This window comes from Acinonyx jubatus, chromosome C1, assembly GCF_027475565.1.
Source record: "Acinonyx jubatus isolate Ajub_Pintada_27869175 chromosome C1, VMU_Ajub_asm_v1.0, whole genome shotgun sequence".
In the NCBI taxonomy this organism is placed as follows: domain Eukaryota; kingdom Metazoa; phylum Chordata; class Mammalia; order Carnivora; family Felidae; genus Acinonyx; species Acinonyx jubatus.
Genome location: NC_069381.1, coordinates 204,099,627 through 204,171,715, shown reverse-complemented (window position 1 = coordinate 204,171,715; position 72,089 = coordinate 204,099,627). Strand labels below are relative to the sequence as shown.

At 42.6% G+C, this 72,089-nt stretch overlaps 1 long non-coding RNA gene across 1 annotated transcript; it reads right to left on the bottom strand.

Moving 5' to 3' along the window:
• Window positions 1-35,329: 35,329 nt before the first annotated feature.
• Window positions 35,330-63,117, bottom strand: LOC113596351 (uncharacterized). Its single transcript, XR_008295584.1, has 7 exons — window positions 62,689-63,117; window positions 55,610-55,831; window positions 46,653-46,983; window positions 44,426-44,543; window positions 40,689-41,715; window positions 37,601-40,110; window positions 35,330-35,846 (listed from the first exon to the last, which is right to left on the bottom strand). It is a non-coding gene; the product is annotated as an uncharacterized LOC113596351 (long non-coding RNA).
• Between the last annotated feature and the right edge of the window lie 8,972 nt (window positions 63,118-72,089).

Sequence of the window (72,089 nt, the reverse complement as noted above, 5' to 3'; positions counted from 1 at the left end):
AAAATTTATTAGGAGGAGCGCCTGGGTGGCTCAGTCCGTTACACGACCAACTCACGATTCAGCTCAGGTCATGGGATCAAGCCCTGTGCCGGGCGTCACATTGAGTATGGAGCCTGCTTAAGATTCTCTCTCTCTCTCTTTTTCTCTCTCTCTCTCTTTCTCTCTCTCTCTCTCTCTCCCTCTGCCCCTCTCCACATTCGCACCTGCTCTCTTTCTCCCTCTCTAAAAAACAACAAGAATAATAAGTATGTGTAGATAAACATTATCCCCATGTTGTAGATAAAGAAACCAAGGCCCAGACGGGTTTATTAACTTGCTAAGGTTGTACAGCTAGTAAGCGGGGGATCTCGAGTTCAGTCCTACCTACTCTGACTTTAGCGTGTTGGCCTTTAAATCCTAATATTTTCCTAATGCTGTTTAGCACGTTTTGAGGGTCCAAAGAGAAAATGTAGGCAAAATGCTTGTTAACCTCAGAGTATACATTTCGAGTACCCGCTATGTGCCAGGCATTGTTCTAAGCATATGTTAGCTCATATAATCTTCAAGGCTCCTGTATAGCTATCTATTATTATTAACTACATTTTAACATTGAGAAAATTAGGGAACAGAGCCACTGGGTGACTTGCCTAAGGACACACAGCAAGTGAGAGATTGAGCCAGGATTTCAGCCGAGGGAGTAAAAAGTGAGAAACAAAAGACAGGAGCATTTGTTATTATATAATTATATTTTTATACATTATATAGTTATTATATAGTCATAAGAATATTATATTATATTATGGTTACTATAATATAACTATATAATAGATATAATATATTACTCTATTATATTACAGTTATTATACAGTCATAAGACTATTTTGTGGTTCCTTGTAGAGGGTTCTGAAGCCATTATCTTTAAAATACTTCTCTGATAACGGAACAGAAATGAAAGATTATAGTTGGAAGCAGAAGGCATAATATAAGTAGACTCTTGCCTAAGTGGTATCCACATTTTATGGAAAACCAAGCAGCCCTTATCTTTTCTGGGTCTGCAATTCATGTCTTACTTTTTTATGATCTTGAAATGAATTCTCCAGTAGGATATAAATAAGGAAACCTCTGTTTTTTTGCCCCTAGTGTTCTCCCATTTTCATACTAATTAAACTTGTCATCAGGGGAATCATTAATTTTCCTTGGCCACCAGCCACCCTCCCCCCGATCCTGTGTCACGCAGAATTCCTACACTGTGCCAACGCTGTCTAGGAAAGCCACACCTGGGGCCAAGAGTGGCTTGTGCGCAAAGAGATCGAAGTTTGTTCCTTGTGGAAGCTAACAGCACAAACCCTTCCCGTCTCCCGCCATGAAGCGGAGTTATTTAATTTACCAAGACACGGGCCAGAAACCAAACCCCCCATGGATGTTTCACTTTTATTGCCCATTAGAAAGCATCGAAGAGCTGCTGAACATTAGCTCTTAGAGATAATAGAATTACCTCCTTCTAATACCAGGAGTTGATATCACCCTTCTTTTTGTGCTGCTTCCAGCATTCCCGAAAACCCTACCACAGTGTGTTCATTTAGCAAATAGTGATTGAAAACCTCTTAGCGCTTTGTGGGTGAAACAGAAGAATGAAACCTGCGGGTTCTTTAGAGTCTAGTGATGGGTAAGAGGCACATACCCTCAGGCATCTGATGAACACGCTAGAGGTACAAAGACAGAGTGATGGGCATCTAGATGGGAGTGCAATCCCTTTACCAGAGGTTTCAGACTGGAAGGAATCCATGGGCCAGTCCATGCAGCAGTTAGGAAACCTAATGTACTATGTGTCTTCTGCACTTCTCTTAATTTTCCTAGGTCTTTATCGGTCAACTTGAAGCTTATCTAAGTGCTTTCAAATCAGATTCAAAAACCACTCATAAAATTAAGGCATTTTGCCTAACTTCTCCAGGAGCCAGTTTACAGGAAGGGAAGGAAAAATCAAAGATCATAGAGAAATTTGGCATTATTAATTGCCAGATCTCAAACCCTCTAACATTTAAATTCCCGTGGTGGCCACAGTGGTTTGCCTCCAAGATGGCTGCCATCAAGGACTTTCCTTCACGTGGCTCATGCAATTTGCCCATTGAGACGTTGAATCTACTTCCTCCCTCTCCTTGAACCTGGGCTGGCTTTAGCAAATGGTTTGAACAATAAAATATGGCAGAAGAGGTATTCTGGGACTTTAAGCCTAGCTTAAAAGAAGCCTTGCACCAGGAGATCTGTCTTGGGTGTCTTGTAACATTCTGGGAATGCTGAGCTACTATGGGAGAAGTCCAATTACTTCAGACTGCCATGCTGGAAAGGGAAAGTTTGGGCCCTGCGATGACTGTTTCAGCTAAGTGCAGTGCACCCCCCGCCCCGCCCCGCCCAGATCCCCAGCTAAGTGCAGCCCCATCTTAATCAAGGCACCAGACATGGATGGGATTTCTACCTTGCTGTTTCCAGACCTGCCCATTTGCCCATCTAATGGCCCTCATCCACACAGGAGTTGGGCCCTAGTAAGCCTTGTGTGAGTCCTGCTTGATAAAATTGTGAGGTATAATAAAGTGGTTGTTGTTTTAAGTCATTAAGCTTTGGGGTAAATGATCACAAAACAGTAAAGGCTGGAACACTGATCAATCCAATCTCTTAAAAAAGTTTCGTATCAAATAATCGAAGGTTTCTCTTTCATTACTCTCTTCTTTCATGAATCTTGGCTCTTCTCAGAAAAAATTAGGAAAGTTGTCAGTTTTAATCTTGAACCCCCCAGTAATGTGAACGAATCTGAAATGACTGGGAAAAGCAAGTGTGGAGAGATGGAAAAGCCCTGCTTAATGTATCGTGTGCCCGCCATAGTGCTTCCCACAATTCCGGTCACTCAGTGAATTATTGTTGAATAAGGGAATGGGTGAGTGAATGAATGAATGAATGAATGAATGAATGAAATGTCTTCTCTTTGCATGAATGGAGAGCTCTGCAACATGGTGGCTTAGTATGTATGTGTGTCTCACTTCATCTACTTTGTTTTTCATAAAGAATTTATCTGACCCACTGTCTTTTGACAGATGACCCCCAGAGTGCCAATGGGAAAACTGGAATTCGTGTCAGAATCTATGGCTCTCTGCCATGACTTTCTGGAGGCCAGAGAAAATGGCTTTTCCTGGAGGCTACACCTCTCTGTATCATGTGCCACATTTGCTTTCAATGTTGGCTCTTGTCTGGAGGCCCTGCCGCCTAGTTGATAATTCAGACCGCTAGGACTCATTTTTTTTTTCCCTGGGAGTGAATTTGTTCTTCATGAATATCGTGCACCACCTTGGAATCCAGTTATTTGGACTGAAAAGCCCAAGGGGACCCAATGAAGGATGGGGTCCCGCCAGCAACTCTGTAAACACCTGGTGTTGGTGTCGTATTTGGGTGGTGACTCAACACAGAGGCCTGGAAATGACAAGGGTCCTGCTTGTAGGGGACTCAGGTTCCTAGTAGAAGAACAGATTGTTTCTCCAAGACAATTGGCCCTTTGGAGGCTCAACAGCACATACTGAAAGAAGCACAAAATTCACTGGTCATGGAGCCGGGAGAGCCCCTCTCCCAGGTCACCCTCAGAGACCAGAGAGCTCAAAGCTCATGCGCATTTATGCCGTAAATCATACCCCGTGCAACCTCAGAAACAAGCAGGACCCACAGCCTGGGCAGGAAGTTGGGGTTAGGGGGTGGGAAGGGGACAATTATTTGGCTAGACTTCATGGAGGGGGTTATCCTTCAGCAAAAAGAGACCCTTGACCTTTGACCTTTGGCACCCTGGGAGCACCAAGTCTGCAGCTGTTGTATCTCCTGGGCTCTGCCCCAAGAACCAGAGCTCTGAAGGCCCCTTGTGAAGGGACAATGTGCTCTTATCCAACACGGATGGGGTTGCGTCTTCTCAGGGAAACGGCCCACAGCCCTTGTCTTTCAGGGAAATTACTGAACCACAGCCAAACCACGATATTCAACTGCTAAAATAGCCTCCAATAGTTTTTTTTTTGTAAGGAATGAGTAAATCACTTAAAGGGACATTGGAGTTTTGGGAGCCCAGCTCCCATCACTACCAGCACCCCCACAGCCACGGGAGGCCAACAGAAGCGCTTGTCCTGTGACCAAAATGATGGTTCCTACACCCCTGGCCAGGGCCTCGGCCAGCTGCACCCTCACATGCACACGTGCGCGCGCGCACACACACACACACACAAACACACACCCTCACAACACCGGCCAGTGAAGGCCACTCTTCTCATCCATTAGGTAAGTATTTACTGAAATCGGGACTAATTTCGTGTGCTATGCTGTGGAAGATACGGTTAGCATAAAGAGCAAATGTGATTCCTGCCCTCATAGAACTTAGAGTCCTATGGAGGAAAGGGATAGTAACCAAACAATCCCATGAACAATATGAAAGTGTAATTGTGAGACTGTCAGAAAGGTGTTCAATGCTCATCCATAGAAGGGGATTGACCAGTTAGGGAAGTCAGGTGAGTCTGCTTGGAGTTGAGAAAATCTGAATAGGAGGTAACTAGATGATAGGCGGAGGGAGTAGTATTCCAGCCAGAGCAAACAGTATATGCAAAGGTCCTGCTGACAGAACATGGTGACTTTGAAGGGTGAAGGGTGGCCAAGAGGGTGGAGTGGAGTGATGACCATGTAGAACCCTGTAAAGCACATTCCCATTTGGGACATTTGGGATGTAGACATATGGCTCTTCCAGCCAAGTACTGTCTACAGATGGACCCTGTGCCCATAATATAGTTCATGACAAAAGTGTTTCTTGTATTGCCAATGACTGTTCTCTTCTCTATTCTGGAGATCCCCTCGGCCTCTGTTCTAGAAGCAAGAACCTGGAAAGGCCAACGCCATTCATCACACAAGGACTTTGGTAATAAATCCAAATATGGCTGACACAGGGGAAAGATATAGTAGTGAGAATTCTGACTTACTTTTCTACTCCAGGCTCCTCACTCCCATTGTCCAATCAAAAAAGCAAGGTCACACCCTGCCCAGACCTTCGGGGTTTAGCCTCCACACAAGTTCTATCACTGTTCTTGTTACCTCTTCATCTGCTTCTTTGCTTTTACCCTTCTCTCTTCCTGAGATCTCTGCCTCCTCATTTTCCTGGGAACCCTGCCCTCTTTCAGGAGGCAAATAGTTTTTGACTCCTTGGGTCTATTTTTGAAGACTTCCAGAGTCTGTGGTGAGTGGACACCATTGTCTTCTCTGCTCCTGCGTAAGAGACGGAGATCAGCTTCAGATCTTCAGAGTTGGGAAGGACGAACATCTGGATTACATTTCGTAGCTTTCTCTACGAATATACAAAACAGACAAACCAAAAAAACAAGCAAAAACAAAAACAAAGAACAAACAAAAACCTCAGAGAGACATTTTTCTGAGTGAAGACGAATGTCCTCCCAAAGACCTTACTGACCCTTCCCTATTTATATTTCTCCTTGCACTCAGATTGGAGCTTCTTTTGCTGTAGGATTTTGCCCCCATCCTGATCCTGGGCTGGAAGACAAAACTTCCTCTTTTAACTGGACAGGGTTCATCCCCAAGACAAGATGCATCCTGCAGGCACAGGGTGGTCCTTCCGCACGACCATGCCTCTCTCCTGCTGTCACACATTACTGCTTTCTCCATGTACCTAAACCCTTCACCTTACGCTGATCCTCTCCTTAGGGAAATCTTTCTTTTCCTCAAGCCTCAGTCTAAAATCGCGTCAATGGGGACATCTCCCTTGTCCCCAGTGGGGCCAGTCCCTTTATTGACCACACTCACAACACTCTGTAAGGCATTTCTCTTTCACAGCACAAATGACAATTCTAAGAAAGAATTATTGAGTGACTACGTAACACTCAATGCATCTTCTATTTGATTTTAAGTCCCAAGAAGGTAAAGCTTCTGTCTTCCTGTGTACCTCATTCCCACATTAGCATGTAATAACCTTGGTTCACTATTGGGTGGTTATTAGGTACCAGGAATTTTATATAATTTAGCTCATTTATTCCTCAAAACATTTCTGGAAAGTAGGTACTTTATAAAGGAAAGAACGTGAGACACAGAGAGAGTGACTTACCTAAGATCGCATAGTCACTAGTATATAGCCAAGATTCGAACTCAGGAAGACTGTCCCCAAAGCCATAGTTTACATATAGGGTGAAATGTACATACATACCACTTTTAAAACTTCAGTTTCTTAACATCAAAATAAAATCGATATTAGGGAGACCCAAGAGTTAAGAAGTATTACAGAGTTTTTAAGGGGATGGCTGAACTTGGATATTTTCTCATTTTTGTCTGATTTCTACATAAATTGCAGCATCCTGAAACTACTCTCTTAAAATATGGCTTTTGCATTCTTGCTCTCATCATTGGTTTTTATTTGCTGATGTGTCCCATTATGTTAGAAACGAGCTAACTCAGTAATTTGCTTGAAGTAAAAGCTTCCCTCCAAATGGGTCAAAGATGGGATTTTCTCAGTGGTGAGATGGGCAATATTGTAAACACTTAATGGAAATCATCTTCTTATAGTTCAAAGATGCACTAAAAGACATCTGTGTGTGTGTGTGTGTGTGTGTGTGTGTGTGTGTGATTTCCCAGACGAGAAGGTGTTATGAATCGGTGTATAAGCCACCAGGGACTTTGGGATTTAAGACCTGGCTGGGTCACTGGCCTCTAGGACACCCTTGGTCAGCTTACTTAGCTCCAGAGTGGTTGGTCAACGGGAACTCAGTGGCCCCAGTCAGTTGTTTTCACAATAAACAAGAGATTCTTCAACTCATTTTCATAGAAATAGATAAGAACGTGTTCTGGGCCAGATTGCCCAAGGGGATTCAATGCCCATCATTTCAGAAGGGGCTCCAGGTCCTTTTGCCCTTTTAGACTAAGAAATGCATTTAAGCGGCGTCTGGGTGGCTCAGTCGGTTAAACGTCCGACTTCGGCTCAGGTCGTGATCTCGCGGTCTGTGAGTTCGAGCTCCGCGTCCGGCTCTGCGCTGACAGCTCAGAGCCTGGAGCCCACTTTGGATTCTGTGTCTCCTTCTCTCTCTGCCCCTCCCCAACTTGTGCTCCGTCTCTCTCTGTCTCTCAAAAATAAATAAATATAAAAAAATTAAAAAAAAAAAAGAAATGCATTTAAGTCACGAACAGGTCATTGATCATAGAAGCTCCCAGCCACTTCACCACTGTCCCTGTTTCCTGCGTTCAGTGCGATAAGCCACAAATTAGTATTGAATTCATCCTCTGAATTTAAAGCTCACAGAGAAATTCAGAACATCCTTTGGTGTCAATAGAATATTGTTCTGAGTAATGTTGTAAGAAGGCAGTGCTGGGGTGTTTTGTGAAAATGACAACTCAGAGGAGGAGGTTAGGAAGTCAGCCCTTACTTGAAGGGAAATGACACATATTAAAGAGACCGGAAAGTTGGTGCTTGGAAGCAAGGATACACCACATTCTTAGTGCCGAACAGGAAAAAAGAATGAGGCAGATTGTGGTGGCAGGGAATTGAGAAGAGATTTTCTTAGAAGGCAAGGCTTGTGAAGAGAAGGATCCCATGGACCTCTTTTGGCACTAGAAAGAGAAGTAGAAGAAAAAACATCTGCTCTGGAAAATCAAACAGTTAGCTGCACGTCAGAGTCCCTCACGGTATTTAAGAGCCATTAATATAGTGTTTTGAGGGCCTGTGTCACAGCCCGTCTCCTTTACTCCACCTTTTCTTTCCATTCTGTCATCCTCTGATCAAGTGTGGAGGAGCTAAATAGTTAGAATGGCCAATGGGATTATCTTAATCATAAAATAATCTATTTTATATGAATAATCTGGACATCAGTCCCATTGTATGGCCTTTACAAAAGAATTCAGTCTCTCTCTCTCTCTCTGTCTTTCTCTCTTTTTTTATGTTTTATTTTCGAGAGAGAGAGAGAGAGAGAGAGAGAGAGCATAAGCAAGGGAGGGGCAGAAAGCGGGACAGACAATCCGATGCAGGCTCCAGGCTGACGGCGAGCCCATGTGGGGCTCGAACTCACCAACCCCTGAGATCATGACCCGAGCTGAAGTTGAGACTCAACCGACTGGGCCACCCAGGTATCCCTCAGTGTCTCTTGAAGTGCAGCCTCAGAGCCCCTGCCTCACTCCTCTGAAATGGGCAGGGGAGGGGGAGGCTTAATTGGAATGCAGATTATTTGAGGCCACCTCAAATTGACTGGATTGGAATCCCTAGGGGGTGCCACCAGGGAATCTGCATTTTAACAATTTAACTTTTCCAGGTGATGCTAATGCACATCTACCTTTAAGCTCAGAAGGAGAGGCCAGGTACTCTCCTTCGTTGATAAAATTCGTGATTTATCTCACAGTCGTCACACCGTTGGTTACCCCGTGATAAACATCCCTCCAGTCAGGTTCACCTTGTCGCCAGGGGTTCCTACTTGCTGGGCATGGAATACAGCTCACACCCAAGCACTCTTTGGCCTACTTTTCCCTCTCCCAAACAGTGGAGCTTCTCTGTCCCAGGCAAAGTCGTTCTCATGGTCAATGGGCTGAAACACAGTTTCCATAGCATATTTCACATTATTGATGTCTGAATCCCATCAGTTGCAAGTCTGAAAGCATTAAAATGGCCCACTCTTTAAATCTCATTGTAACTCTTTAGTGGTTTCGCTATAATACCATAATTCTATTAGCTTTAAAAATCATAACATTTAACAATTCTTCTTCTCTAGTCTTTCCCTAACATGTTTGATATGCTGGGGGATTAAAATATATGACCTGGATAAAAGACAAAGTCAAAATAAATACCAAACCCCAACATAGATGGTCCTGAGCTTTTAAGGAAATGTTTAGATGAAAAGCAGCAGTCAGGGCCTTTATAACAGTTATCGTGGATACGAATTTGGTCTTTTTATTTCTAGCTCTCTCTGGCCTTCTTCCTTCGCTGACCAAATTTACTTTCTCACACTTTGGTATGAAATGTATCAAGTTTCCGTTTTTTGAACAATCAAAGCAGTCTCTTGTCATTTTAAGGCAACCTCTCAGCGGGAAATTTGGCTTGGGTTTCCAGGAAGATATTGTTAATTACCCTCCGAAGATTACTTAGAGTAAAACCAGGCATGTTCGAGATTGTATCTGGTGTTTTTGACTGGGGCAGGCGATATTTGAAAGGAGGTTGTCACGTGTTTTAAAATCTATCTGATACACTGTCCACAGGTGTATTCTGGGAAATGACTAATAATGATGACAGTTGAAGAAGAGGGAATTCAACCGTGCAATTGGTCAAGATAAGAGAAAGCTGGGGCGCCTGGGTGGCTCAGTCGGTTAAGCATCTGACTGCGGCTCATGTCATGATCTTGCAGTCCGGTCCTTGAGTTCGAGCCCCATGAGTTCGAGCTGTGCTGACAGCTCGGAGCCTGGAGCCTGTTTCGGATTCTGCGTCTCCCTCTTTCTCTGACCCTCCCCCGTTCACGCTCTGTCTCTCTCTGTCTCAAAAATAAATACACGTTAAAAGAGAGAGTACAAGTTGCACTAAACAGAGCCAGACCCGTTTGGGCACCCAACAGAGCACTGATAAGCAGATAACATGATAAAGTCTTTACAGACGTCCCTCCAAGAAACACCAGAGGAAGTCCCACCCAGTACATATGGCAAAACTGAACATCATCTCCTCTCTCTCACTATAGAGCGGCTGCCCCCCCATCTCTTGCCTCTCTCAACTGCTCCTTATCCCCTTTGTCCAAATCCCAGGCCACACTGTCCTTTGCCTTCTGCCTCTTCCTCTTACCAGTCCAGTGTAGCTGCCCTTGACAGTGGTACAGCCAGACGGGACTCTTACCATCCTCCCAGACTGGGTCTAAGGCAACAGAAGGAGTAACAAAGCTTCCTTTTGCTTTATTCAGATCTGCATTTTCAGCACTTTAGCCTTATTTTCACCTTTAAGACTAAAAAATCAGTCATTAACAAGATTAACCCCCACCCATCATCACATGGTTACTTCTCTGCATGGATGAAACTAAAATTTTTAGCCCTGAAGTAATTAATTTTAGTCCTGAAGTAATTTAACTGTCCCCAACCTTATGAGAGGATGCCAACACAACAGAAGTAGATTTTTTTTTGTAATTCTAATGACATTATAATGGTAGCTGTTTTTAACGTTAAAAATTACACTTTAGGGAAAGCCACCCATGTCATACCCTTTCAAAATTCAACCTGATAGTATTTTTAGACGCCAGACTAATACCTATTTCACTTTGCCTGACTGTGTGGGGCAGATGGGCTTAATGGCTTAGTTCAACTTCTACAGACGCCTTCCCAGCACCTACTTCTGGGCATTATAATGCCTGTCTCTCTCCTGAGTACGCGTTTCCTTCATGGGTAAGTTGGCATGGTTAATTAGGCCCCTTGTGGGCTGAGATCATTTGTCCTTTGGGTGGCCAGAAAGTTCCTGATTTAAGGAAGGCTGAGCAAAGAGAAACTGAAGTCCTAGAAAAGCACATCTTACTGCTATTGTACATGCAGTTTCTTGGTTCCAAAAGACAGAACACATAGGAGAATAAGTTAGCAACGGGCATGAACTGAAACTACATCTTTGCTAGTTTTTGTTCAAATGTAATGGATGACATTAAGTCTCTCGATAATTATTCTAATAGTTCGCTCTGCTTTTGTGTAATACGTTTGATACACAGTACGAATGAAATGAATCAAGATTTAACAGGAACCAAAATATAGACGTCATGAAATCATTGTTCTCTATATTTGATTCACCAGGAAAACTACATCGTAACCATGACCAACTTTAGTCCTCAGAACAAGGAGTCCGAGGACCACATAGCAATAGAGAAAGACTCCCTAGGATAGAAATTCCAAATCCAGAATTAAAAATAGTGTCTGTCATCTTCAAAAGCTTAAAGTAGAACAGCCTTATGAGTACTTTATGGAAAGCTAGCCAGCATCCTAAACCTCTTGGTCTCCTTGGTAATCAGCAAGGGAGGTTCAGGAATGTTGCTTCACTCCCCGTTACATGGGCTTCACTTTCCCGGTCCTATTCTACCCAAAGTCAAGCTCGTTGGGGGCATCTCCTATCTCTCTTGGTTCCTTCCTTGGCTTCTTTGCATCACCCAAGACTCTTCACGTCTGACTTCCACCTAGTTCACAATGGCTGTAGCAACAAGGGAGTTTGTTGCAAGAATGATGAGGCTAGAACTCCAAATAGAAAGAAATGTTGAGAATCTACGGAATACAGAAGGACCTCAGGATCCAGATCCGGCATATAGTACTCTATTCTGCTTGTTCTACAGGCTTCAACCTCTGCAGCCCCAGACAGACCTTCTTCATCTCCATGGGAGAGGGATATGGCAGCTGTCCACCCCAGGAGTACATTGGTCTATGGTCCAAGAGGAGAGTTCACTACGATAGGAAGACTCAGCTCAGGACCCTGGGCCATTTGTGTCACAAATCCCTCCCCCGGCCAGTTAGAGAGGCCAGTGGGATGGAGGTGACGCCCCGGGAATTCTCTAGTCCTGCCCAACTCCCTTCAGCCAGGAAGGGGGTGGGGAGGGTGCTCAGTGACCAGATGGTAATGGCTACGGTGAACTGTGTCCAATGCATGTTCCAGGTTCTATTATATTTGTTTTGGGTGTATGATTTGTTTAATCTTGCCACAAGGCTAAGCTGTAGGTTCAATTATTGTCACCATTATACAGAAGAGGAGGGGGTTAGAACAGTTAGGTAGCCTACCCGAGGTCAGGTATTTGGTGAGTAGCAGAGGCATGATTGGAGCCCAGACTGGCTGGCCCAAGATCTACCCACCCAACTACCATCCACCATAACCTGCCTAATTCTCTCTCCTCCCCTTTTCTCCCTTGGTTCTTCCTCCCCTCACTGTAAGATGCCTGACAGGTGGTGAGGATAGGACACTGATGTGAGTGGAATTCTCTGAAATACTTTTTGTCCTGACTACAAGCCCAAAGCACTTCTTCTGATCTTTCCCTTACTTTTCTAGCAGGTTCTTTGTTTGTTTGTTTGTTTGTTTATATATTTTGAGAGAGAGAGAGAGAGAGCATGGGGAAGGGGCAGAGAGATACAGAGAGAGTCGCAAACAGGGTGGGGCTCGATCTTACAACAATGAGATCATGACCTGGGCTGAAATTAAGAATTGGCCACTTAACCCACTGAGCCATGAGGCACCCCTCTTCTAGCAGTTTCTACCGCTATTTCTATTCTATTCAACTACCAGCTCCCGACTGGCACCAAGAACTAGATTCAGATTTCCTAATATGGACAGAAGCCAGTGAGTAATAGTCTTCACGAAGGCAAAGAAGAAATGCCCACGGAACACCACAAAACAATTTTATACAGAAGAACATGTGGGAGGAAAACAAAGAAGAAAAAAGCCACAATATACAGAAATGTATTCCAAATGATGAATCACTCATGTTTTATCAGATTACTGTCATACCTTGGGGCTAAATATCTACTAAAATATAATTTAACGCTTGATTGTAAACTCTTTTCTCTGCTTCTCTCTTTATGTCACATCTGTGAAAAAGTCTTCAAACCCCATTTCAAATGCCACTTCCTTGACGTGGCTCCCCGTGCCTGCTTCCCCTGAGGCAGAGGAGCTGAGTGCTACCTTCTCAGTGTTCAGAGAGTCTTTGGTACAAACGTAGCCCATTGTTACGTCGCCACTTTCTTCCATAGACTTTTCTCCCACGAACTGTTTGTGATTTTCTTAAGAATTGTAACTGGCTTGCGGGTCTATATTTTTCAGTTCTCCCTAATAATGCCTGGTACAAAGTAATTCAATAAATATTAATCCACCAACCTCGCTGGTCTCCCTTTAGCTTTTCAAGTACCTGCCTCCTTTTCTTGGCTTGAGGTTTATGGGTTTATTCTAACTGGTTGAGTGAGCATGTCAGACTCAGTGGGGAGCTTTCTACTGGGAGCAACCCTATTCCTCTGTTCCCTCTTCAAATCAGCTGTTCAAACCCACTCTGAACACCACCAAGATGAAATCTCAGGCAGGCCTTACAATTTTTCTGTTCAGCCTCAGGTAATAGGTGAACGATCTCTTTCAGAAGCAGGAGGAGGTTACATCTGGTGGTCAGAATCACAGAGCTAGTAAATGGTGAAGCCAGAACGAGGGTCCATTGGTCCAGGGACAAACTTCTGGGGTATTTCTCCTTCCTGCTTCCGAAGTCATTTGTCGAGAAAATCCCTTGTCTTAGGAGGGAACTGCCTGAAAAGTCAATGCCTTTACAAAAGACTTTAAGTTTCAACAGAGCAGGAAAGTGCTCTGGAGAGCCCTTGGAGGCATTTATGCTCTTTGTTATTCCCCTTCGCACGGGCAGTAAGTAAAATGTCAGCTAGGTTTGTTCTGTCTGGTGCTCGGTCACCCCTCAAACATACCACGCTGCCCGATGCCTTTGCCTTACTCTTTCTGCTGGCGATGCCCTCGCGTAAATTAATGCCAGTATCTTCCCCTTCATGAAGCTTTGCAATCAGGTCTGGGGGCTCCTTCCACTGCGCTTTCATTGAACTTCTGTTATCCTTTTGCCACAGTCTGTGTGTGTGTGTGTGTGTGTGTGTGTGTGTGAGTTCCTGGAGAGCAAGGGTCATGCCTTCTAATCTGCATAGCCCTAGCATCTCATTCAGTGCCTGTTAATCAAATATAAATTGGATTGAGCACCTAATAACGCACCAGGCCCTTGCCACACACTATAGATATAAAGTAATGGTCTCGGGGTGCCTGGGTGGCTCAGTTGGTTAAGCGTCTGACTTCGGCTCAGGTCATGATCTCAGAGTTTGTGGGTTCAAGCCCCGTGTTGAGCTCCGTGCTGACAGCTCGGAGCCTGGAGTCTGCTTCGGGTTCTGCGTCTCCCTCTCCCTCTGCCCCTCCTCTCCTCGTGCTCTCTCTCTCTAAAGTAAATACACATTAAAAAATCATAAAGTAATAGTCTCTGCCCTCAAAATTTTCAATAATGATAATAACTGTTGCAAGGCCCCCCAACTCATTTCCCTCCTCTCCCCACCATGATTGCATCTAAGCTCTTGGGGTCTTATTTTGTGCTGAGGTATTGGGTTGTTGGGCAGGGAAGAGCATGTCTCATCTTCCGTTGTTGGCCATGCAGGACCCCAGCACATTGCTCCTGGGAGACTTGTCTGGAAGGCTCCTTGAAATCAGACTTTCGGTGTCTTTAAAGCTGGTGCTTTGAACACAGATTCATTCTTCTCTCCTCACCCCACCCACCCTGCTCTGGCCACAGCAAGATCCAAGAGGCTGACCAAGACCTTGTCTACTTCCAGTCTCTGTGGAGCATGTGGTATCTGTTCTCAAGCCTCCCTAAATCTATCGTGCATTCATGCCGTGCACCATATCCTCTGTACTGTCCCCACCCTCCACCCCAAGGCCCGTCCCCCTTCCTCAGGCTCCGAGAATATCTTGGCCACCCTTCTCCACACTGAGGGAAGACTTTCCTCTCACAAGGTGCAAGGCTGTTCAACTCACCCTAAGTTCTTTCTGCCTCAAAGCCTTCTCACTTTCTTCCAGAGATGCAACTTCCCCCCAAAGCAGTAGTTTGTAATGGTAACGGCCCAAACAGGAAAAGAGGGAGAGTAATGGAAAATACCAACAAAATAAATTTCAGAAGTACTATTGAGGCACAGTTATAGAACTAGCAGCTAATCGGTTCTTATAATGCACCAGGAACCACCATGAGTAATTCATACGCCTTAAATGTATTATCACAACAACTCGTGCAGTAAGTTAAATTGTTATCCCTGTGTTACAAATGAGGCACAGGCGAGGTTGTCTAGAACCATGGAGTCAGCAGGTGTTGGAGCCTGTTGGGAGCCCAGGCCGTCTGGCCCCAGGATCCACTTTTAACCACCATTCCTATAGCCTCCCCACGTCTTGTGGCTCAACCTCGCCCCAAAGTAACTTGAAACCAGCACAGCATGGTAGAGTCCTATCTCAAACCAGCATGGAGCAGGCACCCCATAAATATTTGCTGAAAGAAGGCAAATGAACAGATGCAAAAATATGGTTGATAAAACCACACGCAGGGCAATTCATCAGGGAAATGATTTGGGGGCTGTTCATCATATTCTCTAGTCAAATAAAAATGTTAGAAGTTGGACATTTTTGCATGTTCTAGAAGAAACAAGGACTGTTCTGAGCACAGAGCCCTAAATCCTTCTGTGTCCAGACATGCTATGGACCGGAGCCAAAAGCCAACATGAATCTGAAAAGAACTCCCTAGGAGGAATATATTTACATTTATTCCATAAACTTGTGCTTCCCTTCCAAGCGATGGCATCCACCGGCCACTCTTCAAAGTCACTCTGGCTGAGGTAAGAAGGTAGTCACGCTGAAACTCTATTTTTAGCTGGCCTGTGGGTTGGGGCTTGCAGACATATTTACATATTTACATATTCTGTTTTGGTCTTGATATTTTTCTTTCCCTTCACTCAGTCTTGGAGCCCATGTTTACTTCATCAGCAGTTAAAACTGAGAATCTCGAGGGCCTCCCGCCGGGAAAATCAGTTTCAAGTGTTTTTAAAGCTCAGGTCTTGATAGTGTTGGTGCTGGCTCATCATGAAGAAAATTAAGGTAATAATAAAGATTTTCGAGAGCCCTCAAAGTGTGTTTTAACTGCATAAAAATTGGTTTCAAGGAGCTGTGAGCCAGAGGAACTTTAGGCCGGAAGAAATTTCTGGATTTTTTTTTTTTTTAACATCAGGGTTCCTGCTTTAATACAGCAGGGACATTCAAACTGTGATAACTTTGTATAATATCTTATTGATGTGTTGAGCACTGTACTGGGTTTGAGTAAAGAAGCGCTTTTTTAAAACGTTTATTTATTTATTTTTGAGAGAGAGAGAGAGAGAACGAGAACAAGTGGGGGAGGGGCAGAGAGAAAGAGGGAGACAGAATCCGAAGCAGGCTCCAGGCTCGGAGCTGTCAGCACAGAGCTCCACTCGGGGTTCGAACTCACGAGCCATGAGATCGTGACCTGAGCTGAAGTCGGATGCTCAACCAACTGAGCTCCCCAGGCGCCCAAGAAGTGCTTTTAAGAAGCATATGGACTCCCTGAAGGGGGCAGAGATACACGCACATGTAAAGCAAAACCCTTCCAAGGCCACATAAGGTAGAAACGACTGAGAGACAAGGGGATCTCACACACACTGAGTGGGAGGTGGTTCCAGGAGGGAGAGACCCCCTGTTATGGGCTGAGTTGTGTCCTGTCCCAAGTTCATTTGTTCAAGTTTTAAATCCCTGTACCTTAGGATGTGACTGTATCTGCAGATAGGGCCTTTAAAGAGGTGATTAAGGTAAGATGAGATCATTAAGGTGGGTTGTAATCCAACGCGAAGAGGAAATTAGGACACAGACGTGCAGGCAGAGAGAAAAGGCCGTGTGAAGACACAGGGCGAAGACAGCCTATCCACAAGCCAAAGGGAGAGAGAGAAGCCTCAGAAGAATGAGCCCTGCCGCCTCCTTGTTCTCATGCCTCCAACCTCTAGAACTGTGAGAACATGAAATTCTATTGTTTAAGCTGCCCAGCCAGCGGTCCTTTGTTAAAGCAGCCCTAAGAAACTGGTACATCTCCATCAGCTGCAGCGGGGCAGGAGACCCCCGCAGAGGACAGAGGAACGGAAATCAGCCTGAAGCACAGGTAAGGTCTGTAGAAGGAAGCAGAAATTCCTAGCACAGGGCAGGAGATACCTATGTGAACCAGATGAAATTGCTGACACCTGACCTGTCTTCAGCCGTACGAGTGGCAATTTCACATGGTTCAGCCCAACATAAGCCACGGGTCTGGAGCAAGCGTGTGGCCACCTGTCACACTGGTGAATGATGACAAACCGCGAGAGAGCCTGGTGGTGGCAAAGTACCCCCACTCCACCCAGCGTCTCCGCTCAGACCCTCAGTTTCCTTTTCTGTGAAATGAGGACAAAAGCTTGTAACTGCCTCACCTAATTGTTGGGAGCCTTAAAGTAGCCGATGCCTGTAAGTGCTTACTTAGCACAGGACCTGGGACGGATTCGAAGATCTCAGTACATTTTAGGACAGCTTTAAGGACTCCCTGTGATGCAGGTAATAAGAGCTGAATCAAAATAGCTTAAAGGGAAAAGGAGGATTGTTCAAAGGGCAAAGATGCCTTACAGAACACAAAGAAAGAACTTAGCCCAGCGGTTCCCACCTGGGAGGATTTTTCCTCCAGGGGACATTTGCCAATGTCTAGAGATATTTTCGGCTGTCACAACTGGGGAGACGCTAACTGGCCTCTAGTAGGAAGAAGTCAGAGATGCCACTCAAGATCCCACAGAGCCCAGAACAACCACCACAACAAAGAATGATCTGACCCCAAATGTCAACAGTGCTGTTATTGAGGAACCTCTGGCCAAGAGCTGAAAAGTGACCTGGAGGTAACTCAAGGTCAGTGTGTCCTGGCCGTTAAGTTGTCGTCTCCCAGCACCAAACCCTCCCCTCCCCTCTTCTTTGTGATGCTGCGGTTGAGTCTCTACAAGTCCCGTTTCTGCTCTGCTGGCTGGTTCCAAGTCAAGCTCTGTCAAGGGCAAGGGGTGGAGGAATCTGTGAGGCTGGAGGAGGGGAGGGGACTCGGCCCGGCCAGTTGGCTTCCTGCTCCTGACTGTGTCTTCACCCCAGCACCCGGCTGGTTCCAGGAGCGATGGATTCCAGTTTCCAGCTTTGTCTGGCACACCCATTGCCTGCCCCATGGTAACCCCTCAGAGGTTCCCCCACAGGTAACCAACTCACCTGTCCCTGAGGTGAGTCCATGGAGACTTCTTGTGAGTTCTAGAGGCACCCACGACAGCAGGACGGCGCCCCATTACACAGCTCTGCACACCTCTCTTCCAAACCTCTACATCCCGATAACTCCAACTTCTGCCCTTGGTTCCCTCGGCTCAAAGGTCGTTCACGACTGCCTGCCGTTACTCTCTCTGGCCGATTTCAGTGCTTGCTTTTTGCGTCTAGAGCCTTCTGATACCTTCTAGCCAATTGCCATTACAGGCACAGCTTAGAGATCTTGCGGGTTCAGTTCCAGCCCCGCACAATAAAGCAAGTATCACAATAAAGTGAGTCAAATGAAATTTTGGGCTTCCCGGTGCATATCAGCATTACATTCCTACCATATTGTACTTTGTCAGGTGTGTGATGGCATTATGCTAAGAAAAATACTGTACCTACCTTAATTAAAAAATATTGTAGGGGTGCCTGGGTGGCTCGGTCTGTTGGGCGTCCAACTTCAGCTCAGGTCATGATCTCGCGGTCCGTGAGTTCAGGCCCCGCGTCGGGCTCAGTGCTGACAGCTCGGAGCCCGGAGCCTGCTTCGGATTCTGTGTCTCCCCCTCTCTCTGCCCCTCCCCTCGCTCACACACTGTCTCCCTCACTCTCAAAAATGAATAAATGCTACAAAAAAATCGAAAAAATAAACATGTTAGGGGCACCTGAGTGGCTTAGTTAGTTAAGCATCCGACTCTTGGTTTGGGCTCGGGGCGTGATCTCGTGGTTCGTGAGTTCGAGTCGCACATCTGGCCGCGTTGCTAACAGTGTGGAGACTGCTTGGGGTTCTCTCTCCCTCTCGCTCGCGGCCCCTCCTCCCATTCACATGAGTGTGCTCTCTCTCGAAAATCAATAAACTTAAAAAAAAAATACTTCACTGCCGAAAGTGCTACCATCTGAGCGTTCAGTGGGTTGGAATTATTGATCCCAGCTCACCATAGCAAATATAATAAAGAGAAAGTTTGAAATATTGTGAGAATTACCAAAACGTGACACAGAGATAAAGTGAGCATATTCTGTTGGAAAAATGGCTTGGACACAAGTTATGGAAGCAGCCCAAGTGTCCACCGACAGATGAGTAAAAAAGATGTGGTGTATGTATACAGTGGGCTCTTACTCAGCCATGAGAAGAATGATATCCTGCCATTTGCAGCAACATGGATGGAGCTAAAGTGTGTTATGTTAAGCAAAATAAGGCAGTCAGAGAATGACAAATACTGCATGATTTCCCTCACATGCGGAATTTAAGGAACAAAACAAATGAGCAAAGGTGAAAAGAGAGACAGAAACCAAGAAGTGGACCTTTGACTATCGAGAACAACAGACTGATGGTGACCAGAGGGGAGGTGGTGGTGGGATAGGTGAAACAGGTGATGGGGATTAAGGAGCGCATTTACCACGATGAGCACCGGGGGTTGTACGGAGCTATCGAATCACTGTATTGTACACCCAAAACTAATATAACACTGTATGTTGATTTACTGGAATTAAAATAAAAACCCTAACTAAAAAATGAATAAAACCAAGTTTAGAAAACGAAGAAAGAAAAATGGTGCTAATAGTCTTGATGCAGGGTTACTACAAACCCTTCAGTTTGTAGAAGTGCAATAAAACGAGGTATGCTTATATTAATGTTTTGTTAAAATATCTGGTGTGGTTTCTGTTTTCCTCACTGAATGTGACTGACTGATACACACATTTTCTTCATCCTTCTTGACAGGAAGGAAGGGGCCCATCCCTTGACTCTGCAGTGTAGATATTACAGGTCCAGCCATAGAACAAGAGAGAATCTCTCTTAGTCCCAATTACAAATTGCCAAGGAAGGAAATCTAACTGGCGCAGTCCTGTGCCCTCCCTTGTCCAATGAGCTGCCAAAGAGGGCAGGGCCATGTTGTACAAAATGGCAGCCCTTGGGGCGCCTGGGTGGCTCAGTCGGTTAAGCGGCCGACTTTGGCTCAGGTCATGATCTCGCGGTCCGTGAGTTCGAGCCCCGCGTCGGGCTCTGGGCTGACAGCTCAGAGCCTGGAGCCTGTTTCAGATTCTGTGTCTCCCTCTCTCTGACCCTCCCCCGTTCATGCTCTGTCTCTCTCTGTCTCAAAAATAAATAAACATTAAAAAAAAAAAATAAAAAAAAATGGCAGCCCTTGTTCCCACTTCAGGCCAAAGGTTTAGCAGGAAGTTATTTCCCAGCTCTTTGAAACTCCAAAGTTTTTCCACTTAATTTAGTTATTGTTGGTTATAGTTTTAAAGTCAAAGGGTGCCCTCAAAATGGCTCTCAGTGAGTCATGTTAATATTGGGCTTTTGCATTTTCCCATTCACTCTCAGCAGGAAGTAGGGAGGTGATATCTTTTAAGAAAGGGGATGCACACTGATTGGTACCCTAAGAAATATGGTGCATGCAACTGATTTTGGAGCCCTCATCTTCCTTTTCTAGATGCAACCAGATCCTAATGCTAGTCTAAATACAGGTTTGAAAAAGGACTAGATAAAACCTGGTTTCCACCAGACTGAAAAGTCCAAAATATTGAGTTTTTGAGGGTTCAAAATTTTATGAAGAGCTGGGTAAGTGATGGGTCGTGTTTCTAAAGATTTCCTCTGGCCTTGCTGATTCATAAAAAGAGCTTTGGATGCATGCTGAGCCATGGGTTTAAATCCTGTCTCCAAAACATAAGCCTCAAGTGACATACCTGAGCATCAGTTTCTCAGCTATAAAATGGAGATTTTTATGTTCAAACTCACAAGGTTGGTGTCATGATTAAATAAAATAATACCTGTGATAGCTCCTAACGGAATCTCTAGAACTTATGCCTCCGTAGCTGTGCCCTATATTCTCTCTGTGTTGGTGGTTGTTTCCCAATCTCCAGCGTTTGGACACAAGTCAAGACTTCATCATAGCACTTAAGCATAGGCCTGTCATAACAAAGAGAGGCAAGCTGCACCCTGAACATGGCCTTACTCAGTCTCCAGTCCCCATAGTCACGGTATCAGTGGAACACAGAGACTTCTTGACAGCTGGTCAGGCACGTGCCCAAGGGCACAGTAGTGTCTGGCTAAGAATACAAATTCTGGAGTCAGGATGAGCTGGATTTAAACCCAACATTGCTATATACTAGCGGTAGGACTTTGGGCAAATTATTTCCACTTCATCCATAAAATAAGACTGATAATGACAGTAGCTGTCTCCGAGATAAACAGTGTAAAACACTTAGCTCCGTGAATGCCTGTTACTTGGGAAACATTCGATAGCAGTTGGGTTGGCTTAACTCTTATTATTTTCCATCAGTAAGCCTTTGGGGATTAGTTGGAGAATTTGTAAAGCCTCAAGTCAAAACCATTTCCATTAGAGAAAGAAACCAGTAGGGTTTGAAGGCATATAGACTTCTTCAATTTCAGAGTGCATTTTGTTAACACTTTTCTCCTAGAGCTGAAAACTGTTCCCACTTTTTTCCTACCAGCCATCATGGCACTCCATGACTGCTCTTTCAGTGGGATCTGTGATTGACATCAATTAAGATGGCAGGTTTCTCACTTGGCACTATGCCTTTCTTTCTGCGTGGCAAGCTCTCGTGCAGGATTTCTTAGGTCTGGGTACTACTAATAAGGAGGTCAGTGCCTGTTTGGAGACATGTGACCATTAGCCCACAGGCCAGGGAGTTCTCTATGATCCAAGACCAGCCATTTTGAACATGCTGCATAGCAGCTACACCAGGACGGCCTCAGGTTTGCAGACTTAACCTAATGAGACAGAGGCTTAAAAGCTTATTTAAAGGAGATAAGGTGATTTAAAAATTGTGACAAATGCTTCATAATGATTTGCAGAGGTAAAATTGTCCAATGAAAAAGAACGTCTCTGCATATTTAGGATACAAATGAATCGTCCATGACCACCAGCAGGAGAGTGGATAGATTGTGACATTTTCACAAATGGAATATACAGTACCAAAAATGAATGAACAATAGGTTCATTTTAAGTATGGGTGACCCTTAGAAATCAATGGGAAGGGAAAAAAGGAAATTGCAAAAAAAAAAAAAAACCCAATTCTTATACGTGGATGGAACCAGAGTGTATTATGCTACAGGAAGTAAGTCAAAGACAAATATCTTATGATTTCACTCATATGTGGAATTTAAGAAACACAACAGATGAACATAGGGGGAGGGAAGGAAAAATAAGATAAAAACACAGAGGGAGGCAAACCATAGGAGGCTCTTAAATACATTGAACAAACTGAGGGTTGCTGGAGGGGAGGTGGATGAGGGGGATGGGCTAAATGGGGGATGGGCATTAAGGAGGGCACTTGTTAGGGTGAGAACTGGGTGTCACGTGTAAGTGATGAATCACTGGGTTCTATTTCTGAAACCCATACTACACTGTATGTTAACTAACTTGAATTTAAATTAAAAAAAATAGTGATACAGGGGTGCATGGGTGGCTCAGTCGGTTAAGCGTCTGACTTCAGCTCAGGTCATGATCTCACAGTTTGTGGGTTCAAGCCCCACCTCGGGCTCTGTGCTGACAGCTCAGAGCCTGGAGCCTGCTCTGAAATCTGTGTGCCTCTCTCTCTCTCCTCCTCCCTCATTCATGCTCTGTCTCTCAAAAATAAATAAATGTTAAAGTTTTAAAAATAGTGACACAATTTTCTAAAGTTCACAAGAAAGCAAATATAAATAATATATTGCTTAAGGAAGCATTCATAGGTAACACATCTATAAAGAAAGTAAATAAGATGATATTTTTTTCCAGTTTGAGGAAGCTTTTCTTTTAAAAATGAGATGGTGTGATATATTCATACAGCAGAATATAATTTAGCAAGAGAAAGGAACCAATTAACTGATGCTTGCAACAATGTGAATGAATCAAAAAGCATGTGCACTTGTATGATTTCATTTACATGAAATTCAAGAACAGGTAAAACCACTTTATAGGCATATAGATCAATATGGTGGTTGCCTCACTGTGGAGGGTTGTGTGGGGAATGGCGGTTTGAGGTATTAACTGAAAAATTCACTGGGAAAGAGCCTGAGGAAACCTCTTAGGTGATCCTATTTCTTGATCTGGATGATTGTTATGTTATATATGTAAAATTTCACCAAACTGAACACTTAAGATGTATGCGTTCTACAATGTGTAAGTTATACCTTAATTATTAAAAATAATTAAAATAATTATAATAGTACATGATATGTATTTTGATCTTAAAGTCCTTTTTGGTAGCATAAAAAGTAGGCAGCCTCACATATACACCAGAATTTATTTTTTATTTTATTTTTTTAATATGGTTTCCATATAACACCCAGGGCTCATCCCGACAGGTGCTCTCCTCAATGCCCATCACCCACTTTCCCCTCTTCCCCGCCCCCCAACAACTCTCAGTTTGTTCTCTGTATTTAAGAGTCTCTTATGGTTTGCCTTCCTCCCTCTCTGTAGCTTGTTTCCCCCCCCTTCACCTCCCCCCATGGTCTTCTGTTAAGTTTCTCAAATTCCACATATAAGTGAAAACATATGGTATCTGTCTTTCTCTGACTGACTTATTTCACTTAGCATAATACCCTCCAGTCCCATCCATGTTGCTGCAAATGGTCAGATTTCATTCTTTTTCATTCCCAAGTAGTATTCCATTGTACATATAAACCACATCTTCTTTTCTTTTTATATGAAATTTATTGTCAAATTGGTTTCTATACAACACCCAGTAAAAGGTGCCCTCCTCAATACCCATCACCCACCCTCCCCTCCCTCCCACCCCCCGTCAACCCTCAGTTTGTTCTCAGTTTTTAAGAGTCTCTTATGCTTTGGCTCCCTCCTGCTCTAACCTTTTTTTTTTCCTTCCCTTCCCCCATGGTCTTCTGTTAAGTTTCTCAGGATCCACATAAGAGTGAAAACATATGGTATCTGTCTTTCTCTGTATGACTTATTTCACTTAGCATCACACTCTCCAGTTCCATCCACATTGCTACAAATGGCCAGATTTCATTCTTTCTCATTGCCAAGTAGTATTCTATTGTGTATCTAAACCACAATTCCTTTATCCATTCATCAGTTGATGGACATTTAGATTGTTTCCATAATTTGGCTATTGTTGAAAGTGTTGCTATAAACATTGGGGTACATGTGCCCCTATGAATTGGCATTCCTGTATCCTTTGGATAAATTCCTAGTAGTGCCATTGCTGGGTCATAGGGCAATTCTATTTTTAATTTTTTGAGGAACCTCCACAGTTTTCCAGAGTGGCTGCACCAGTGTGCATTCCCACCAACAGTGCAAGAGTGTTCTCATTTCTCCACATCCTCACCAGCATCTATAGTCTCCTGATTGGTTCATTTTAGCCACTCTGACTGGCGTGAGGTGGTATCTCAGTGTGGCTTTGATTTGTATTTCCCTGACGATGAGTGGCATTGAGCATCGTTTCATATGCCTGTTGGCCATCTGAATGCCTTCCTTGGAAAAGTATCTATTCATGTCCTCTGTCCATTTCTTCACTGGGTTATTTGTTCTTCGGGTGTGGAGTTTGGTGAGTTCTTTGTAGATTTTGGATACTAGCCCTTTATCTGATATGTCATTTGCAAATACCTTTTCCCCTTCCATCAGTTACCTTTTGGTTTTGTTGATTGTTTCCCTTGCAGTGCAGAAGATTTTTATCTTGATGAGGTCCCAATAGTTCATTTTTGCTTTTAATTCCCTTGCCTTTGGAGATGTGTCAAGTAAGAAACTACTGTGGCTGAGGTCGAAGAGGTGGTTTCCTGCTTTCTCCTCTTAGAGTTTGGATGGTTTCCTGTCTCACATTCAGGCCTTTCATCCGTTTTGAGTTTATTTTTGTGTCTGGTGTAAGAAAGTGAGAACTATCTATCATGCTATTGGAAGTCAAAAGAAAGCTGGAGTAGCCATACTTATATCAGACAAACTAGACTTTAAATTAAAGGCCGTAACAAGAGATGAAGAAGGGCATTATATAATAATTACAGGGTCTATCCATCAGGAAGACCTAACGATTATAAATGTCTATGCATCAAATTTGAAAGCACCCAAATATATATATAAAACAATTAATCACAAGCATAAGCAATCTTGTTGGTAAGAATGTGGTGGCACCAGAATTTATTTTGACATTATGTTGGTCCATGAAATCACAGGGGAGAAACTCTGCTCTAGCCTACTGACTTTTTGCATAGCGCTTAATCCATTCTCCCTTATTGATAGAACCTTCTCTATCAGACTATGAAGACCAGGAGAACAGAAACCATGCCCCCATGGTTCCCAAACTGTGCACCAAGGTATCCTGTCCTGTGGCATATTTAAAAAAATTTTTTAACATTTATTTATTATTGAGAGACAGAGCATGAGCATGGGAGGGGCAGAGAGAGGGGGAGACACAGAATCTGAAGCAGGGTCCAGGCTCTGAGCTGTCTGCATGGAGCCTGATACGGGACTCAAACACACAAATTGTGAGATATGACCTGAACCGAAGTCAGTTGCTTAACCGACTGAGCCACCCAGGTGCCCCTCCTGTGGGATATTTTAAATTTTGAGAGAAACACAACATTTCGTCAAGAATGACGTGAATTTATAGCTTGACATAGTTCAGCTTCAGATTAAGATTGTGTTACATTCCGGTATGCCTGGGTGGCTCAGTTAGCTGAGCGTCAGACTTTGGCTCAGGCCATGATCTCACAGTTCGTGAGTTTCGAGTCTCTCATCAGGCTCTGGGATGACAGCTCAGAGCCTGGAGCCTGCTTTGGATTCTGTGTCTCGCTCGCTCTCTGCCCCTCCCCCACTCATACGCTGTCTCCCTTTTTCTCTCAAAAATAAATAAAAACACTTTTTAAAAAAGATTATGTTACATTCCTTTTCATAATACATTTTTTTTTTGCAAAGCTGACTTTAGTGGTCACTGTCATAAAAGGTAAGTAAACACGAAATCAATATGCAAAGGGAAATGCAACAGTGTCCAATCTGATTCCAAGGATTGAGAATTTGTGCAGAGCCCGACAGGCACACATATCTCATGAATAAGTAATCGTGGTTATTTAGAAAGTAAATGAAAGTGCTATTTTTCTTTCAACTTATTTGTAGCTTAAATGGCTCCTAAATTGTTAACCCATAAGTATTTATTAGGTTGGCTTTTATCTATTAATTAAGCAAAGAGCTATTAGTTGTCAACTTTTGCAAGCTTGGGGATGTTGTGAAAATATTACTGAAACGTTAAGGGTAGCATGAACAAGAAAGTTTGAGAATCTCAGCTGTGACTCTCTATTACATACCCATAAACATAATCACACACACACACACACACACACACACACACACACACACAGAAATTACCCAGCATGGTGTCTGATGTATAAGTTTTCAACAAATGTGTTGAGGAATGAACGAATGAATGGATGAATGAATGAATGGCAAAGCCATGCTTTTCTGGCTTACCTTCTCCTGGTGGGAAGTGTGTTCAAGGTATTCATCTCAGTATGGAGCCCCCTTAGTTAACCGAATCCCGGCCTTTCATCAAACAGGCTAGAGATGAAAGAAAAGAGCCCAAGCAGCTTCTGAGGTGCAGGTGCACCAGTTGGGAGGCGCGTGGGAAGGTTTCACAAAGGAAGTGAGCATTACAGACATTGAAAGTGGAGGACTGAGAGAGAGAGAGCCTGGCATCTGAGATGGAAAGTGTTTCTGCCATAAGGGCTGTCATGACTGGAAAGCACATGAGAAAGCCCGAGAACAAAACTACAAGGGCAGCCGAGAAGGAGCCGGGGGAGAGATGGATCAAAAGGGAAGGGAGGTGTGAGTTGAACCAAGAATAGGAGGCACAGGCTGGCAGAAGCAGGAAAGTGACACATGCAAGAATCGAGAGGTCACGTCACTGAATTTGAATTTATTTAGAATTCGCTGAAGAAAAAGAGCAGGTCGGGTATTTAAAGAAGGGGGCGATATGGTCAGAGACTTGGGAACAAGATGTAATTTTAGCACCGGTGCCTGCAATGAGGCAACGAGGTAAAGAAGGCCACCTGGTTGACATGTGGCTTTGAAGAGCCCCCAGATGGGCTCCGGGCAGGGTTTGAAAGGTGTTCGGAAGCACGAGGGAGTGTGCAAAATAGAACCCAGCGTAGCTTCGTCCGGGGGAACAATCTGCTGTGTTCGGATGGTTGCAAATGAAGGAAAACATGATTTGCGTTCTCTCTTTGGGCCGAAAACCTCCACGCTGCTCACATTCCTCTGAACGTGTTTACAGAACATGATCTAGACAAGCGTCACCTTTCGGCTACCGTGGGGGCCAGGGGGAGGTGGTTCGAATCATCAAAATCTGCTCACACGTGGATCGCATCCTCAGAACAAAGCCTCTGGGTGGCTCGCCAGGCTGGCAATGGGGTCTGCCTACAAGGCTCCTACCACGTTTTGCCTTGTTCTGTCTTGAAGAGGGCTCATTCATTGTGTATGACAGCTCACATTTTAATGTAAATCTCCTATCAGGGTTCTCCCTACATCATCATACCATTTAAAATAAAATATTTGCATCTGCTTCAACTTGGAACATTTTAGAACTTCATGTCAGAACTTCATTCCTAGTTGAACCATTATTCTCTTGGCATGTGAGATACACTTATTCTAAAGTGCCGGTGATCTTTTTTCTTATTTCTTGGAGGTTGTGTTGTCGTGTGGTCTTCTTGATGATGCCTGTGTAGTCAGTACCCTTGAGAAATGTCTGGGGGGCAGATGGGTCTTATGGAAATTCTCTCAACTAAGAAACTGGGGATCAAATCCCAAGTTTATCGCACACTGCTGTGACCTCAGCCCAATCGCATTACCTCTCTGAACACCTGCTTCCCCACCCATCAGATGACAAGGGGCTGTCTGTCTCTGTGGGCACTGCATGAGATTCAGGCTCCCATGAGCCCAGGTCTGAATTCTGGGTCCACCATTTGCCACCATTCTGAGCCAAAAGAAGTTACTCACCCTGAATCCAAATTTTATCGTGTGTAAATACAAATAATGGTCTCTTTCTCATGGAGCTATTGAGAGAAATAAAGGCAATTATAGGTAAGGTTGCCAAATATTTTGTTGGGAACCTCACCATCCGGTATTTGAGGTTTTTTATAGTTATATAGACTGCAAAGGGAAGTGACTTAGGTGCAATTCTTCTGGCTTACTCTCTAGGCTTATGCCTACTCTGCTGATATGCAAATTAGATGTTTAGTACGGGACTTGATTCCTTATAAATTCTGGCGCACAAGGCAGAACGGCTCTATGCAGCCACGCACAGTACAGAGCTGTGATCAGGCAGGTAGCAATTATGAATAGTGCTGAACACTTTTATTTTATAAAAGTGCAAGCCAATCTTGGGTTTGCTTTCGTCTTATTTATTCAGCACTTTTATTTTCTTAATTCGTTGTTCCTAGACCTCCTTTCTTTTTAAAAATGTTTAAGTGTTGACCTTAATTCCAGTTAGTTAACATGCAGTGTTATGTTCGTTTCAGGCGTAAAATATAGTAATTCAACACTTCCATCCATTACCTTGTGCTCATCACGACAAGTGGACCTTCTTTATTTAACCCACCCCCCCCCATCTCCTTCCCTTTAAACTTCATTTCTTATTAGAAACATAATACACATTTCTTTTTAAAAATTAAAAAAACACAGATTAATTTTTTTATGCTTTTATTTTATTTTGGAGACAGAGAAATAGAGTGCAAGTAGGGAAGGGGCAGAGAGAGGGAGACACAGAATCCGAAGCAGGCTCGGGGCTGGCACTCATGGACGGTGAGATCATGACCTGAGCCGAAGTGGGACACTTAACCAACTGAACCACCCAGGTGCCCCTACCAAAGATTACTTTAAAAAAACAAACAAACTGTGATGTCAGAAATAACCACCACTAATATTTTGTTGTATAAATTCTTGTGTGTGTGTGTGTGTGTGTGTGTGTGTGTAGGTACAGAGGACTATAAATCCAATTTTACTGTAAACACAATTTTGCAATTTATTTTCTTTCAGGTCACATTTTTCTTACTGTGGTAAAATACACATAACATGAAATTTACCATTTTAACATCTTAAAGTGTATGACTCAGTGGCCTGAAGCACATTCATAATGTTGTGCAGCCACAACTACTGTCTAGTTCTAGAACCTTTTTAAAACCCCAGAAGGCAATCCCATACCCATTAAGCAATCACTCCCCATTCCTTTCTCCTCTCAGCCCATGGCAACCACTAATTTGTTTTCTGTCTCTGTCAGTTTGCCTATTCTAGATGTTTCATATAAATGGAATCATAAATATGTAATGTTGTGTCTGTCACTTAGCACAATGTTTTCAAGTTCATCCGGGCTGTAACATGTATCAATACTTCGTTCTTTTACCTGATTGAATCGTATTCCATTTGTACATATATCACATATCGACCTGCCTAAGGGATTGTATTTCTAACAACTCGAATTCTCACAACAATCCTGGAAGACGGACGGTGTGATTTGCATTTTACAGGGGAGAAAAAGGAGACAGAGGAGGCTATACAAGGGCATATGGTATTATTGTTGGTGCCAGAATCAGAATCCAGGTTTGTCTGTTTACAAAGCCCGTCCACTTTCCATTTAAATTCTATTTACAGAACTATTTCCTTAAGATAAAGTTCTAGAAGTGAAATTTACAGATCACAGGACATGAGAAATTTTAAAATTACTTATTGCCAAACTTTTTAAAGGCGAGACACTTTTGGTAACTTCATTAAGCTTGAACCAAGAATTTTACAGATTTAATTTAGTTCCAAAGTGCCTTTCAAAACTTGATGCTACAATTTTTTGGCATGAAGGCCATATTCAAATTGCAGAAAAATGAGCTCTTGTTTATGCATATCATAAATTGACTGCCAAGACACCAATGTGAATTTCAGGAGTCTCAAATTCTAGAAGGAGGAGTTAGAATTCATGATTTCATGCTCTGAGTCTCAAAGCATTTTGGCTAATCGTGATCAATCTTTTGATGAGTAACTCAAATCTGGAGGTTTTCGACACGAAGAAGGGGACTGCTCCAAATTCTCCTTGGGAGGAGAATTGGTATTAGGGACATGATGTTCGAATTTCTCGGCAAAATGTCGTTTTCTGATAAGTGGAAAACGTGTTTTCCAAAGGAAACCTGCTGCTCTGTGTAAAAACGAGTTCGATAATTGCTCTAACTTCTGTACCAAATACCAGATCGAAAATAATTTTTTGTGCTATGAGTAATCTTGGTGTAATGGCTATAACAGAACAGTTCTGAGTCAGTAAAACCCAAAAGTTGGTTTGGTGGAGGGTTTCAAAATACTTTTACTTATTTGGTAAAAGGAAGAATGAAATGCAGACTGTCGTCATTAAATGTTCTGCAATACAAATACTTTTTACCTGATACATTGTTTGCATTTAGTATTTTTGTTAGAATAGTAGGACAACCTGATTCCAATGCTTAATGGCATTAGTCGCGGGGATTTCAAAAAAAGTTGTGAGGAGATTAAAATGTATTTACTTATGCACCAAATGTCTATTGAGCACCTACTCTGTTAAATCGCTAAGGACCTATCAGTGAACAAAACAAATAACTCTCTACCCTCATGGATATAGCTCAGGTAGCTGGCTGGTTGGAGGATACACACCAGACAAACAAAATGCTATCTATCGATGGTGATAAAAAAAAAAAAAAAGCAGGATGAAGGATAGAAGGTGACAGAGAGGGTGACTTTTGATCAAGGACCTGAAGAGAGAGAATATGCTGTGCAGTAGTCTGGTAGGATAGATGGTTAAGGCAGGGGCGTCAGTAGGAATAAAGATCCTCAAGAAAGATTGCAGTTGGAGGATTTGAGAACAGCCCAAGGGCCAGTAGGAGCAGAGTAGAGTGAATTGGGGAAGGAATGGTCGGCAATGAGGTTACAGAAATCTAGGGCCATGGAGGCCTTTGTAAGGATTTTGGCTTTTCCTCTGAGTAGGAAACTATTGCAGGCCTTGAGTAGATGTGATATACTTATTAAAAGGTTAACTCTGTTTGCTGTGTGGGAAAAAGACCATAGAGAGGCATGGGTCGAAATGAGAAAACCTTTCAGAAGTCTCGTGCAGTAATCCAGGCTAAGATGGCCGTGGCTTGGGTCCAGCGGAGAAGTGGTTAGATTCTTGACATATTTCTGAAGGTAGAGTCCATGGAATTTGCTTACAGATTGAATGTGAAAATGATATAAGAGCCCATTCAGGGATGATTTTGAGGTGGTTAGCCTGCAAAAAATGTCATTTATTTAAAAGGAACATATCAAGTATAGGTTTTTGTAGTTGTTTTTTATAATTGGTTTCTGTCATGGGATGATGAATGAGTTTGGTTTGGGGCGTGTTATGCTCAAGATAGCAATTGTAGTCCAGCTGGGGCAAATGAAGATCAAATCTTTCCAGCTGGATCTTCACTGGCCAAGTCCTCCATTCTGGATGGGCTGTATCAGCCCATAGAAAGGATGATTTTTTTCTAATTTGTATGCCTGGAGTAGACAGAATTCTAAGATCATCCCCCGAAGTCTGGCCCTGGGTACACAAATATGTTCTCTTAGCTATTCACTCAAACACTAGTATAAACACTAAGTACTAAGGTATTGCTGTGAAATTGCAGATGTAAGTAAGTCGTCACATCAGTTGGCCTTCAGGGAGATTATTTGGGTGGACCCTGCTGAATCACTTGAGGCCTTTAAAAGTAGAATTTCTCCCAAGGATTGGAAAAGAAGAAATCAGAGACACACACTCCAACTTGCCTTCCCATGGTGGCCACAAGGAAGAAACTGTGGGTGCCTCTATGAGCCGAGAGATGTCCTCATACAACGACTAGAAGGAAAACAGGATCTGGGTCCTGTGACACCAAAAATCTGAATTCTGCTAACAGTCAGTGAGCTTGGGAGAGGACTCTAATCCTAGATGAGACTGCAGTCCTGGCCAACACCTGGATTTCATCCCAATGATCCTCTGAGTAGAAAACCCAGCCATGCTGTGCCTGAACTTCTGACCTACAGAAATTGTGAGATAATTTATTTGTATTGTTTTGACAAAGCTCTTTAAAACTCACACCATCGGTGACAGGGGCAGCCCTAAAGGAGAGGAAGCGGAGAAAGCTGGCGTAGACAAATCTTTCAATGGGTTTTGCTAGAAAGAGAACAGAGAAATGGTGATGTATAGAGAAGGGGGTCAAAACAGTACTGTTTTGTTTTAAGGTGAGAAATCTTATAGTATTGAATACTGACAGGAAGGGCAAAATTGCACAGGAGAAACAAAATTGTATTCCAGAGAGAGAATAGTCCTAATGCAATGTCCTGGAGAGAGGGGTGGGACCCAGGAGATAGTAGGAGGAGTGGGTTTGGTCTTCCACAAGAACAATGGCATCTTTCCATAGTACTGGAGGGAAGGAAAAGTGTCCTCTATGCACACAGAGAGAGGCCAGCTAGTCGCTGACTGGTAGGAGACTCCTAACTGCTTCCATTTCTCAGTGAGATAAGAAGCAAGGATATCAGTCAAAAAGGGAAAGACGGGAATGTAATCATCTAGGAGTGAGGGTAAGTGAACAGACCAGGGAAATACAGTGGGCTGGCTTTGGTCTTCTGAGACTAGTGACTAGGAATTTAAAATCATCAGGTTCAGGCTTTAAAACATCAGAGAGTTGCCTTTAGCCAAATTGGGAGTTTTCAGATAACTACAACGAGAGAAAGAGAGACACAAGGGAGTCCAGGATATATACAGGGGATTGGTCGTGATGTTTGCCATGGAATCTAAAGCATGGTAAGAAACGTATAGGGAAGCAGAATGAGTAAAAGGAGGTAGGACCATTGAGTTATAGGTCCCTGGGGTAGGCTGAATAATGCCCACCCACCAACGATGTCCTTGTCCTAACCTCAGGAACTTGTGAATGTTACCTTCTATGGCAAAAGGGACTTTGTCGATGTGGTTAAGTATCTTGAGACGAAGAGATTATCCTGGAGGACACAATGTAATCACAGAGTCCTTATAAGAAGGAAGCAGGTCAGTGCCAGAGAGGAAGGCAATGTAATGATGTCAGAGGCAGAGATTGGAGGGATGTGCTTTAAAGATGGAGGAAAAGGCCACAAGCCAAGAAACACAGGTGGCCACTAGTCACTGAAAAGGTCATAGAAACGGATTCTCCCCTCAGAGCCTCTGAAAGGAACCAGTTCTGATGACACTGTGACTTTAACTCAGTGAAACTGATTTCTGATTTCCATGCCCCAGAACTGTAAAGTAATACATTTGTGTTGTTTGAAGCCACTAAATGTGTGGTGATTTGTTACAGCAGCAATTGGAACCTACTGCAGTCCCAATAGAATTGAAGAATGGTTGAAACTGAGATACTCAAGGGAGTGAGCTCAAAGTTAAGAGAATGTGGTCAGCAAAGGAGGTACCTGAGTTGGGCACATGAGATTGTGCAGTGAGTGGCCGTGACCATGTGATGAGGCTAAGACCACAAGATTTGTGGACGAGGTGTAGTAAGACATAGTCATTTGAGAAAAGACCAGGGACCTCAGAGCCTCGGGCTTAGAAGAATTATCTAAGTGGGTAAAAAAATTCTTCAACTATCATGATAAATGTGGCATTGGAGAGTGACAGTGATCTAGAAGCTTAACTCTTGTAGAACCAAGGGTGAGTGACTCTGGGGTTTATAGACGACTGCAAAAGGGAAGGGGTAGCAAGTGATTGAGTCTGATGGTAGGAGTCTTACAAATGGGAGGAGCAGTGGAGGGAAGAAGTAAGAGGATGGTCTAGAAGAGGGATAATGGGAACAAGGACAACATCTGCCCCCTCACTCCAGGCCCACCAGTATGAAGGGCTGAGTGAGCTAGAACAGCCACCACCTGAGACAGCTACACGGCAAGCCAAGCAGTGCCCTTGAATGCATCCAGGATTCAGAGAGGGTAAGAGGGCAAGGGAAGTAAGTTCCAGGGCGTCCCATGGGTAGGCTTTGCTTTGTAGGAGGGAGTGGGAGATGAAGCCATATGGAGGACATATAGTGCGGTATGTGGGTAAGAATCTCGAAAATGAGGGAGCATCTTGGAGAGGATCCTAGCTTCCGAATGGTGGCTGATGAGATTTGTCCCAATGGCCTCCTGGGAGATGGTGGTGAAGAAGTTGTGAGGACTTGGAGGTTAGAGGGGGTCATCGTGCTATTGGCACCCAAGAAAGCTCTTCATGCTTTCACCCTCTTCATGCCTACTCATGGCAGCAGAAAGAAAAAGGATACTGAGTGTGAACATATTTTGAGATACATGATATAAAGGGAAAAGATTACTTACATGTTCATCTGATAGAAAAGTGATACATGACAGAAAAGAATCTCTTGCTCTGATTGGTTTTCACAACAGCCAGGCATCCACCCCAGAACCTGCAATGGCTGTCAGGTTTCCAGCTACTCCCACTGTAGGCCAGAGCCTGAGCTGACGAGAAGTCAGAGCACCATCTTTCAAAACCCACATCTCTGCTCAACACCAAGAAGGTCCAAGAACAGACTGAGCCCCTGTCTTATGATCAGCGGGTTGAACTTAAACTTTGAAGGTTTGGTGCTTTGGGCCCATTTTCAATATGCTCCCCAGATAACAACTTTATTATAAACACGGAGTCCCAATCAAAGTGTGGGTCATGGGGGAAAAAAAATCTAGTATTGTGTGATACGTGGGAATGTTTGAATTAAAAACAAAAACCTGCATGGTGGGACCAGCCTTTCAAAGAGTGTCACAGCAAGTACATGTCGGCAACTGAAGTTGAGACAGAGGGGAAATGAGTTGCCAGAGGTCTTTGAGGTATTATATGATGTTGAGGTCACAATAGCCAAACAGATAAAAGGCTGTGGACATACAGAGATTGAGGAACCCAGTAGGGCAAGAATCGAAGGGGCATCTTACTGTTGCCTAATATTCATGAAGAGGCCTTACCCAACATTGTACGTCAGCTTGTGATTCCTGCATTTCTCTGGCAGGATGGGTATAACATACCATCTTGTAAGTCCGGTCTTCATCTAGGGTGGGTGTATCCCAAGCAATGAACGACTGTGGGAATACCAGTAGGGTCCTCAGCCATCAAAAATTGGTTCAATTTTGCCAATTCCTGAAGGGCACAGGAAGCAGGTTCTGGAGGACACCCAGGACCAGCTCTTCTCCATTTGCTTTCAAGGTGTTTAATCCCTTTCCTCAACCCTTAACACATAGCAATCATCAGAGCTACCTCCTTCTTCCGTGAGCTGGCAGGGGTGCTCAGAGATGGCAAACTAATTTTGCTCTCAGTCAAAGAGAAACACACTCTGAAAAACCCCTTCTGACCCTAACATTCTGTGATCATAAAACAAACCTCCCTGTACCCCCAATCATAGTGTGTATCCTTAAATTAAGTACAATTTGACTTTGAATGACCCATGTCACATGTCTCTCTCTCTGAATAGGAATGATCAGGAGGCCACTCTGCTCCGCTTTCTACCATCCATGAATGCTCATGCAAGAACGGACGACTGCCACTTTGCCTGAACAGAGCACAATATGCAATTACTTCAGTCAAAAGTACTTTGAGGTGATAAACTCAAGGTGACGCTGAAAAGCTAACTTGTTGTGTTCATCTACACTTTCATCTTTATTCACCAGGAATTAGACTTTAAGAGTACCAAGCTTCCTGTGTTATAGTCTTTCATCAATTCTTGATTCTTCTTAAGGGAATTACTACGTTCCTTAGCATATGGCCTTTTACTAAGATCATCAACCAACCCTAGAAGGAAACAGAATGAGTGGCAAAGAGCTCCGGAAGCGTGGCACTCTCCAGGGAATGTATGAAGCCACCAGGACTACAAAGGGCATCCACTTATGAGCTTGCTTTGCAAGTGACTGCTCGCCTGGCCTGAGTGAACGTAAGGATATTTGAATTTGAGTTGAGTCTGGGGTGAGGAAAGTGGAGCGAGGAGGAAGATCCATTTTCCATAAAGCATCAGGTTCAGAAGGGGTACAGAAGAGCGTTTGGAGCATCTTTGGGACTAGATGAGTGTCCTGGGCACCTGTTCAGAAGAAAGCAAAGGCGAAGGAAGACCAAGACAGACTTCACCTGCTTTGATTGCTTCCCCATTATTCAAAGGAAATGAACTTTTGAAAGAAACCTAGGAAGCATCTTAAGGAATGCTTAGTTTTCATCTTATTTCCTAGTCTGTTGAAATAATTAAATTTTCATCGTTAGCCATCAGAGGATGAGGTTTCTCTCATCTCATTGGCTTTACACAGGGGTGGTGTTTTTTTTGATTGTAAAAAGATTTGCATTCACCGGAGGCCTTTGCATCTGAGAAGGGGATTTCTGGAGCTTCTGCCTCCCCCAACTCCTTCCTATCCTCAGCCTGGACTGCAGACCGCAATCACCAAAGCTGTCAGAATTAGAATCTCTTGGGTTGGGGCCTAGAAACCGAATTTTCAAAAATTTCCCTGAACAGCCAGATTTGGGAAACACTGAAAATTCCCAAGAACAATAGAAAAGATGGAGGAAGAAGAGGTGAGGGGATCCGGGGGAAGAGATCAAGTGCTCAGAGGACTCTGGTTGTCTCTCTGTGCTCTTGTGCAACAGAAAGCTAGGACTTCTTGTCCTTGCTTCTTCTTATCTTCTACTAGCTACTGGAAAGAATGAGGGGAAGTTGGATGGGAAGACCCTTGGTGCTAAGGATTTCTGCATTCAGGGGGTCATACCAAGTGGGGTCAGACTGGGTATTTGTGACCCTTGTGAATTACCTAAATTAACTGAGTCTCAGTTTCCTCATCAATAGAGCTCAGTGAGTGGCTGCCACCATCCACTAATGGGCCCGGGCCAACCCAAAGTAGGCCACAATTTAGAGCCTCCAAAAGAGTCCCAGACATGGCAGCCCTGGCATTCCCAGGCACCAAAGACATGCTAGGGCAGTGTCAAGGTGATCTGAAATACACATGGGCCCTGATGGAGCCCTGAGCCAAGCTGGGAATGGGACCAAGTCTTTCCCAGCCCTCCCATACGCTTCTCGTTCCAGTTTTGCAGACTCTGAACTGTCAAGTCTCATTCAAGCCTGTCTTCTTCCAAATGAACCACAATCATTTCCTTCCCACCACGGCCTTCTTGCCAGCTCCATTCCTTTGAAACTGGCCACTGCTAATTATTGGTCTGATTAAAGCAATGATCGCTAATGTATGGATGATGGGTGCGTTTGCAACTTTTCAGGGAGTGTTTGTTAATTCAGAGTGGTAAAATGGATTCAGGAGGTGGATCATTATGGTCTTGACTATTCGGGGTTCCTTGACTATTCCAGGGAACTCCTCACCCCGAAACTGATCTGTCAGCCTCAGAAGTGCCATTCCAGTCTTTTCATTGGTCAGTTTTGTCTCTACATCATACCAGACTGAATTAAATATGTGGAGGAAAGAGTGATGGCCAGCACACCCCATCAGAAGCCATGAGAGCTTTCACCAGCATCATTTTTCTTCAAATGTCAAAAAGTTTGCCTATGATATTTATCTGAAAATAAATGCCTGTTTGGATACCTCTTCTTCCACAAATCTTAAATGAGTAAAATCTTGAATGACTAAAAATGTTACACCGTCAGGTCCAGGAATGTAGTTAAGATGCTAAGACTCTCAGAACTTGGGAGGAATGTTGTATAAACTGCCTGTATTTCTTATGATTAGAGTTGGCTCCTCATGACCAAAACATAGTGTAAACAAGGTAGGACTATATTTCTCTCACATATGAAAGTCCAAAAAGGTGTCCCAAGACCATTATGGACTTGCAAGTGTCACTGACCTTTACTTTCTGTCTCCTTGCTCTTCCTTCAGTGGCCTGGATTCATGGTTAGTTTATGATCCAAGATGGTGGCCCCAGTTCCGGTCAACATGTCCGCATTGCAGCCAGAAGAAAGGAGGAAAAGGGGAGAGCACACACTCCATTTCAGGACACTTTACATAAATTTAACACACAGTTTCCACTAAAATCCTGCTGACCAGAATTTAGTCACATGACCAGGCCTTTTTGCAAGGAAGGTTGGGAAGTGCAGCCTTTGATCCAGGTGTGTTTTCACTTCTAGGTTATTGTGGGCTTTCCTCAGCCTTCCTGACTTCCATGTACCTTAGCCCTGGCAGCAACCACATGCATGTCGCTGCCTGGAGCAGCTGCTTCCTGAGGCATAATTCTTCTTTCTTGCCTTGGCTGTCATGGCACTTGTGAGGTCATGTCCTGTGCATACTAGGTGCTGATCTGGGACCGAGTCCCTGAAAACATTCACTTTTTGTTAGTTTCTCTAAGGCATAGAAGACATTCTCTGTCCTGACACTGTAGTGGAAAGTAAGGGAAAGCCCCTCAGACAGTTGATTCCATTAATCGACAAAGATGTTAATGAGGCATTGGATGTGCCAAGTACTGGGCAAGGTGTTGAGGATGCACCTAGAGGTGTGAGGCCTCTAGGGAGACAGGAGCAAATGCAATGTCAAAAGTTGGATGGTTATCAGGGAGCTCTGGGTGAGGTCACCCGGACTATCAGGGCAGAAAGAGGCAGGTAAATCATGTTGAAAGAGGCTAGCTTGAAAAAGACTTTTGAAGAGGAATAGGGATTAGTCAGGAAACATGGAAACATGTATTCCATGAAGAAGGCTTAACATTACCAAAAGGAAAGAGAAGGAAAAGAGGGTAGTGTGCTTATGCAATACATGCTATCTGGCATTTTTGGAAATGCAAGAAGAGGGAATTAGAAAGGCGAGAAGGCAGGGACCAACTCCTGGACCGTCTTGAATGTAATATGAGACAAGTTTCACCTCAGATTCAAGACAATGGAGAAACCATCAAAGGGTTTCAGCCCATGACACGGTCAATTTTGCGTTTGTAGATAGAATACTCTGGTAGCCCCATGAAAGAAAGTTTCAAGGAGGGTTAAAGAGAAGAGGGGGGACCAAATAGGAGCCTACTGTAGTAACGCGAAGAAAGCTAATGATAGTGTGAACTAGCATAGGGGAAGGGAGATAGAGATAGAGAGAAACATCACAGAAGTCAGCCAGATAGGTGTGATGTCTGACTGAACGGGAGGAGGACTGAAAGAAAGCTACCATGGATGACGCTTTGCTTTCTAGTATGGGCTTGACTGGATGGTCTTGGTAACCAAAGAGAGCAAATGTACATGAGAAACATATTTAGAGAAGATGCTGCTCTTATGTGGTAGACAATTAAGGGTGCTGTGCCTGGGGATATCCAGGTGGAGAAGTCAGATTGTTCTAGGAATCAGAAGCTTCTGGCCTGGGAGTTCTAGGTGGCCATGAGAAGCATATAAGTCTCAGTTTCCATCATGTACCAGATCATTCAGATGGGACTTGTGGAGTGAAAAGAGCAGTGATCCAAAAGCAAAGCATGAAGGAGCTTTCTCAGAAGGAAGAGCACCAGGGTGGAGGGATACAATGAAAGCCAAAGGCTGAAAGAGCTTGGTAAAGATAGTACGGACCATGGTGTCCTGTTGGGTATAAGAGACAGACCCCAGATGAAAGGACTCAGACAGCTTTTGTAGTAAAATAGGATGTCGTTGGTGACCTCACTGGGAGTTATATCAAGCTTCAGGAAATGAGCTTCATCTCAGAGTAAATTAGCATGAAAAAGGGAAATGCTGGGTTCTGACTTCTGTGTGGAGTAAAGATGTTGGACAGTTCCTAGTGGTTTTACAATGTAAAGGAAAGTTTTATTGTTTTTGGTTAGTATCAGGGAGATTTGCATGCTTCTTTTGGCTGCAGGAAGGGAACCAATAAAGAAAGAACCTTGACTTGAAATTTCTCAATAAAATAAGAGGCAGGAAGTCTTCTATGATTTGCAAATGGAAATGCGCAGTGACTTTTGGAATCATTTTTGAGGGGAACGGAATAGAGGATGACCAAGAACCAGTAAAGGGCTTGATGGAACTCTCTCTGGGATCAGAGTCCTGTTCTGATACCTTAAGAATGGAATTGGAACTTGATACTCCACTTTATGGATTTCAGCGTCTGATCGCCTCAATCTTCAAATATAGTCTGCTCATGGATCCCTATCGCTGGGCTCTAATCCACTTCGTGGCACACTTTTGTGCATTGTGTAACCTCCTCTATGTCTTACCGACAATTTTCTATAGCTAACACTGTTATCTACTGTCATTTTCCCCAGATACTTTGTTCTACCTGCCAAACTTGAATTTTCTCTTCACCTTGCATCTGAGCTCACTCCAACCACAACTTGACAGTCCATGATTAAGTCCCAATCTTCACTTCTCCTGGTCTGCTTAACCTAATCCACCACACCAAGTTGGTCTGCAGGCAAAAAAAAAAAAAAAAAAAAAAAAATCTAAGCAATGGGTAAAGAAAGGTGACTTTCTACTTTCTTCCTCGCTCCTCTCTTAAAAGAGATAATGCTAATCTGATTGGCCAGATTTCAAGACATTGACTGGATTATGTTTACTGGTGAATGGGGTCTCTGGCAACTGCTCAGCCAGTACTTGCTGAGCTTCTGTCATGAGCCATGTGCTGTTTTAGGTTCTGGAGGCACAGCAGTGGATAAGACAGTAGCCCTGACATTCTAATGAGATGAGGCAGGCAGTGACCACATATTTTGTGAATGAGTGCTACCAAGAATATGAAATAGGTCCATATGTGAAGAGGATCAAAAATGATGCTTTCGCTATAATGAGTGGGGAAGCGCTCTCAGGGGAGATGACATCTGAGTTATGACCTGAAGCTGAGGAGGAAGTGACTTTGTCAGGGAAGATCATTATTAACAAATGCAAGGTCCGGAGAGAGAGAAGGAGTTGGTGGCGTATTTTATAGATGGAAAGAAGGCTAGTAGTGAAAAAGCAGGAGGGTGGAAGAAGATGTATCACAAAATTGCATACCCCCTGTTTCCTTTATTCTTGCAGCTAGCTGGGTCAGTTGAGGCAGAGCCTGAGTCCTTGAACAGACCTCGCCACCTTGTCCTCTGACTCTCTCCTCTTCCCCATTCAGATGCCTCCAGCTGGGGTGCGGAGGGGTGGCTTCTGAGTTTTTCCAGAGTGCTTCATTATGGAGAAGTGGAGCCCTGGGACAATTTGTAACAAAATGATAGCTAGTTTATCGTTTGTCTTATTCCCTTGAGAACCCTGTGGAAAAAGCCATGCTTAAGGAGCAAAGGGAATTCAGCTCTTCTTAGATTCTTCTAATACTATCCAACACCCACGACCAATGGCTGCCATGTGAAGTTAGCAAATGATTGATAAAATGTTTGTATCGAAAGGAACACCATACTCTTAGAACGAAGGGCGTAAAAGGGTAACAGGAAAAGAGCATAATCTAATTCCGACCTCAAGTATTTTGAACAAATTTCCTAAGCTTGCATCACAAGCTGATACGCAGGAATCCAATTCTTAAGAGCTTGTTTCACATGTTTACAGATATTAAAATGTCCAGAATGCTCCTTTTTAAAATGTGTAGTGGCAAGCTATTGATGAGACGTGATGGAACAATCCCCATTGATAACTCCGGATTTCCCTGGGGAAGGTGAGGAGTTGGGAGGCATATTAAATCAGCAATCAGCCATCAGTTTGCTTTTAAGAGACAGGAGCCAAACGTCTCCTGTTCAGGGAATGGGCAAATATCAGAAAACATGTCAGGAATTCCAAATTGGATGACCTTGGGAAGTTGCAAGGCATTACAGGAAATAACAGGAAATGAAGAATATAAAAGTAACTTAGCAGATGCTCTTGAGAGCTTCAGTGGTGGGACCACAGCATTGTTCTTTGGCATTAACCAGATAGGACAAAAATAGCACGAACTTCCAGCAAAGTCTCTGGGTGGGTGGCAGAACTTGGGGATGAAATGAGGTGAGAAGAGGCTTCTGTGACCCCTGTCTACCAAATCACTTTGGAGGCAGAAAGTCAGAAAACCCTGTAGATTAGAAATAGAATACGAATTACTTCAGGGAGAGGATTGAAGAGATTGCTGGCTCTCAGAAGATTCCCAAGCCACATGAAAATGGATAGGCTTTTTAAAGTTCAATGATTTAAAAAAAACAAAACAAAACACAACAAAAATGAATCAGCCTCATCAAATGAGTAAAAATCCGCTGCTTAGAGAAAACAAAGGGCATGCTTAAGGAAGATTTCAGATGCTCTGTTCTTGGGTCTCCTTCCTGTTTTCTTTTTAGTGCCGTGTTTTGCCCGGGAGCCTGATCTCACAATGGGACTTTGATTATATTTCGTGCTAATACATATACCCCCTTAGTCTGCTGATAAGGGAGTGGAGAGTCTCGGGAGAGGGCAGCAAAACGAGGACGGAGGAAAGTTAGGGCAGGCATTTCTGCAAGACTGGGTGAATACTACAGGAATTTGGTCATCTAAAAATCAAGAAAATATAAAACAGAGAGTCTAATGATTAAAATCAGTGAATGACGTTAGTTTTCCTTTTTATTCCAACCTCCCATCTTCCACCACAATTTAACCCAAGGTCCCTTTATTTGTTCATTCACAGATAATGTAGCATATGGCCTATTCTGGACATGGAACTCCGACGATTGCTTGTCCAAAGTCCCCAGGACAAGCATCCAAGGCCTGGGTTGCGAAGACAAGTCACTTTTAATGCTTACCGGGGCTATACTCGAAGGTCCCTGTGGCAGACAGAATTCTAAGAATGACCCCCCCCCCCCAAAACCATTGTCCTGTGTTATCCATTTTCCTTTGAGTGGGGGGGCGGGGGCGGGGTGGTAGGGGCCTGTGATTTTGATGAGTCATTCCATGACCCTTACATTTATGGCCAAGGAAGACCGTCCAGTGGGTCGAATCCGATCACATCAGCCCTTGGAAAATATCAGAGCTTTCCCCAGCCGCTCACAGAAAAACAAAGCTAGGTGAGGTGATGAATGTGTTAGTTAACTTGACAGGGGGATTTTTTTCACAACGAATGCCTAAATCAAAACACCATGATATATTCTTAAATACCTTACTATCTTAAACGTCAATTCTAAAGCCAAGATTTTTGACACATGGATGGAACTGAAGGGTATTGTGCTACGGGAAAGAAGTCAGTTACAGGTGTCACTTATACGCGGAATCTTAAAAAAAATGAAAACAAATGAACACATAGCAACAACACCAAAAGAGAGACACAGACTCACGAATACAGAGAGCAAAACAGTGGTTGCCGAAGGGGAAGGGGTGGCGGAATGGGCAAAATGGGTGAAGGGAATACAGAGGTACACACTCCAGTGATCAAGTAAATAAACCAAAGGCACGAAAAGTACAGCATAGGGAACACAGTCAATATCGTAATATACTTGTCCTGGTAAGCATTTTGTAACGTATGTAGGTAACGGTTGAATCGCTGTGTTGTACACCTGAGCCTAATTTAATATCGTATGCTGACTATGCTTCAAAACAAATCCTCATTACATCTGCAAATTTCCTTTTCCCGTGTAAGGTAGTCACAGTTTCCAAGGATTAGGATAAGGACATCTTTGGAGGCCATCCTTCAGCCTTCCACAAGAGATTTCCTGCACTTCGCTCTAATTTTAAATTTAACCTTTTTTGCCACTTGGGTACCCCCTCGGCTAATAACACATTAGACACCAAGGTATAATGGCAAATAAGGGACAAATCCTTGCCCTTCTTTATTTATTGAACACCCGCAGGAGGTCTAGGAGGGCATCTGGGTGCACGTGTTTTCCAAAACTCCCAAGTTATTTTGATGTGCGCTGAAACGTGAGGCCCACGGCAGCCCTTGTACCCAGCACTGTCTAAACCTACTGAATGAGAGTTTTTATGGGTGGGTAGGGACAAACGCCTTTCCTTTGTTGTGCAATACTGATGTGTACAAAACCTTGGGTTTGCCTACTGGAAACATAATGGTCCCTAAACTAGTGCCCAGAGGGGATAGGACCTACAAAGTTGAAAGCTCAGAGAGCAGTAAGCAGGGGTTTGTGGGAAGCCAGTGAGAGGTAGCATAAAGAAAAACAAATCCCCTCCTTTCCACTAAGAAGTGGAGACACAAGGCTAGAGACATAGGTCTCCACTGGTGAACGTGGGCATCTCAAGGTCACATGGAATCTGTCCCCAGAAGGTGAAAGAAAGACGTGTCGAGTGAGGCTATCCAGGCAGACTGTTTACACTTTGTCATGGCTGTAAAGATCTAAGAAGGGATTTTTAGAAACTGTTTTGACAGAAAATAACATAGGCATGGAAGGTCCATAGGCATGGAATAACATGGAAGGTCGATTGACCATTAGGGGGAAAATCACCTCTGAGAAGCGCCTTAGGGCGAGAGGCAGGTGGGAGGGGAGAAGGCAGGATTCATTCTGATGGGCGATCTGGGAGGACACCCACACTGTGGTCCCTGAGCAAAAGCAAAAGCCTCTCAAGGCCACGAGTGCGAAGTGACTTGGTACCAGAAGCAAGAGAAAACCAAAGCTCAGAGCTCTGTCCTAGACAGTAGAACTGCCTGCACTTTGACTCAGATGCCCCAGGCCAGGCAGGAAAATCCGGGAGTCTGGTGAATGTCATCTCACTGCCTACATGATGACTTCCATGTTGTTTATTGTCAAGCCAATTTCGCAACAACATTAAAACAGTTTTTAAAGAAAATACGCACCAGTAACACCACCTACCTGATCCAACAGCTTAATGAAGTCTTTGGGAATGACTCTTGAGGACCAACATTCCTGCTTAGTACACATCAAATCCTTATTCTGGTTCCGAAATTAGTCTTTTTTTTTTTTTTTTTATCTCGCTTTCCACATCTAAAGTTAAGTTGCAAAAGCAGAAATGAATATTAGATCATGAATAAAAATGCCAAATAAAAGTCAATTTAAATAACAAGAAGAAACACGGTTAACATGTAAAAATCTTTAATGTTTTCTTTTGTCTTTATAAAGCACTACATATCTCGGACAGGGCAAAAATTGAAATTGGGTAGGTGAGAAAAAGAAAATAAAAAGAACTCCTAATATCACCTGGAAGGAACAACATTAATATTTTGTGTCTGTGCATATACTTACACTTACCTTTTCTCCTAATGAGACCATACTGCACGTATCATCTGTTAATCTGTGTGTGTGTGTGTGTGTGTGTGTGTGTACATGTACATCACTCTACAGAGGTGGAAAATCTAAGACATTCTACATTCTTCTCCTGGCACATTATCTGAATGCCTATTTCATAAAATATTATATGGATATCGCATTTCTCCAGTTCTCCATAAGCAGAAGATGCATTTCAGAGTGTCACAGCTGGGGGTCTTAGTCAACTAACCCTCCTTGGAGTCAGGGAATTGTGAAGTTCATTCTCAAGGCCACCACCAATGTATTAACATTTATTTAACCAGCAACATGATACATAAACGAAGGTGGTTGAATTATTTGCTGTTACAAAAATGCCGCACAAGGATCTCTGTAGTTAAATTTACTTCCTTTTCACATCTCAGAATGGCTTTTAGATTCAATTCTTAGACGTATAAAAGCAGGGGCAAGGGTTATGGACATTGGATAGGTATTAAAAATTTGCCCTACGGAGAGGCGGAGCCAACTTATATTTCTGCCAACAGTTTGGAAGAGGGTCCGTTTCTTGTAGCCTCACCAGTATGGTAGGGTCATTTAAAAATCATTGCCTGGGCACGTGGTTGGCTCAGCCGGGTCAGCATCGGACTCCCGATTCTGGCTCAGGTCGTGATCTCATGGTTCGTGAGATCAAGCCCCGCGTTGGGCTCTGTGCTGACAGCTCAGAGCCTGCTTAGGAGTCTCTGTCTCCCGCTCTCTCTGCCCTTCCCCTGCTCTTACTCTCTCTCTCAAAAAAAGGTAAATATTAAAAAAATAGAAATCATTGCCAATTTGAGAAATGAACAATGTTATCTCATTTTAAATCACATCCCTTTGATTCATCATCTTCTTCTTAGTTTTTTGTCCATTTACATTTTTTCTTTATGAATTACCTATTCATAATTTCCTAGGCCAGTGTTGCGGCAGAGGTGTTAAGCTTTGATTTATTGATTTACATGTATTGGATATACAAGATTTGTTTGTTGTACAATAACAGTATAGAGATTATAATATATTCTTGCTCTACTATATAGATAATAGATAATGGTATAATAAGTAAGCATGTAAAATATCTTGGTCTGCCTCAGAAATTGCAAATATTTTTCTTAGTTTATCATTTATCTTCTAATTTTGTTTAGGGTAGGTTGGTTTTTGTGTTGCTGTGTTTATTGTGTTTTGAAGTTTCAATATTTTAATATAATCAACTCTATCCATAGTCCTTTCCCTTCTAGATTTCTTCCTGTTTTTTTTGTTTTTTGTTTTTTGGGTTTTTTTTTTAGAAAGACCCTCTCTCCCGCCGATTATTTAAATACTGACTTATATATTCTTCTCAACTGGTTACGGTTCCTACTCTACTTTCGTGGAGAATATAAAGAAATGATCAAATGTTTATTCCCATCTACCTAGCCAGTGGGCACAACACCCTTCATCAAACAAATCATCGTGTTCTCTTGTTTAAAGTGCTACCTTTTCCAGGCGATAATGATAGGTCACCCTGACAGATAACAGTTAATTGTTAACTATGTTCCAGGGCTTTTCATGAATCAACCCTTTCCTCCCCACCTCAGGCCTTGCTGCTGTTATTATCTTTATTTTACTGAGAAAGAGATAGGCGCAGAAGCGTTTTGTGACTGAAGCAAGGTCACACAGTAAGCCAGGACCCAGACCCTGTCGGGCTAGCTCCAGAGTGCTGACTCTTCACGTACTACCCCATACTACTTAATTTTTCACATAGCCTTCAGTTTGCCTCTAGTCTCTTTTTTTTGCGTCTTCCTTAACTATGTCATATAGCTTTTACGACTCTGTAACATACCGTACTATGTGGTTGGGTGCGTCCCTGAGAGTCAGACCCTGTGATGAAAGTTCCTTAGGATGCAATCGGCAGGACCCACAGGCACAGTTGTGTGTGCTGGAACTAGAAGCTTCTCCTCCTGTAGTACTTTGGACATTTAAGTCGGAAGCATTAGGGTCATTCTGCTGAGCATCGCTTTCCGTGTACTTGCCAGGAGGCCTTTGAAATTCAGTTGACGCTTCCACCCTCAGGTTCATGCTCTCCCGTATCTGCATGAAATTTCTTGACCTTCTGGGGATGCAGATGCTTCCTTCCCTCGTTCTGCTACAGTTGCTCAGTGCTAATTGGGAAGCAAAGGCATTAGCTCAGAACAAGGACTTGAACTGGGCCACAGTCGTGATGTTTTTAGATTGGTTTCAGATGCACGACATAATAATTTCATATTGTATATATGGCAAAACGATCACGACAATAAGTTTATTGCCACACATCCTTACATTTTTTTTTCCTTGTGATGAAACATTTTAAGACAAGTGTTATTAACTGTAGTCACCCCACTGTGCACACATTACGTCCCCGGGACTTATTTATTCTCCAACTGGAAGTTTGTACCTTTTGACCACCCTCACCCATTTTACCCACCACCCACCCTTTGCGTCTGGTGACCACCAATCTCATCTCTGTATCTGTGAGCTCTTTTTTTTTTTTTTTAATTTCACGTGTAAGACTGTAGGGTATTTGTCTTTCTCTGTCTGACATATTTCACATAGCACAATGTCCTCAAGGTCCATTTATCTCATCACAAATGGCAGGATTTCCTTCCTCTTTAAGACTGAATAATATTCCACTGTGTGTGTATTATATATAATATACACTATATATATATAGTATAGTATATATATGTGTATATATATTCGTATTCTTCAAAACATCCTACCATGTTACTAAAGCAGGATGTGATTCATTCCCAAGGAGGGGACCTCTCAATTAGACATACCAATAAAGCAAGCTTGGGCCAGATACAACAAAATTGCAAACAACCCCACAAAAGATACAGTTTTTCATGGAATGTCTCCAAGGATCTTATGCCAAGATGTAGCTTTCAACTTGCATTTTACTTAAGTCTGTGGTAAAATTAGTTTTTACCTTTTGAATTCCTATTAGATTGCAATGCTGTGGGTGCTTGGAGGTGATCCAAAAAGTGTCAGAAATGTTGTCTGAGACCTTACATTTCTGATGTGCTTAGTCACCTCCTCAAAGTGGATGATTGAAGAAGCAAATTAATAATTAAAAGGAGAAAATTGGCAGAATTTGTGGCAAGGGCTTTCCAGGAATTGTCAACTTGGCTGAAAATAAACAAAAAACACCCCATAGTACTTACCACGGTGCCTGGAACACTGTGGGCTCTCATGAAATTTTTCTTTAGTATGGAGAGAGAATATAGTTTGTCAATTCAAAAGAAGTCATATGGGCCATGTAAAGTTCACAGGTAAGGACCTAACGTTTCACGCCTGATGACTTTGGAAGAAAACTCAACTTTTAAAGAAACTAATTTGGAAATCTGGGACTTTCTTGGTCTTTGTGCTATGTTTTAGGGAAGGAATTAAATAGAGAAACCCAAGGGCCCATCTGGAGCTTTAGGTAATTTGTCATTTACATAATTACTCTTTTCAAACCACGTCAAGTCTTGCAAGACCTTAAAGTCTCTTTGCCTATGTGCCAGTTCATTTCTTTCTACTTGATATGAAATTATGTTAGATGATTCAGATTGATTGTGTGAGGCCGTTCCCTCCATGTTCTACTCTCTGTTGACATTCCTCTCCCACCAAAACAGATGCACACCCAGGCACACATACCCAACATCCCAGTGTCTCTAGTAGGGACATTTTTATAAAAATAATATTTGATTGGATCCAACTGAATTTTCTTCTTTTTATAATTCAGTCTAGATATGGCCAAGATCAAATCCACTCTCATTTTCATTTATACTATATCACATTATTTACTAGATAAGGGACTGTTGTCCACTATTGTGGTCCTGAGCAAGAACTGGTGTTCCCACCAGCATAAAGGGAGGGGATACCACAACATTCTCAAGTGAAGTTCCTTCACTGTCATATTTTAAATTGAGTTTATACCCTGGCTTTAGAAGGTTTTCTCTCTCTCTCTTTTTAATTGATAATCATCAGAGAAAGGGAATGTCATCTATATGGACTGAATCCCAAAGGCTTTCATCACCCATGTTCAAGTGACCCGTCTTGGAAAATAGTCTTTCAAAGGAAGATCTGTGCTACTCAAACTTACTCTGGTTACGGTGATGCAAATTTATTTTTTTCTGTGAAGTTTGTGCATTTAGAACATTGTTTACCATCGACAGAGTCAAGAACCAGACTTATTTTCTCTTTATTCACTCTGTGAGATTGTGCAGGTTCCGAAGATTTCTGATGTTTTTACTCATTTTATTAGGAGGGTCTCCTACAAACCAATTGTTAAAAGCCTTGGCTCTGGGTGGTCCTCACATGTTCATTCTGAATTTACTTCTAAAGAGTGGCTATCTTTCAAGCCAGTAAGAAAGCCAGTAATTCCTTAAGTTTAACCTCTAAAATATTCATAGCTGGGGCTCTTACAAAGGAGTTGTTTTGCCACAAACTCACTACCTTTAGTAGAATATTTTAATATTTTAAAATTAAGAGGCATAAAAATCTCAAAAAAAAAATACCTGGCAAACCTTATTCACTAGAATATCCATATCACATATCCCTATGGAAATATACATCTTCATTGACCCCACCACTCAAGTGCTACCATCTTGGTCTGGTCACAAGATTTGGAGTTAGTGCTAGGATAAACCATTGCCTATTTGGAGGACTCCTTAAGTGCTGGGTAGTTCCAGAAACAACCATGTGAGGCTGTACTCAGCAGAGTTGGATATTATTTGGGATGTGGTTTCTAAATGGCTGGTGATTCCTAGAATGGTAAATGAACAGAAGTACAAGGCAATTTGGCTCCATTTATTAATGAGGTTTTTGGCTTTGGTTTTGGTTCTATTCATTAAGTTCATCAGCACCCATAATCCCCAAAGCTAGTGTTTAAAAAGAACCCAAAAGAGGACCTTGATGGGAGAGGGCCAAGATGACACCCAATAAAGTACAAATATTTATGAGGTTGAATGACAAGACATCGTTTTTTGAAATTCATATTATCCAATTTTATTGATATTTAGAAACAAATGTATTCCTTCCTCTCTTCCTGCCACAGAAGAAAAAAAAAGGTTTAATTATTGCTTTGAAGTATCTCTCAAGATTATTACATGTTTTCCCTTCATTCATGCATAGAGCAGACGAGAAATAGAAAATTAGGTCTTTCAGAGAAATTTTTCATCGCATGCAATGAAACAATTTTGTTTTAATTTTTCTCTTAAAGTACAAATGCATTTATTATTGTTTTAGTACTTTTATTATGCTCCAAGATCTTATTTGGTTTTGAAATTTCTGTCACCATTTACCGGCCAGAAGAGGGCTCAAAAGTGTTGGAATTTCAATAAGCAACTCCTGTTATTTTCTTTCTCCTGAACTGATTTGTATATATTAAGAATTGTTTATGTAAATTATTTCCTGGGATCTTAGGTCTCACTTTTAGCTAAAGTTTTCCTTTTTTTTATACACTCCCAGGATAACAGTATTTACTTCTGTGCAACTCAGATGTTATGGTTCAGTAACATTTTTTCTAATTACAAGTCTCTCATGTCTTTTATGTGGCGAGTCAATGACTTGTTTGGAGTAATTTGATTAATACAACATTTTTTTAAATAGTCAACAAAATTCCAATCATGTTTCATAGCTTCAACTCAACATAAAAAATTTAAATGCTTCCACTATTATGACAACCTTAACACATATTTCAAATATTTTAGTACATTTGTCTCTGTAGTCAATGCTTAGTTTTATTACTTCCCTTACTTTGTTTTGCTTGTCAATGTCCCCCCTCCTACTACTTGTAGGTCATTTATAAGAAATTTCTACATCAAATTTAGTATCCTGAGGTTCAAGTTTCCATTATTCAAAATGACTCATGTGAAAGAAAGTAGATCCCGAAATACCCAGTCCTGTTGCCTTGGGCAAGTCACTTAATCTTTTTGAAACTCAGAAAAACAAGACTGAAGATCTCTAGGGTTGGTTCAAAACTGTAAGCTGTGTAATCCTCTCTCTGGAAATGCAGGTCCTTACGGAAAGCGTGGGGGTGACATACTTTTCTTGGATACAATTCTCATATAAGATGCTCGGTAAATCTCTGGGGTCTAGTGCCGGGAGCTGGAACTAAGGTTGCTAGGTAAAATACAGGACCCAGGAATTGCATGGCATAGCCTTATACTAGAAAATTATCCCCTGATCATCTGGAATTCAGATTTAACTGAGTGGATTTTGTTTTTATTTGCCACATGCCCCAACTTCAACCAGTCCAAATTCTTCAGTCGCCAAGCAGGCTCGCACTGCTGCAGTAGAAGGAAGGTTCATCATTACTTCTATTTGCCAAACATTATCCACAGTAGGTAAATTACAGTTGCCTCAAGCCCTGTGATCTCCAACAGCCTGAAGAGCCCAGAACAAGACCTTCCTACAGTTTTAAACATCCTTGAATGGGCACTGTTTTTATAAAAGAACCTTCTCTGAACTGTACCCACTCAGCAACCTCACCTACTCTGCAGTCTTCGTGGCTAGGCATATTAGTCAACTTGGCCAGGCTCGTGTGCTTCTCCTGAAAGTGAACAAGGAGGCAGGAGTGTCCTTTCCAATCTGGCCAATGATTACAGTTTTTAGTTGAGCCTAGCTTTTGAACAATGAGGTGTCTTTTTGCAGTCCAGATGCTTTCAAATGCCAACAGTTGCTTCATTTTCGGAAGAGGATCTAGGTATAGACCCTCATCTCTCTCATCTCACAAATGGGAGCTCTGTTTCTCCGTGTACAACAGGGAAGCCAACGACATGTCATAGAACAGAAACACTACTTCTAACCCTATAATCCCTTTAGCCTCCAGATCCTTGCTTTTCAAGCTGTGATGTGCACACTGAGCATCTGGGGATCCTGTGAAAATGTAAATTGTTGTTTAGTTCAGGGTGGTGTCCAGATGTGCCACACTGCAGGTGGCCTGTGACCACACAGAAGAGCAGAGCTAGCTGGGAGCATTCACTGGGCAATTGCTCACCTGCGCAGGGATCGATGAGACACCCAGTTGTCCCAGTAAGCAAGAGATACGGTCATTCACTTAGGGGGATCCATGAAAATCTGCTTAATATCATCTTTGCCCCCCCCATTCCAGCTGAAATTCCCCCATTCCAGCCACTTATCAGCTTTAACACATGGCCTGAGGGCCAAGTTCAACTAAACCAGTCCTAGAGTAGATTAGATTTCACAATCCCTGACTAGTTAGTGCTACGTTATTTACTTTTAAAAAATCATTATTTAAAAGGTCAACCAGGAAAAAGTGAACAGTATTAATTTGAATGGCTTTACTTACTAGACTTGTATAGTTTTCCTATTGACATCCTAAGATACCCTCCCTATACATTGCATAATCTGCTCAATTTACTCAGAAGAATGACAAGGCTATCGTATCAATCAACTTGTATTTTGAACGCCTACTAATGCCGAAGCCACGGTGCCAGGTAAATGATGAAGCAAAAAACAGAAAAAATCTGTTCTTTTCCTCCAACAAAGGTAGACATTAAATGCCTACAATGAGCCAAACGTGTTTTTTTTTAACAATTCCTTTTTTTTTTAACATTTATTTGTTTTTGAGAGAGAGAGAGACAGAGCATGAGTGGGGGAGGGGCAGAGAGAGAGAGGGAGACACAGAGTCTGAAGCAGGCTCCAGGCTCCGAGCTGTCAGCACAGAGCCTGACACGGGGCTCAGACTCCCAAACCATGAGATCATGACCTGAGCCAAAGTCGGACACTCAACCAACTGAGCCACCCAGGCGCCCCGAGCCAAACATGTTTTTGACACTTTATTTACTTGACCTCTTTGAATTTTTGCAAGAACCCTCTGGAGATTATGATTATAATCTCCATTCTGAAGTTGAAGAACTACATCAAACTCAAAAGCTTCTGTACAACCAAGGAAACCATCAAAGAAATGAAAAGGTAATCTATGCAATGGGAGAAAATATTTGCAAACCACATATCTGATTTGGGGTTAATATACAAAATATACAAAGAACTCGTACCATTCAATATAAAAAAAATGAATTAAAAAAATGAGCGAAGACTTAAACAGACATTTTTTCCAAAGAAGAAACATACATGGATAACTGGTAGACGAAAAGAGTCTCATCATCAGGAAAATGCAAAGAAAAACCATAATGAGAAAGGCGCTGGCTGGCTTAGTCTGTGCGGTGTACAACTCTTGATCTTGGGGTTGCGAGTTGGAGCCGTATGTTGGGTGTGGAGATTGCTTAAAAGTTAAATCTTTAAAACAAAACAAAACAAAACCACGATGAGATGTCACCTCACATCAGTTAGGATGTCTTTTATCACAAAGATAAGTGACAGCAAATGCTGATGAAAATATGGAGAAAAGGGACTCTTTGTGCACTCTTGGTGGGAATATAAACTGGTACAGACATTATGGGAAACAATGTGGAGGTTCCTCAAGAAAGTAAAAATAGAATTACCATATGATCCAGCAATCCCACTCCTGGGTAAATTTCCTCCGTGACCAGGACGCTGGGAGTGCCACTGATGTAGACAGGGACATCAGGAGGGGGTAAGTTGTGATAAACACACAATTCATTTTATTTAGCACTTACCATGTGCCACTCTGCTCGCGGCTTTAGAACCACTGCCTTATTCAGTCGTCAACACTAGAGGTAGATACCGTTCTTATTATTAATAATGATAATATCGTCCCCATTTTACATACAGGAAAAATGGAGATAAAAGAGGGTAAGTAATCTGCTGACGGTGACTCAGATGGTCAACGATAGATCTGAGAGCTAACCCTGCATGTCTGATTCAAAGCCATGCTCGTGAGCCCTGTGCTGGCTGCGACCTCAGAGGAAGGGCTTGAGCAGAAACAAGAGTGTGAAGCCATAACGTGCTTCTCTCTATATATTCCGACTACTTTTTCCTGCATATTGTTCATTGCGTATCATGTATTCGCGTGTATCAGAATGAAGTTTTATTTCCCCTTCTAGATTATAAACTCTCTGAAAGCAGACTCTGGAACGCTTGAATTCTCAATGCCTTGGACTTAGGAGGTGCTCTCCTAAGTTTGAATGAATGAATGAATGAATGAAAACATAAGAAGAGTCATAAGGGCCAGACAGAAGGATCTTAGAGCCATGTGTATAGATGCAATATTTCACATATTCATTAAAAGAAAACGGACAATAAGATAGCAAATGGTATTAGAATTGCATGAGGAAAAACACATTCAGATTGAGGTACATCCCCGTGGTCTGTGAGCATCTCTTATTTTGCCAGGCTCCTTAACTTTTCACAATCGCACTGAATCTATGTGCTTGCCATTGAATCCTGTGAAAATCAAGTTTCTGGGCAATGTCCACATTTTATTGCAATTGTTCTTTTCATTTTGGTTTCATCTGCTTTGCCCTCCCATCTGGAAAGTTAAAACAATGTTGTTGTTTTTTCTGTGATATTTGAGCTTCTGTATGACCGTTGCCATCATCCTTCATCCACTTATCACAGCTCTTGCTAATAACAATTCTAATTGATTAAAAAAATTGAATCCATTATCTAGTCTAGATAACCTGTCTACAAGGGAAAGACAGAATGGAATGGAATGGTAGGCTTCTCAGTCACACAGTTGTAATCTCTTGATTTTTCAGAGACATCTCAGCTCAAATATCCTCTTGTGTTTAACATCAGGAGGTGGGAGGTAGACTGAGGGGAGACGATTTTGGGCCAGGAACTTTTCCTCAAGGCAATTCACAGTCCAACGTGCTCACTTGCTTGGGACTGGCCAATCATCTCAGGTAGACTTGGGCCAAATTTAGACTCAAACCAGGGCAGAGTCTTGTCTTCCAGAGTAAAGACTCCAAATCAAGAGATGAAAAATAAGGGGTGCCTGGGTAGCTCAGTCGGTTAAGCATCCGACTTCGGCTCAGGTCATGATCTCACGGTTCGTGAGTTTGAGCCCTGGGTGGGGCTCTGTGTTGACAGCTCAGAACCTGGAGCCTGAATTGGATTCTGTATCTCCCTCTCTCTCTGCCCTTCCCCCACTTGTGCTGCTTCTTCTTCTTCTTCTTCTTCTTCTTCTTCTTCTTCTCTCTTTCAAAAATAAATACACATTTTAAAAAAGAGATGAAAAATAAATGTGATCTTTCACTGCACACAGGTCATTGACTGACAAAACAAAACTCACTGGAAAGAGCCGAGCGTTCCAGAAGGAACCTGCCTTTCCAAACACCTAAGAAGCCTCACACAGGGCCGCTGTCCACCTACATGGAGCTACCTGGAAATCTTAAGTTAGGAGTCAAAACTTTGGACCAGGGAATAAATCCGAGGCCTTTAAAAGATCATAACACAGATGACATAGGCCGCCTGGAAGGGGTGGGGGTTATTCCTCCCATCCTTCCTCCTGGGTTAAATAAAAAAATTTATAACAATTATTATAACAAAATATAACAATTATATAACAATATAATAATACAACAATATAATAATTAGAACAGTTATAACAAAAAATTATAACAATTTTCTATCACTGGAACATGAGCTCATGAGAGTCAAGACTTTATCTGTTGTGTTCACTTGGAGTTCCCAGCACAGTGCCCATCAGAGAAACTGTGCTCTAAGAAATACTGTGGAATCAGTGCTCAAAGAATATGGTGAAGCAAAGAAATGAATGAACGCAATAATGTATTAAGCACGTGGGGTATTCCATCTCGTATATACCCTCTGTGACCGAAGTTATTAATTTAAAGACATTCTGTGAGTGCTGCTTACCTGTGTTTTTCCCCCTGTGGATGCCAGAATCTTACTCCAAAAGGTCCAGTCAGGTCCACTCACACCAGATATCCATTTGTGAGCACATGCGAGGGCATCTTAATTTGAGATTTATGACAAAAATAAAAGCCAGATGAAGATTGATGAGGACTGAGGAGGACCGATCCCACGCCTCAGATAAGAACAAATTCCAGCATCTTGAACATCGTCACCCATGACAAACTATGAAAGAAGGACAACGGGTTTTAGTTCCTTTTCACTAAAACTCTGGTATCCAACTTAACGAGGGTGACTAAAGCTTTGTGTGAGTCACATCTGTATCTGTTCTCGAGTGTTCCCTATTTTGGCTCCCATGTTTCCCTCCTTGCTTGAGATTCCTCAGTATTATCACAGAGAGTCTTCAGTCTGTGTTTACCTTTCTCTTTGCCCTGAAATCTTGTCCACCCTCTGCCCTTTCTGCTCCCCATGGTCTGATCAGGGGGAGGCTTCACCAGGGTGCTGGATGATGGGAAGGATTTGTGAGCCCCTTTTCAGGGAGGCAGGGGGAAATTGCTTTATGTTTAGAGTCCAAAAGAGATCACATTCTCCATCTGTCCACACCAAGACATTTTCTAGGCATCACCATTAAATGTTGCTCAGCTGCTGGGTGCCTGGTTGGCTCAGTTGGTTGAGTGACTTCATTGCAGGTCATGACCTCACAGTTTGTGAGTTCGAGACCCATGTGGGGCTTTGTGCTGACAGCATGGAGCCTGTTGAATTCTGTCTCCCTCTCTCTCTCTCTCTCTCTCTCTCTCTCTCTCTGCCCCACCCCACTTTCTCTCTCTCTCTGTCAAAAATAAACATTAAAAAAAAATTTTTTTTAAACATCTCTCTGATGCTGAGACATTGCTGTTTAAGCCTTTCATACCCAGAGCCCTCGCTTAGACTTCTGCCCATTATTTTCAATTAATCCTGGTAACCACCCTGGGGCCAATTATCATTATTCCCTTTTTCAGAATTTACTAAAGGCAGGTTTGCTTTAAGTATATACCATAAAATATTAGTCATCTAGATGCTTCACTTTGAAAAAAAAAGTATTCTATGGTCAAACAAGTTTGAAAGAGATACATAAATCCCCTTCCTGTATATTCCCAGTGCACATTAATCCAGTAGCAGAGAAGTTTATTTAATTTCTTTTAACTCAGAGTATCCTACACTTTGATGTCTTTGTTCCTATATAGTACCTTTGGAGGGGCGCCTGGGTGGCTCAGTCGGTTAAGCATCTGACTCTTGATTTCGGTGCACGTCACGATCTCACGGTTTGTGATGTCGAACCGCACGTTGGGCTCTGTGCTGGCAGCACGGACCCTGCTAGGGATTCTCTATCCCTCTCTCCTTCTGCTCCTCCCCCACTTGCTCTCTCTCTCAAAATAAATAAATAAACAGCAAAAAAATAATACCTTTGGAAATGCTGACCTAAATCACAGAACAAGTAAGGGAGCAGAAGGAGGGAGAGGCATGAATCTGTGGCTTTTTGACTTTCACATAGCATAACACACAGTATACCTTCTTTTGCTAACTCATTAATGTATGTAAGCTTATTATAATATAATATAATTATAATTATAACAATGTACCTACTATACCACACTACCTTCTTCTTTTTTTTAAAGTTTATCTTCAGAAAGAGAGAGAGAGAGAGAGCTAGTGTGATTTGGGGAGGGGCAGAGAGAGAGAGGGAGAGAGAGAATCTCAAGCAGGCTCCACGCTGTGAGCGCAGAGCCTGAGGCAGGGCTTGAACCCACAAACCGTGAGATCATGAGCTGAGCCGAAAACGAGAGTCCGGATACTCAACCGACTGAGCCGCTGAGGTGCCCCAGTACCTTCTTCTTTTCACTATTTCATTGATGTGCATATTGAAGGTAGAAATTACGAGCCTATGGGAAATATGTACAAGACCGTTTAGGGGAGAAGGGAGATTAGGAACAAGCACGCAAGACTGAGAGATGTTCTCTCCAGGCTAAGTGCATCTGTAGTGACTTAGGATAAATAGGGGAAGGTTGCAGAAGCAATCTAGCTGATTCCAGGCTTTCGGTATCACCATTGACAATATCTTCCATATTTATATGACACTTTATACTTTGCAAAGTGCTTGTAAGTGTACCATGATGTTCGATTCTCATAGCCAATGTGGCTGGTAAGCATGAGGATTTTGCTTCCATGAATGAGGGGAGAGTCCAGGCAAAGCCTCATTCAGTGCCCATAAGGTTCGTACTATAACTGGGAGTTCCATTCAGATTTTGTTGTTTTGGATCCAGGGTCTTTCCAGGGCAAGGCTGTGTGATTGATGATGTTAGCAAGGCTAACCTGGGCAGGGAATAAAATCTCGGGACAAATTAAGACATGAGGAAAAGCCAAAGGTCATTCATTTCACAATTTCTCCTAGAACTGACCACATATCACCAGCCCATTTACCGAATCCCACATGAAGAGCTGGCATCCTATTCCCCCAGGAATCACATCCCCCAACTTTGCTCCTGTAGGAGTGTTGCCTCTCTTTTAGCAGAGGCCGGTGAGACATTTGGGGATGCTGAGAATGAAATGGATTTGGGGGTGCCTGGGTGACTCAGTCAGTTAAGCATATGACTTTTGATCTCAGCTTAGGTCATGATCTCACAGTTTGTGGATTGAGCCCCACTTCGGGCTCTGCACTGACAGTGCAGAGCCTGTTTGGGATTCTCTCCCTCTCCCTCTCTCTGCCTCTCCCCTGCTCGCACTCTCTTTCACTCTCCTTTAAAAAAATGAATTAAATGAGTTTGGGCCAGGACTTTCACAGATTGGGATGCCTTCCCCCAGAGCAGGTGCAGGGGCATTGAGGAAATTGGAGAGGCTGGTGAGGAAATTGGAGAGGCTGGGTAAGGGTTTCTTGTTGCAGAGTGGGAGGATTTGAGGTAATTCTGAGCTAAGAGGAGAGAGGCAGCTTGGCAAGTGGTAAAATTAAAAGTCCACAAGTAAAAGGGAAAGAATTCTTCAAAAGAATGAAAACCAAGTGTTCAGACATCCCAGAAGGAGAAACTTCAAGAGAGTCCTAATTAAATCATGATGATTGAGTCATAAATTATTTCCACGGTGAAACACAATGGATTTCCTTCTCTCATGCATCAGTTTCTTAGAATTTTTTGTGTGTGCATTTTTCTAAAACATCAAGCATCATGGTAAGATTGCAAAGTGGTTGGTCTCACTGACTGTTACATGAAATGAAGCATAATCACTGAACTTCACTCCAAAGGAGAAAAGAACAGTGATGCCTGTCTTTCCAGGCCCCTGTTTCCAATGTGCCATCCAAACACCCAAACTGCTTATTCCCCCCAGAAAATGAAAGATGAGTTTCTAAAGTCCTGGCTTTTGAGATAGAAATAAAAATTTTCCTTTATTAATCATAACCAGATTTCTTCCTTCACATGTGCAGAGCGCTAAGGCAATAGCATCCCTGTCTTTTCTGGGACTCCTACTTCTCCTGGCAAGTTGCTTCCAGAACTAGCAGTACTAGGAACTTCCTGACCTTCCTCTAGGAGCCTGTGACACAGGTCAGGATCCACACACCCATCTGAGCCCAGAATATGTCTGCTCACGCCTCCACCCTACCTAAAATACTTCAATGGTTTTCCCATCGCTTGCTGGATAAGGTCAGAATTTTTTAGCATGGCATGCAATGCCTTCATGATGTGTCCTCAGGCTACCCACCTAGTCTTAACTGCCAAACGTCCACTCTCTAGCTTGCCCTCAAACTCACTGAGATTTTTGCCTTTACTCAAGCAGGTCGGCCATGTTGTCTCCCATTGAAGTTTGGCTTAAGATGTTATGCCAGCTTGGAATGCTGTCACCATGTTGGGTCACCTCCTCACAATCTAGGGCTCAGTTCAAGAATAATTTCTGAAAGTTTTTCCTTATCTTACCTACCCCACAGCCCAATCCACATCAGATGAACACCAGTGTTCACTCTGGCATCACACTGAATGTTATAGTCGTCTTCTGACATGATTGTTTTTTGAGTACTTGCTAGATGTTGAATATTCAATGGTGAGCAAAACTAGCATCCAGCTTACAGTCTCATGGAGAAAATCAGCTATCAAAAGATCCCGTATAAAAATAAAAGCATTGACTGTGCTAAGTGCTATGAAGGAAAAGGATTCCATTAATGCATAAAATTATAGGCTGGGGAAGGATTGGGGCAGGGGGAGCGAGTGATAACTGGGCTGAAATTTAAAAGTATGAGTAAGAGTTAACTAAGTGAAAAGAGAAAGAAGCATTCCAAAGAGAACAGAAAGTCCTGCGTTTATTTATCTGTAAGTTCTGACAAATAGAGGCATGAAGCCATTTGTTGGGAGATAGAAAGCATGAAGGAGTGAGAGATTTAATAAATACATGATATCGGAGACACTGGAGTTCTGAGAATTGCCTCAGGCTTCTATGTTAACAGCCAAAGAATTTAATCTGCAAGTTGTTGGATCTGCCCCGTAGGTCTGGTGTCTGACCCCCTCTTCCCATTGCTGTAGGATAAGGCAAACTGTTTCAATGGTCAATCCCAAAGGACCACCTGTTACCAAAGGACGGTCGAGAGGAAATCAGCAAGAAAACAGCCTCTTGGAAATGGAGACCAAAAGTCTGGGGCCTCTGAAAAATAAGGGCAACATTGGGAAAAGGGAAAGGAAGGAAGTGCAGATAAAAGAAGAGACTGGAAAACACACGTAGATGGTTCTGGCCATAGAAAAGGCAGCAGTTGAACCCTTTAGTCTGGGCAGAAGCCAGGCATAATTATTAAGAGTAGAATCCTATTCTAGAAGTGATGAGAGGAAATCTGAACCCTTGGGCTCTGGGTAAGTAAAAGTTTGTTTGTTTTCCCAGCCTGAAGTGTGTGTTTGCTTCCAAGCCTTAGGGCTATTTGTCCCTGTTAGACCCTGGGGGCCGAGGCAGGGCTCTCCGTGGAGAACGTGGAGAACGGGGGAAACTTAGGGAATGTTTGTTTATATTTTCGATAATAAAAAGGGTGTTATTGTTATCCTGATCTCATTAAGTCATTTTGTCCTTCATTTTTCTAATTCACTCTGCAGGGAGCTTAAGAATTCATTTTCATTTACTCTTAAAACCTCTAAAGTGATGCCAAAAGCAGATATACAACTGTTCCCCCTGGGAAGGAGTGTTGCCTTCCAATCTGGAAAAGCATGAAGGAGCTGGTCTATATTGATTTTTAGTCAAATCCATTGTCACTGGCGTAATCCTAAGCATCTGCCCCATGTTGAAGGGAGCTGTTTGTCCAAATATCTGTTCTTTCATGCTGTTCTGGACTCAAGCACTAATCTGAAAATTCATATTTGGCTTTTTTTCCAAAGGGACCCCATTGTCTTCCAGAAACAAGAGCAGGTTCCACTCAAGCATATGCTATAAAATATCTCTGACCAGAACTCCACCGCCTGAAATTTCAACTTTATAAGGAAGGCTAAGAAAGAAAGAAAGGGAAAGAAAGAAAGAAAGAAAGAAAGAAAGAAAGAAAGAAAGAAAAGAAGGAAGGGTTAAAGAAAAGAAAAAGAAAAAGTGAAAACCAGGAAATGAAGGTCCCATTAGCAGTCAAGAGCCACAGCGTGTCATGAACGGAACTTTATTTACATTACTTGAAAAGACACATTTCCAGGTCTTCAGTGAAGCAAAATGACAGTAAGAAAAGAGTGAAGCTAGGCAGATCTCAGTCCAGCCCCATCCCCTCCACTGATAAACCATGTGAACTGGAACAAATTTTGGTAATAAGCTTCTCTCCAGTTCTCATTTCCTCCATCCATAAATGGGCAATAGGAAACCTAGCTTAAAAGATTCTTGCTGTGATTGGGAATTAGAAAATAAGATCTCAAAGTTAATGCTTACTTATTCAGTCTTATTTCCAACACAAACACAGCAAATTTCCTTCTCTGGATTTCTCCAGTCTGCCACTGAGCAGGCCTGGAATTCAAAGCAGGAAGAGGTTCCCCTAAGCGTTGGTGAGAAAGGACCTCTGGTCAGCTGATTTCAAAGAAGAGATGATGCCAGAACTTAAATAAGCATCCACCTGCAGTGTTTTACCCCAGAGTCAGAGACATTGGTCCTACCCTTCTCAGCAAGACCTGAGGGCAACTTAAAGACTCAGCAAAATGAGAGTAGCTCAATGCGACACCCCCCTTCCAAAAGAAGTTTACATTCTTCCTAGACTATCATAATTAAGGAGGCAGAAAGTAAGAAAGACTTTGGAACCATTTTCATCCATGAGTTTTTAAGTTTCATTCATTCTACGTTCACCTCACTGAGCACCTGTCATGTTCCAGGCACTCTTCCATATTTGAAATACATCAGGAAACAAAAGACAAAAATCTCTGCCCTGGGGAAGCTCAAATTTTTGTGGAGAGAAACAGGCGATAACCAATGAATACATCAAAGAAGTAAACAAATACATTATGGTCAAAGATGCTAAATGTGATGAAAGAAATATAGGGCAGGGGTAACGGAAGTTAGGAGGAGAGGGACAGGTAGGTTACAATTTAAAATAGGGCAACTGGAAAGGACTCAAAAACAGTCCTGTACTTTTTGATATTTGAGAAACCAAAAGGAGGCTGGTTCTGGAAAAGCTAAGAAATCACAATTCTTTTTCTGTTATTGAATTCCTAGATTGGACTTTAAGTGTCTATCACTGCCCAAGTAGACTTAAATTCTTTAAGAATAAGCTCAGATGTGTGAGTGCTGGGGTGGCTCAGTCGGTCGAGCTCAGGTCATGATCTCATGGCTTGTGAGTTCGAGCCCTGCATTGGGCTCTCTGCAGACAGCGGGGAGCCCATTTTGGATCCCCTGTCCCTCTCTCTCTCTCTCTCTACTCCTTTCCCCTCTCAAAAACAAGTAAACACTTGAAGAAGAAGAAGAAGAAGAAGAAGAAGAAAAAGAAGAAGAAAGAGGAGGAGGAGGAGGAGGAGGGGAATGAACTCAGATGTGTTGCCACAGTGCCTAAGATATCAACAGACAATTATGCGCTGAAGCTATTTTGATGCATGAATGAATGAGGGATAAATAAGTAAAACACTGACCTCTGAGAACTCATGGCTTCTTTGGCTCCAACAAACTGAGCATCTATTATCTTCCGTGTGGTTTAGCCATCTTGTCCCCCAGACCAAACATACCTCTTCCTCCTTTCCTCTCTCCCTGGTGAGTTTCTCATTCACTGTCCCCAAGAGGGTAGATCTGTTGGGGCCAATGTGGCACCTTTCACTATGGAACTCTAGGCAGCATCATAGCCAGCTACCTCATTGTTGAATTTCCTCATAATTCCTTCCTGTTATGACAAAGACCAGAGGTCCAGTCTTGTGTCGAGGTGACGGGGATCCTGGCTGTAAGCTGGATGAAAATACAGATTGAACCTCCCAAGACACATTTTTCAGAAGGAGGATGCATGAAGAGTAAGCACACATAGTTTGGTGATGCAACAGGTATAAGAGGTTTCAACAACAAATTAGAAAATGGGGAAGGTGAGGCCAAAGTTAGTAGATAAGCTCCCGGCTTGTGTGAATCTCTATGGTTTTAATATTGATTCATTTCACCGCAAGCTACAGTAAAAACTCGAATAGGTTCAAGCAGTTGAGCAAAAGCTGGCCCTTATCCAGGAAACAACTAGAATGCTAAATTCTCGAATGTAGACTGCTTTTTTATTGTATACATTTAACATTCAACAGTGCTTCTCATATTTAGACATAGCACTTCCTATGCCATACTACCCATCTGCAAAATCCCAAAACTTAAGAGTCAGTATCATAGATAAATACTAGGAGAAAGGCCATGCTTAAGGAAATTTGTCCAAACCGAAACCAAAACCCCAGTCACTGAATTTGGTGGAAGTGTTCGGTGACCCACGAGTTTGTGCCTGAATCAGTTGCCAAACAGGGGAACTATACCTACCTTTTGATGCCTCTGCATGGAGGTCCTTCTGGGAGGCATCTGTTTCCTCTTTGTAGCCAACTCAGGGCCCCAGACAAGACCTTGGGCAGAGGCAGTAGCTGGATGGAAATGTGCTGAGGTTGCTCTAGTTACAAAGGGATGTGGTTAGTAGGGTGGCCTGGTGCAGATCTATCCGGTTTTAAGAGGAGACAGACACCAACCGTGGTCTTCCCAGTTTCATTTTTAAGGTGGGATGGCAGGGTAGGACCCTGTGTCTGACGACTATCCTGCTCCTTTATTAGAACCAGAAGGAGACATTTGCAGGAGGCTTAGATTCGACTCTGACCGACAACAGCATCCTTCCTTGACAGCCAGGCTTGCTTGGTGTCCCCTGTGGTAGTCTTTGCTCACATGTCTGGGACTGTATCAGACCATGCTCAGCAGTGGGGACAAAAAATTTTGGCCAGGGGCAGGACACAGGACACAGGTAGTTTTTGTCTGCAAGCCTTTAGAAAAAAAAATAATAATAATAAGGTCTTTGTCAGTATTTGAAACCTGGGAGGTTTCATATAAATATCCTGGTATCCAACTTCTCTTGACAAATCAGAAGATCTGGCGATAGACAAGAAAGATGTAGATCTGGGGCCCCCGGGTTGGCTCTCCAATCGTCTACCTGATTTCACAAAAGGGCCGTACCTGTCTTGCCCTTGGAAGCATTTAATTGGTGACAAACGTCTCCCACCATCTTGACAACTAGTTCAAAGCAGAGAATAATGGTCTTCATTTATCAAGTGCTCGTGATGGGTCACTCTTCTGAGATCTTCCGATGTATGAACTCATTTAACCCTCAACAACTCCATGAGATGTATCCTACAGATTACAAAAAAGGGAAACTGAGACAAGAGACATTCAGTGGTGTGCCTGTGGTCACACAACTAGTACGTGGCAGAAATCCAAGGAAAAGCAAAGGGGGTTGACTCCGGAATCCCAATGCCTGACTTCTGATCTACGCTGCCTTTCGGATTAGCCAAATGCACTCTCTTCTTCGAATGTTTCCAATTTCGTGATCTCTCTTCGGCTGTGTTCCAGCCTAACAAGAGTTTCTCACCATATGTACACACACATTGCACCTACAGGTTGATATTTTATGTAATAAATTTCATCTATAGAATATGTTGCGTATATAGAATATACGCCATGCTTTATATGTCCATTAGTCAATATATATACCTGTGTACATATATCCTGATGGCCAGGTTAAATGTTTTTTTCATCTGTTCAAGCTCTGGGAGTCCTAAAGGTACAGAAGAACTAAACCACAGTCACTGGCTGCCGTTGGGTAGAAGGGAGCCACAATCAGCTCCTCGAGGAGGTGGCTGCAAAGGGCGTGGAGATGGGGACAGATGTGGCTGTCCGGGAGCCCGAGAGCTTCTCCATCTGCTGGCCCCTTGGACGTCACATGTGCTCTGACCCAAACCACAACTAAGCCGAGCTTCTCAGATTCACTCCAGAACCTTCTTTGCTCAGGTTCCTGGCCACCACTTCTGGCAGGTCACTGCCGGAGCACCAGCCACGGCCTCCGCTCCATCCAAACTTGGCTGTCCCCCAAACGGTGGCTCCCTTGGGCTCCTCGCATCCTGCCTGCTTCTCCTGTAGTATCTTTGCTCTGTTCTGAAGGCTCCTTTATTAACCAGGCCCGAAGGCCGAAATCCTTTCTTGTTCTTTTATAACAAAATAAACGACTTCCCTGTTATTTATTTTATTTCTGAATACTCCCCCTTTAGGGGTGATTTTTGTTATTGTTTGCTGAGGGTTGTTTTGTTATTGTTTATTTAATGAAGCCCAGGCTGAAGACGCTGTGGCGTCCCCAAGGCACTGCCTCTAGGCTCTGGAATTTTCTTTCAGCCTTCGCCAGCCACGCCCTTGGCTTCCTGTGAGCCCTGGCTGAGTGCGGCCTCCCAGCGCCGCCTCCTCCTGCCTGGTCTCTCTGGGAACCTGCAATACCCCAATTCCCATGCTCCTCCCTGGACACTCTCAGACCCCCAGTCTCCACGGAGAACATTTCCTATCTTTATTTTCCAGCACTTCATAATTTAAATAGATCGTGTTACTGGGGAGGTGCAACTGATAATCTTCCAAAATCAAAACCTTCTGGAGAAGTCTAGAAAATGAACACTCCTATAACATGGTCTTTATCTCACCTCCTCGTAATTTGAATTTTTTCCTTTAAGCACAAGGTACTGCTACCAACATTGATAATTCCTAAAGACTGGGGAATTCTTTGAATTTCAGTATGCTACAAAAACAGGGGCTTTTGGTTGTATACTAATACATCCCAAATGCTTAGTATGTAATAGGCACTCAGGAAAAAGTTTACTGAGTGGAGGAAGAGACTCATTATTTAAGAACTGTTATTATAGACCAGAAAATATATGAGAAACTCACTAGTATGGCTCGTTAAGTCTAAACACTGAAATGGTCTAATCTACAACAAGGTCTTTGCCAAGAAATCAAGTGTTCCCTTCAATCTCAGTCACCTTGTGAATTTAGACTGAGATCTGTCCTAACCCTTATTTTACTGGACAGCAAGTAACCAAGATCCCCGGAAAAAAAGAAAAAAAAAAAAACAGGAATATAACATTTGAGGGTGTTAATTTTGAATCTGAACATTAAATTCTCTTTTTTAATACTCCCGCAGTCCAAAAATTGCCTGAAGTGTCAAGATACGGGGTTTTGTTGATGTTTAGATCAAATACATATGTGATAAAATATATTACTTGCTCAGTACCGCTAATTCCAAGTCACTCCTAGGAAGCTTTCTGGCACTAAAGTCTTCCTCTTTCTTCTAGTAAACTCAATCTTTAAGCAAAAAGGCTGTGTTTCATATCTTTATATTTATAGATCCTAGCACATACTAGATACTCAATAAATATTTGTCGACAGAATGAATTCAGTGACACTTTTCCATGAGGTTAATTGTACCATATTTTGAAAGCTAAGCTTGACCAAATGGCCAGTAAAACCTGCGTGCAAAACCATGGAGCTGCAGTCAATCCTGGAAGATGTTGTGGACCCATATTTTGAAAGAAGAACTAGCTAGTCCCACCTAGTTTATATTATTTGGTGGAAAAAATAGGGTTGGGGGAAGTCTTCACTTACTGCATCAATCTCAGAGAGGGAGGAAGTTGTGAGTGAAAGAGAGTAGACTAGAAAGTTTCTGAGATTTTCTTGGAGCACCGGATGGGGGAGGAATTGAAACAATTGTGTGGTCTTAAGATGGGCATTGATATCTGGGGCAGGGCCCAGGAATCTGTATTTTTAAACTATCTCTGGGGTGGATTCTTTTTTTTTTTTTTTTTGAAGCTACTCAAAATCCTCCACCCTTCCCTGGACCCACGTCCTTGGCAACGCGTCATTGAAGTTCCTCCCGTAAAGACGTGAAGTCCGTTTCCCCACATTGAATCTGGGCTGGTCTTTGCACTTGCTCTGACCAATACTGTGGGCTGGAAGTAATACTGGGCCAGTTGGGAGCCTAAGCCTCAAATGGCCTTGCTGCTTCTAGCTGTTCCTTTGCTTGCTGCTACAACATAAGCAAGCCCTGTCTAACCTGCTGGATTATTAGAGACATGCGACCTCTGTCACCCCGTCACTCAGTTGGCAGCCAGCCAGCCATCGGACATCTGAGACCACGAAAGTCTACCTGAGAGCTGACTGCAGACCCACAGTGAAACCTGGCCAAGGTCGGCCCAGCCTAGCTGACTGGCGGATTCACACAGTCAGCCTACAGATTTGGAGGCAGTTAAGAGATGGCTGGGTTGGCTTACCAATGCACTCTTTAGATGATCCCTGCAACCAGGCAAGCTTAGGAAATGTTAGTCTAGAAGATATTTGCAACTTTCCTGGAATAAAGAAATGTCTGAATGCCAACCTCTATAAGTTTCTTAATATTTGGTTCTTCTTCCCCATTGACTGAACACAAATTAAAATGTAATTAAACATTTAAAAATGTTTATTCACTTCTGAGAGACAGAGAGAGAGAGAGAGAGAGAAAGACAGAGCATGAGTGGGGGAGGGGCAGAGAGAGAGGGAGACACAGAATCGGAAGCAGGCTCCAGGCTCTGAGCCGTCAGCACAGAGCCTAACGCGGGGCTCAAACCCATGAACCATGAGATCATGGCCTGAGCTAAAGTCAGACGCTTAACAGACCGAGCCACCCAGGCGCCCCTCAATTAAAATGTAATTAGAAAAAACTTACACTGACTTTCATAACTTAAAAAAAAATCCACTGAAAGCTGTAAAAAGAATAATCAAGAATTATGACTTCCCAGGGGGTTGGGGCTTGGGGCTTGGGGCTAGGTTTTGGAAATAACCACTAGTAGTCAGGTATATGATCATCACAAACCAAAACCTATTTCAGTGTTCCCCATGCCCAGAAATGAAAGGCAGAATTGATACATAAAACAAGCAATGGTTCTCAGTTGTGTTAATCCCAGAGTAGCAGGCTATGTACAGTAACGATTTTCAGGTGCATAATTTGGGGGCCTGGAAATGGATACTGAATTCTTTGTTTTTCAGCAACGGACACATTCTGCACTCCTAATCCCTTGCCTAATAACAACACTGTATTTTACTATTAATGATTAATGCCCATTGCTGATACATGCAGATTAATGGCTTGATGACTAGACAGGAAATGCTGTGCATGCCCACGGGCAAGTTGCCTTAGCTAGTTATTAATCACCAAAAAGTGAACTGCACGGAATCACAGCAGCAAGTGAGACAGAATGAAAGCTTCGTTGTATCGATCACTTTAAATTTGCCTTTAGGTCAGCGAGAATGCATAAAGACAAGGCATTAGAGGAAAGTTACGTGTGGTAAAGATACCAGGAACCAGGTGCTTGGGCCATTTCACAGTTCCTCCTTCTTCAGAGGCTGATGAATTATAACACGATCCTAATGATCTGACAACAACAAGGAAAGGGAACTACTTTTTCAATTAGCACATTGATTAAAGATTTCACAAGTACTTTTATTCTCTTTTTAACCGGCTAATTGGTTTTCTTGCTGAAATTAAAAAAAAAAAAAAAAGCAGCCTCGCATGGTCTTGCCTATTATAATATTTTGCAAAGACCCGTGACATTTTGAAACAATAAAAAGAAAATAGCACCACAGAGGTGATCTAAAAAGTAGCCCCTTTTGAACAAATATGCTTGATGATTAAAAAATTCTATTATGTTTTGGTTTGCATAAAATAGGCTTTGAAAAGAAAAAGCCTATTTTTTTTTGAGAAACCTCTTTTATGAGCCAGGTTAGAAGATGAAATAACCATATCACGCATGGGAGAAGACCGAGTGAAGTTTATTTATTTATTTTGAGAGAGAGAGAGAGAGCAAGCAGGGGAGGGTCAGAGAGAGGGGGAGACAGAGAGAATCCCAAGCGGGATTCAAACCCAAGTTGCGGGGCTCCAACCCACCAACCATGAGATCATGACCTGAGCCAAAACCAAGAGTCGGGCGCTCAACCACTGAGCCACCCAGGTGCCCCTATTATCAAGCACATTTAAAACAGTTAACTTGGCAGTTCAAAGTGGTGTATTGGACGTACATCTATCTCCTCTTCTGCCTGAACCTCCACTAATTTATTGCAAAGGGAGTAATGAAATAATAATTTTTAAAGGTATAAATTTACAACAAAGAAAATAGAGGGACCACCGGTAGTTTTAAGGTGTCAGGACACTTCTAAAAAATGGGGAGCGGATGTAGGCATCATGGATGATCCAAGTGGAGGAATCTGTGGCCAAGAATAGGTAGAGATAAGCGACCATCTGAGAAGGAAGATAGTCTGATTTTAAGAACCACAGGAAAGCTTGAATTTGGGAATGCTACGTATAGAAGAGGGTCAAGGTGGACACTGAAGTCTACCCACCAATAGGTCCAGCCGACCTTCAGTCGAGAAGCAGATCCCCCAAGAGACAGGCATTTGCCCTTCCAGGAAGGAGGGTTCTTTTCTTAAATCTTGATTGGAAGAAGTAAGAGAAGTAAGACCCTTGTGGGAGGTGTTACCTTAAAGAGATGATCTGTACATTTTTCGTATATTTGGAAATTAAAAATGAAAGTAACTTTCTTATTAAATTCTCCATCATCTTAGAGCTCATTTCGCATTCATGTTTCTAATTTCATATTAATTATGAGTCATATTTATTGTATTTTCAAGCTAAACTCCCCCCCCACACACACACACATACCTTAAAGTAACTTTTTAAGGATATGAGTTGGTTACCAGGTTGACCTTTAAAAAAAAAAGTTTATTTATTTTTGAGAGAGAGAAGGTATGAGTGAGGGAGGGGCAGAGAGAGAGGGAGAGACAGAGAATCCCAAGCAGGCGCTGGGGATTCTGCACTGATAACACAGAACCTGACATGGGGCTCGAACTCACAAACCATGAGACCATGACCTGAGCTGAAATCAAGAGTAGGAGGCTTAACCGACTGAGCCACCCAGGCACCCTACAAGATTGATCTTCACAGCATTAAATAGTACTACAAAGAAAAAGTGGGAAAAAAAGATAATATGGAAATGATTAAGTAAATCACTCAGATAAAATGAAATACTACAATGCCAGTCAGTTTTAGAACGTGATTTATTTTCATGAAGATATGTTTACCATGTTATTGAATGAAAATGTAAATTACAAAATAGGGTATAAGTTTTTTATTTAAAATCTGTGCATAAGTATGTATATACACACTGAGAAAAATCTAAAAACTATTCAACAAACAACAACAGCTGTTGTCCTGGATGGTGAGATTATATGGCATTTATATTTTCTCTTTTTAAATATCTTTTCTAAATATTCTTTGTAAACATGTTATATTTAAGTCATTTCATAGTTTTTTCTTGTTTTCCCACTTAACATCATAATATAAGTTGAAGGGTTTTTTGGGTTTTTTTTTTTTTTACAGGAAATGCTGTTAGCAAAAATGTTCTGTCTGATGTACTTAGACTCTTGTTCTTGAAGACTGTGTACATAATATTAAATTACTACAGCATAATTTGTAAACATTTCACTATCGTTGGATATTCTGGGGATTATAAATGATGCTGAAAGGAAAAGTTGTCTCCAAAAATCTTTATCTAATTTCTGAGTTTTCTGAGAATATTTTCCCAGAAGGAGAAATGTGAATTTTATTAAGGCTCATGGGATATGTCACCATATTTTATACTTATAAATCTTTCTTCATCTCTACTTTTTTCATAATTTTATTTCTTGGATTTAACTCTCTTATTTTTGTCACAGCTACAAGATGAGATTTTAAATTTAATTTTACCTCTAGATATTTTCTTAGTATTCCCAACAATGTTGTTGAAAGCCATCCTTTTATATTAGGACACATACTCAGTTGATTATGGAAACTATGGAAACTACTTGCTTTTTTCCGGTCTTTTTTTTTTTTTTTTTACAATCCTTTTTGGTGCAACGGATAACACTGTCTTGATGATCAAACCTTCAAAGTGAGTTTTATTATCTAACATAACGAGTCTTTTCTTAACTCTTCTTTTTCAAAACATTCTAAGCAATTCTTACTGTATTAATTTTCTCTTGCTTTGCAATAGAATAAGTTGCCACGAGCATAGTGGTTGAAAACAACACCAATTTATCATCTGATGGTTTTTGCAGGTCAGAATTTCACAAGGCTGAAAGGTTTTAAGGTGTCAGTCTGGCTGCAATTCTCATTTGAGGTTGGGTGTTCTCTAAGTTCACTGGCTACTACAGGAATTAGTTTCATGTGGTCGTGTGACTGTCTTTCCAGTAGTGAAGACGGCATTAAGGGTTCATGATATGATCCGGCACTAGAAATACTCAAAACATCACCATTTGATACTCCCAATCAATGACTTCTAGGAAGCAAGAATCTGGGTGACTCTCTATGGACGACATTATGGTGATTGGACCCAGCAAAGAAAACGTAGCAACTCCTCTGACTGGTAAGACATTTGGGATGTCAAAGGGTGGGAAACAAACCCAACTAAAATTTGGGAGACTTCTACTCCAGTGAAATTTTCAGGGGTCCAGTAGTGAGGAATAGTTCAAGATATCCCTTCTTTAAAAAAAAAAAAAAGTTTATTTATTTATTTTGAGAGAGAGAGAGAGAAATTACGCGAGCATGAGCCGGGGAGGGGCAAAGAGGGGGAAACAGAGAATCCCAAGCAGGCTCCGCACTGTCAGCCAAGAGCCTGACGTGGGGCTCAAACCCACAAACCGTGAGCTCGTGCCCTGAACCAAAATCAAGAGTTGGATGCTTAACTGGCTGAGCCTCCCAGGCCCCCCAAGAAGAATCAGTTTTTGCTTCTAGCCCCTCCTACAACCAAACAAGAGGCACGACGCTCAGCGGACCTTGTTAGATGCCCCGTATTCCTCACATGGGTGTGTTACTCGGGCCCATTTACTGAGTGACCCGAAAAGCTGCTGGTTTCGGGTGAAGCCCAGAACCAAAGAAGCCTCTTCAACAGGCCCAGGCTGTTGTGCAGCCTGGGCCGCTACTTGGGCCATATGGCCC